Raw genomic sequence first — 72,089 nt, 5'->3', positions numbered from 1 at the left:
AGGATATGACTACTGACTGCAGATGAAATGGATGGTCGAGCTTGTCCCAGGACAATGTGCAGTATAAAATCATACACTTGTAAGAAATTAATATGCATTGCACCATGGTCCATGTGTTATGGTAAGTACAGATGCATCACGGGCAGATGTAACATTATTATTGTATCTGATTCATGTAAATATAAAGGAAATAACCTAAATGAAGGATAAGATACTTGTACAAGAGTTTTTTATGATTCGGCCTTTTTTGGGATTCATGCATAGCTAAATTTTTTGTACAACACTGAGCTGCCCTTTATAAATTCAATACTTTCGAGCATAAATTTAAATATTGAAATCTATTAAAATTTTACTAAATAGTAAATATAAATTTACCATAGCTTAAATATAGTAAATTCAATACTTCCTCCGTTTCATAATAAATGAATTATTGGATTTTGACATACGGATTAAGGAAAAAGCATTAACGACATTAACTTAACACAACTTTTCATTTTTATTCCAAAAAAAAAAAAGTTGACCTTGTAATACCTTTTCAAAAGTTAATTGGTTGTCAAATCATAAGGGTAAATTTAAAAAAAAATTCAATGGTTCACTTATTTTGAAACACTAATAAATACTTCAACAATTCACTTATTCCGAAACGAATGAAGTATTAAAAAGCTCAAAGATCAAACTCGTAAATGTTAAATCAGTCGGGGTAAATAAAGGTAATGAAAGGTCATTTCACTGGGTGTAGGATAAGGAATGGCCAGAGCAGCTGAAAGTGGCTGATGGATAGCTGCTGTTGGTGATGGAGCATGCATGCATCTCATCAGAGAAAGAGAAGGAATCACCAACTTATATACTCCCTCGATCCCATGAAATGTTACCTACTCTAATTTTTTTTTTAACCGTCTTACGAAAAAAAAAAGAGGTCACATCTTTTTATTAATAACTTTTTAAAGATAAAATTACTCTTTTACTGTTATTTATTTCATTTAATTAAAAGTGAATGCGTACGATATATTAAAGGAAAATATGGTAAATATTATAAAGTCAAATCTTATTTTTTAAACTTCGTGTCAAATTAAATTAGGCTCCATAAAATGAAACGAATGAAGTATATATTATTAGTACTTTTTCTGTCTCAATTTACATAAAAAGAGTTTTCTTTTTAAATAAAAAACTTGTAATCTAAGACTATCATAAGAATTTATGTGACGATAAATAACACATTAAAATAAGCAAAGTGAAATTTGATCACATTATGGATGGATTGAATTATGGCTAATTATTTGACCGAACTCATTTAGACCCTAGCACACTTTAGGCTATTCATGATTCATTTCTTGATCGATTTGATCCGTCTAAGGTTGTCACAACTCGCCTATTTTCCATCTCGAATTATTGTGTCTTCTAAAAAAATAAATCACAGATAAGTATTAGCAGCAAATAAAATTAATTACCAAAAAAATAAAGCAATTATTTTAATTATTAAAAAAATAAAACAAAGTTCTTTATATGCTGAGGGAACATGAGTTAAATTTGCCGCCATATGTAATCTTACGGGAATTTGGGGCCGTATCCAAGTGTCCGACACATGGCATACATGAGGACTGCAGTAACAAAAGCCAAAGTTAGAAATGACAAGTCCATGTATATATTGTCTCCTCAATTATATGTACATTCAAAAGTACAAAACATATCCTTACTATATCTATCCATGCATCTTATGTTTCTCTCTTTCTATCTTCTGCTACTCAAAAACTGTAGGTCTGCAGTCTGCAAATTATGGATATTTGCCTAGTCATTTTCGTATTACAAATTTACTTTTATCTTTGGAAAGTGGAAAAATTAAGGAAAAAATTATCTCTGTCTGCCTACGAAATGGTTAAAACTCTCTTTTCTAGTCTTCCCTTGAATAACTAAAAATAGGGTCTTCTTTCATTAACTTTTGTGTTGTCCAAGGGTCAGCACTATTACTACTGGTTGCCGTATGCTACAAAATAACCATAAATCTTCACTGTTTTCGAAAATCAGTCAGTATATATGTTGCCGTATGGTACAAAATAACCATAAATCTTCACTTTTTTCAAAAATCACAATCTAAATTATCGAATCGCGAGAATACCTACTCTAATCCATCTAAATAGAAAAATTTCTTATCACTCGATCAACATAACATGCGAAAGTCTTTATTAAATATAAATAACCAACCTTTATGCAAGTGTTTTATTACAAATATTATGTATAGAAATATAAACTACCCACACTGCAGTTTACATTTCTTCAGGTTGTAAACTAACCACAAGTGTTCGATTTTTAAAAATTATTTTCTTTTTATTTTAATAAAAAAACTACCATAAGTGGTCGAATTTTTAAAATTATTTTTTGTATTTTAATTAAAAATGGTCGGTTTTTTAAAAATATTTTCTTTTTAAAAAAAATTATAAACCGACCACTAGTGGTCGATTTTTTAAAATATTTTTTAATTAATTTTTTTTAAAGAAAATCGACCACAAGTGGTCTGTTTTGTTATTATTTTTAATTTTTATTTGTAAAAGAAATAATAATTAATATAAAAATTATTGAAATGATTATTTTGATATTTTAAAATATAAAAGCAACCACATGTGGTCAGTTTGTTCCAACCACAATGTGTGATCGATTTTTTGTGGTCGGTTTTTCCAGTTTTTTAGTAGTGCCATAGGAACTAGTCTAAACAGGTACAAGAGCTTCCTAATCAAGAACGATAAGACTGAAAATAACTTTCACCATGAATGAGAGAAGTTGAAACTGTTGAAGAATTGCTATTTGCAATAATCAGTAAATCAACACTAATTCCTATGAAAGACTATACCCAAAAAAGGTATAGCAAGAGTAGTATCAGTACAAACACCACGTACTGATAAGTATCATTGATCGGCCAAGGTTAGATCATGTAAACACGATATAGAAATCATGACGCGAAAACGTGACAACTTATATAATGATTTAATTCATAACATCTTCATCCACTTAAATTAAGAGTATTTCCATTCTTATTCTCGCCAGCCAATTTTCACCTTCACATCAAATGTCATTCATCCTAACTCTTGTTTGATCCCAATAGTTATTAATCATGGTAAATGATAATAATTGTTGGTGTAATATACCACAATAATTAAATTACAATAGAAATTAAAATACGAAAAAGTGAAGAAAATAAAATAATCTTCTTCTTGGCTGATACGTGGATATCTTTTTCTCTCTTTAAGGAGATTCAAGCCCACTGCGGCATAATCTAAACCGATCCAACAGTATATCTCTTGACTTGTTCCCTCCAGGATACAACAACCCATCAATGATGTACAACTCAAGCAACTCCGGATTAGTTGAAGTGTCCAAAGCTCCACCATAAGAAGATCTCCCTTCAACATATATTTACTTTCTTTTGTATAGTGAATATGGTGATAGACTTAAAATATTTTCTTTGTCTCAACTCTTTCTTTCACTGATATAATAACTCTCTTTTGTATAGTGAATATAGTTGTAGACTTAGAATATTTTCTTTGTCTCAACTCTCTCTTTCATTATTACACGCTTTAACTTTTTCCACACTTATCATATTTTCTTGTACATACAAGACTAGCTCTATTAATAGGTGAGGTATTCATTCTTGTATTGAATGGGAAGAATATGGTGTAGTAAAGTGGTACATAAATGGTCTATAGTTTACAAATGTTACAAGAGTTACAAGAGTAATTAGGTAGACTAATGGTAGATGTTACAAGAACTAAATGTTACATTCTACCATAAAATAATGAGTGAAATAAAGTGTTAGTTGTTATAAGAGTTACACAAAGTAAATACACACTTTTACTCTTAATAATATTCCACTAATGTGCATTAGAGAAGTGCAACAATCAACAACACACTTTGTCATTTTATATAATACACTTTTAATATAATTAGAATATGAAAATACACTAGCAATAATCATCATCTTGTAACAAATACAACTATAAACACACATTATGATAAATATCCCAAGTTTATGACGCTTAGCCTTTTCAAGTAACTCTATAAATTCAGTGAAGTACAAGTCAAGTCAAACTATGGCCAAATCAACAATCCCGAGTCTAATCATATCTAAGTCAACAAACAATGACTCTAACCATATTCACAACAAAACATGACTCTAACAATATACAAGTCAATTAACCACGACTCTAATAATATTCAAGTCAACAAATGATGACTCCAACAAAAAGAATCCTAAAATATATGACAAGTCACCGTACTACACAAGAATCTCAAATATATCAAGCGGCAATATAATTTGGTTCATTCAAGAAATCCATAACAACAACCACAATATAACCTGTCCTACTCATGGAATCAACATAAACAACGACAATAACAATAATGTCACGATTTGAACTACGATCTAGCCGTGACGGATATCTCAAGTCCACCATGGATCGAAGACCATCCTCTTAGCCTAACCTCAAGAGCACAATAATAACAATAAAGATAAAGCGAAGCCAAACCAAACATAAATAAGAAGAATAGATAAATCAAGTGTAAACTCTAAGAAGCAGAACAACCATTCAACCCACACTTGCTCCTGAAAGCCTCTAAAATTAAAAATAACAAATGAGTTGGGACATGCCCCCACGATGGCCAAAAGAATCCAAAAGTACTATAACAATAACGAATAAATAATGAAATGACAAGGCCTTCCGAAGAATGAAGGCTCAACACTTCATGACAACTCAACATACATGCTCAACCACCTAACACTGCACAGGAGCAACGAAAAATCCTTTGTACCCTACATCATGAAATGATATAGCGTCCTAGGACAATCAGTGGGATAAGCACTAGCATGTAACTCAGGAAAAGGGTCATGAACATGAGGGTTTTAAAATCATTAACCTGGATTGTGTAGCTCAATCCGTCCTAAAGGAACTAATGGGCTATATAGGTTTAACTCCCCCAGCTGAAAGAGCTCCAGTGTGTGTTAGCCGCATGAATCGAGGAAAATTCAAGGGAAAACTAAAGCAACCATGGGCAATATCCGTACAATATATATATATATATCAAGTGTGTGACAAGCACACGAACATATAGACCTCCAACGCCAATACATATGGTTTTCAGTGTTCATTCTCCTAGGACTTACACTTTCACAGTGAGCTACACAACCCCCTTTAAGTCTAAATTAAAATCACTTCGCACATAATTTCAACTATTAATCCCAGGGTCATTCATTAAGGCATTTATCACTTGGTATTGTCATACCAATACACTTGCAAGATAAATTAAACATGTTAAACCAATCCACATAACTACATTGATTCCCAAATTTCATTTAAAAATCCAAACCATAGCCACTAAGGCCATCCAAATATACTTTTATATCTATTTATCCATTCTTGCAATGCATTCAGTTAAAAAGAAGTTAAATCGTGTAATTATCTATAATAAAAAATAAATTTACAAAGTGGATTGAGATTTATGCAATTCTATGCCAAAATTCATCCAATTTGGGGAAACTCATGTCCCCCATTTCAACCATTTAAATAATGTACCAATTCAGTCCCAAAAACATCAATTTAAAGCATGAATAATTAATTCAAAATATGGGACAAGTAATTCAATCAGTAACAACCAAAACCCCTCAATCCAATTTCAAAACCCATAATTAAATCTCATGAAAATTCATTACATTTATGCCACAATGTAAAATTAAAGTTTAAGGAAGAGAAACATGCCTAAAACACACAAGAATTTGAAGTCAATTTGAAGTTTAGAGCTTGGAGCAGTGATTTCTTGAAAAACCCTTGAGCTTTATTGGGTAGAGAGTTAAAGATGAATAAAGTAGAGTATGATCTTTAAAAACTGAAGAAAAAGGGTTATTTTTGTGTTTATAAGTCGTGGAAAGAGTGAAAAAAACAAAAACCCCTCACCCCTAAGTGAAAAAAAATTAAACAAAATTTAACCTTCAGCGTGGCATGACGTTATCGTGGAGGGTAGCCTCCGTTCCATGCCAATATCGCGGAGGCTAAACTCCATGACACGCCAAAGTCGCAGACCCTCACTACCTTGGGGTACCAAAATAACCCCAAATCCCTTCTGAAACTTTTTTCAAACACCCTTTGAACATCCCTAAACATAATTTAAGTTAAAAATTGATATTACGCACACGGGAAGGTCAAAAATAAAATGATCAAAAGTGTAAGGGGTCTTACATTATCCTCCATTTAGATCATTCATCCTCGGATGATGAGTTAGGACACTTTTAGCATGATAATATCAAGAACATACCAAAATCAATTGACAACTCGAAAAATGACAAGAGAAAAATAAAACTCATACCTTAAGGACCTTCATCCAACCCCGAGAACAAGAATGGGTATTTGACCTTCATATTTTCCTCAGCTTTCCATGTAGCCTCTTCTATCTTTTGATTTTTCCAAAGTAGTTTTATCAAAGCTACATCCTTGATCCTCCACCTACGAACTTGCCTATCCCATATTTCAATCGAGACTTCTTCATAAGACAAGGAATTTGTAACACCAACATCTTCAACATGCACTATCATGGAAGGATTACCACACACTTTTTCAGTATGGATACATGAAATATGGGATAAATAGAGCCCAAAATCGCAGGTAAATCCTACTCATACGCCATATTCCCAACTCTTCTTATAATTTTATATGGTCCAACATAATGGACTGAGCTTCCCCTTCTTCCCAAATCTCATAACTCTTTTCTTAGGAGACACCTTCAAGAATATCCAATCACTTACCTCAAACTCCAACTCTCTTTGCCTTATTTCCGCGTAAGACTTTTGGCGACTTTGAGCAGTCTTATGTCTTTCTCTAATCACTTTTACCTTATCCATGGATTGATGAACCAAGTTAGGACTAAACAACCTACTCTCACCAACTTCAGACCATTCAATAGGAGACCTACACCTCCTACCATAAAGAGCCTCAAAATGAGCCATCTAAATGCTCAAATGATAACTATTATTGTACGTAAACTCAATATGAGGTAAATGATCAACCCAACTTCCCTTAAAATCAATCACACAGGACCTTATTATATCCTCTGAGGTTTGAATAGTTCGCTTCACTTATCCGTCCATTTGAGGGTAGAAAGCGGTGCTAAGGTTCACCTGTGTACCCAAACCTTTCTGAAATGAATGCCAAAAGTGATATGAAAACTGCATACCTCGATCTGAAATAATGGACGCATACAACTTCACAATCTCCTGAATGAACAACTTAGCATAATTCTCTTCTGAGTAATTAGTCCCCACCGACAAGAAGCAAACGGACTTAGTCATTCTATCCACAATAACCCAAATCGAATCATACTAATTGCGAGACCACAGAAGAATCATAATAAAATTTATACTGATTATCTCCCACTTCCACATAGGCAACTCTATCTCTTGAGACATGTCACCAGGCCTCAAGCGCTCAACCTTGACTTGCTGACAACCTATAAACTTTGCCCGGATGAATTGTATACCTGGACTCATAGCCTTAGTCAAAATCCCTTTTCGTAGCCCATCATTCTACTTTTATACCTCATAATACCACATCCTCTAATCCCGAATGCCAAAACCTTTTGCTGACACACATCATCTTTAATCAACATAAGTATGGGATTCAAAGCCTACTTTTCCTTCAGCTCAACACCAATACTTAACCACTTTGTGAACAATGAATCCTCCATCCCTAGAGTCCAAATTACAAACTTCCAAGTTAGTAAATATGTAAATATCCTTCACTAATCCTCTTTTCTCCTCATTAACATGGGATAAGCTCCCAATAGAAAACCTGCTAAGAGCATCAATAACAATATTTTTCATACCTGGATGGTAGTGTAAACTCATGTCGTAATCCTTAAGAAATTCAAGCCACCTTCTCTTCCTGAGGTTCAAATCCTTCTGTGTAAACATATACTGCAACATCGTATGATCCGAATAGATTTCCACATGTAGCCCATACAGATAATGGTGTTAAATCTTCAAAGAAGAAATTACAACCGCCAACTCTAGATTGTGGGTTGTATAATTCCTCTGATGAACCTTAAGCTGCCTGAAAGCATAGGCCACAACCTTACCATGCTGTATTAAAAAATAACCAGTCCAACATAGGACCCATCATAGAACATAACAAAACCATTAGTACCCTCTAGCAGGGTCAAAACCAGAGTAAAAGTCAACTTATACTTACACTTCCGAAAACTGCCTTCACAAGTATCGGACCATAAAAACTTTACCTTCTTCTGAGTCAACCTCATCAGCAAGGCAACAATAGAAGAGAAACTCTCCACAAACCTCCTATAATACCCAGCCAAGCCTAAGAAGCTCCTAATGTCGGTTGGAGTCGTGGGTCTACGCCATGTCTTAAATGCCTCAACTTTTTGTGGATCCACCATGATTCCCTCACTAGATATAACATGCCCAAGAAAAGTCACAACATTCAGTCAAAACTCGCGTTTAGAAAATTTAGCATACAACTTCTAATCCTTAAGAGTTTGTAATATAATTCGGAGGTGATTGACATGATCCTTATCAATCTTAGAATACACCAAGATATCATCAATGAAGAATACCATAAATAGATTCAGAAACTACCTAAATAACCAATTCATAAGATCCATGAACGCAGTCAGAGCATTAGTAAACCCAAATGACAGAACCAAAAACTCATAGTGAACATATCAAGTTTGGAAAATAGTCTTGGGAATGTCAAGCTCCTGAATTTTCAATTGATGATAGGCCAAATGAAGATCAATCTTAGAGAAGCTTCTAGCATCCTGAAGCTGGTCAGAAAGGTCATAAATCCTAAGAAGAGGGTACTTATTCTTCATTATCACCTTATTCAGCTGACGATAGTCTACATTAATCTGAAGAGACCCATTCTTCTTTCCCACGAAAAGCAAAGGAGCACCCTACGGAGAAACATTAGGATGAATAAAGCCTTTATCAAGAAGATCTTTCAAATTCTACTTTAAATCTGTCGGTACCATTCTATAAGAAAGAATGGAAATAGGACAGGTATCCGATAGAAGATTAATCTCAAAATCTATTTCCCTATCAGGAGAAATTACAAAAAGATCATCGAGAAATACTTCAAGAAATTCATTAACCACAGGGGCAGATTGCAAAGAAGGACATTTAGAGTTACAATCCTTAAACCAAACTAAATGATATAGATACCCTTTTGAAATTAATTTCTGAGCACTAAGATAGAAAATAAACCCCCCTTGGGTACTAAGGAACTCCCATCCCATTCCAATACCAGTTCATAGGAAAAATGGAAACTGACCTTTTGGGTCCTACAATTTAGAGAAGCATAGCACGAGGGAAGCCAATCCATCCATAAGATAACATCGAAATCCACTATATTCAGCTCTATCAAATTCACCGATGTCTCCCTATGAAGGATAGACACCACACAATCCCTATAGATTTTATAGCAAATTTAGAATCACCCACCTGAGTAGAAACAAAAAAGGGATTGAAAATACTTTCAGGATCAAAACTAAAGTGTATAACCACATAAGGGGTCACATAATATAGGGTAGAACTCGAATCAAGCAAACATGAGAAAAGAGATATAACATACCAGTAACAACATCTGGAGATGCCTCATATTCCTGGCGGGTAGCAAGTACATAGAGGCAATTCCAGCCACTGTCAGTACCAGAAGAAGGGCCCTTTGGCACAGGAGCTGAAGTGTGGCAATCAAAACTTTATTAGACCTAGTGAAAACCTTGGATGAAGAACAGTCTCACTGCATATGACTAAACTAACCATAATTATAGCACCGATTCCCTCCCCCAACAATATCCACTATGAAGCTTCCCATAAAAATGAATAGAAGGATAAGGTGGGGCTGATTGAGATCCCCTAGTCTGTGAATGGGAACCCTGAGCCTTAGGACCACTGCTAGCCTGAGTACGATAATCACCCGAAGGCTTAGGATAAGAAGTACTAGCTGATGAATAGGAATTGCCTAATTTTTCTTCTTGGTCCACTGTCTACAATCTTTCCTACTATTCTGCTGACCCCCACCCTGCTCTGAATACCCAAATTTCTTATTCTATCTTTCCTCCATCTCTATATGTATCTTCTTTTGATTCTCTACTTACTACATATATATAATGCATAAGTGGGGAGATGTCTATATCATTGTTCAACATTGTAGCCTTATACTCAAATACCAAGTTATGGGATAACCCAGAAGCAAACTTCCTTATCTTGGATCTTTTATAAGATACTAACTTTGTAACATAACGAGACAACTACTAAAAGTTTAAAGCATACTCTTTCACACTCATCTTACCCTGCTTTACATTAACAAACTCCTCGGTCTTAGCTTTCCTCAACTCTTGAGGAAATAAATGATCTAGAAAGGCACCCAAAAACTTATCCCATATTGTTGGATCTGCATCATCACCTCTCAACTGCTCCCACTTCTAATACCACTGATAAGATACATATTTTTGCTAATATGCAGCAAACTCTACACCTTCAGAATCAGTAGCATGCATCACTCTAGAAATCTTCTCTATCTCATCTACAAACCCTGAGGATTCTCATCAACCTTAGAGCCTATAAAGGTTGGGAGATTCAACCTAATAAACTGGCCAACCTGAGTGACCTTAGACTTAGAAGCAATAGAACCAACACGATCCGACTGAGAAGTCACCATCTAAGTAAGCAAATAAATAGATCGGTGGAATTCAACATTATAGATGCCCCCTGAGGAGGAGGATCATAAGCATCACCGCCCTGAGAAGACCAAGAAGAACTAGTGGGGACTGGTGAAACCTCGCGTAGGACAGTGCAATCCAAAGTAGTGACCCTAGAACGATTCTGAACTTCATAAGAAGATAGGTCCCTTCTACGTTGTCCTTAGGTAAGACAGAGTTCCCAGCTAAGTTTTTACGAATTTTAGATCTTCAGAGAGGAATGATCTATAAAATAAGAAATCCAGGAGTTAGAGAAGTTTCATAAGAGTTTTAAAACTTTTAACTTAGACTGTGTTGCCCAATTTGACCTAATGACACCCATGGGTTATTGGGTTCAGCTCCTCCTTCTGAAAAGGCCCCAATATGTGTTAGCTAGAAGAATCGAGAAAAATCTAAGGGAAAACTAAATCTACCATGGGAAATAACCGTCCCAAATATATATATCAAACGTGTATCAAACACAAGGTCATAGAGACCCGTAACACTGGCAAACGTGGTTTCCAGTGTTTATCCCCCCAAGACTTACACCTTTATGGTGAGCTACACAACTCCCCTTAAGCTCTGATTAAAATCACTTTGCACATAATTCCAACCATTAACCCGGGAGTCATTCATTAAGACATTTACCACTTGATATCGTCATACCAATACGTTTGCAAGCTAAATTAGACATGCCACCAAGGCCATCTAAATCTATTTTATATCCATATATCTATAAATGCAATGCATTGTGTTTAAAAATAAGTAAAATCATGCAATTATCCATAATAAAAATCAAATTTACAAAGTCGATTGGGGTTTATGCAATTTCAAATCAAAATTCATCAAATTTGGGGAACTCATGCCCCCCATTTCAACCATTTGAATAATGTACCAATTCAATCCTAAAAATATCAATTTAAAGTATGAATAATTAATTCAAAATACAAGTAATTCAATCAGTAACAACTGAAACCCCTCAACCCAATTTCATAAACCATAATTAAACCACATAAAAATCCATTTAATTCATGCCATAATGTAAAATTAAAGTTTAGAAAAGAGAACATGCCTGAAACATAGAAGATTTTAAAGTCAATTTGAAGTTTGAAGCCAGAGTAATGATTTCTTGAAAAACCTTTGAGCTTTCTTAGGTGGAGAGTTAAAGATGAATAAAGTAGAGTTTGATCATTAGAAACTGAAGGAAGAGGGTCACTTTTGTGTTTATAAGTCGTGGAAAGGGTGAAAAGACCAAAAACCCCACACCTTAAGTAAAAAAAATAAAATTGGATAAAATTTAATCAGCATTACACAGCATTATCACGGAGGGTAGCCTCCGTGCCACGCCAATATCACGGAAGCTAACCTCCGTAACATGCTAATATCGCAGATCCTCAGTGCCTCAAGGTCCCAAAATGATAAAAAAAAATAGCCCACAATGACTCAAAAAGTCCACAAACAACTCAAGAACAAGAAGAACACAACAGGGCTACAAGAACACAAATACAAAAGAAAATGATTTCAATAGCTAAAATGAATAGATAGAATGACAAATGGATGTATAAATCCTAAGAACCCTAAGATATATCAAATATAAGGACCCTTAACACCTACACACACAATCACCACTCTCTTATGAAGACACAAGAGGTATTCCACCGCTCAAGCACCCACGTTTCTTGCAAAGTTTGCAACACTAGTGATTTGGCACTAGTATGACCCTCATTTCGATTTTGGTGGCTTTTCCAAGCCCTAAACTAAGATGTTTACATTCTCCATAAAGAGAAGAAAGGAGTTCCAAAATGTGTCTTACAATATCATTCAATAACTAAAGAAATAAAGACCTAATACTAGTTTATTTATAGACTTATTACAACATAGAGTGAAAGGTCCAAAAAGCCCTTAATAAAAGGAGCAAAAGAGGTAAACTTGGAGTGTATGTAGGGGAAGCTTTGTTGTGTCCAAATACCTCTTCACACTTCAACTTGTACACTCCCTTGGCTTGATTCCATGCATGCTCACATACGCCCATCTTCATGATCGTGCCCGTGTCACAAAATAACCTCAAACCACTTCCAAAATTTCTAAAACTTTTTCCAAAGACCTTTTTAACATCTCGAAATACAATTCAAGTTAAAAATCGAGATTACACACACGGAAAGGTAAAAAATAAAATGATTAAAATTCTAAGGAGTCTTACAAATAATCATATATCCTATCCTCTCAATGAACAATCACACTCATACACAAGTTGTACATACATGTTAAGGGTCTTATGATCATCCACTAGTTATGACATGTAGGGAACGAGTTCTTAATCATGTATTGTACCTGTGTGGCACCTAATCCAACCAAGAACTATATAAACTAATCCCATGAAGATGTCCAAATAGCGATAACATTCCACAATAATAACATATATTCTTGTACAGTTAACAAGCCTTTAATATAACCTCGTTACATGTGATTAACACTTAGGGTATCATTTAACAATTACATTTCTTAAGTATTCATTGCAACAATAAACAACCACCCAATAATATAAGTGGTCAACTCGAGTTAATCAATTTATGTAAACAACTATCATAATTTAACACACTAAATTGCAAGTAGATATGAATCATTAATTTCATAAATTATAGCATGTCCAAAGATCAATCCCCAAATTATTCAAGTAAGCATCTCAAGCCATATTTATTAAATTCAAGTAGTCTTTTTTGGAGCACACGTTCAACCAAATAGAGTCTAAAATCTAGTAACTCATTTAATTAATTCAATCTCTTTTTATTCATATCATAATCGAGAATTCTACATCTAGCAACTCTTACATTCAAGTCATTACTAGGTTCAAGACCCTACTCCATTATAAATTATTCTGCCCTATTCAACTTATACTCTAGCTTCAGTTATACACCTTTGTATTTTTTACTTTCTAACCCTTACCCTAACTTGGTCGTCGGCTCTTAAGTTAATTCAGCAACTCCTTATACCATAACTAATTCTCATCATTAGCCTTAAGCAAGAATATCCCATATCCCAATCACACATAATATCAAGTTCATCCTTTTATAATAATTGGGCTAAATCACCAGATTATGAGCTTAGAGAATCTCCTCATATGCTATATTCTCAATATTTTATATTACAATCCACCAAAGAGTTATACAAACATAAGAAATCCATCAAGGATTCATACATTAATATATCAACGTACAATTAGGTCCTTATTAATTAAATTCATATTTTATCCAAGCAAACTCCATGCCCGTAGGCCTAAGCGTGATTTCCCTTGTCAAATCCACATCATGGATACAAGTAATAGCCAAAGTCTATTGATCATAGATCATAATCTACCTGACCACCAAGCTTCTACAATAACTTGCTATAACACGAATGATCCTCATTTTTTCACGTTTTCAAAGGCTAATCATCTAACAAATAACACATATAAGAGTAATTAATAACTACACTTCAAAAATTGCTTTGAGAATTTAAATCCACTAATTTTACCATCATTTACGGTCTACAACATTATCCAAGGGTCAATTAGTTATTAAAATTGTTCCTTCAAGGTCAACCCAACTCCATTAATGGAGTTTTTAGGTTAAAGGTTCCACCTTTATTGAATTCAAGGCCCCAACTATTAATTTTCATGTTAGGGATTATTAATTAATAATTTAGAAGTGATTCTAGATGATATTAACTCAACTCATAGGTTTTATCTAAATATCATAAACTTAAGGGTCGTTTGGTTAGGAAAGCATTATCCCAGGATAACTAATCTCGGAATTAGTTATCTTAAGATTAGTTATCTCACCGTTTTTATGAAATAACTTATTTACATCACAATAATGTAAATGGTAGGATAAATAATTCCAATACTAACTAATACCCATACTAAGCATGGGATATAATAGTCCTTTTATTTTATTTCAAGACTATTTATCCCTTATACCTCACACCAAGCGACCTCTTAGGGTTTAAATTCTCAAGAATTTCACCATTAAAGATTATTCTAATGATTTTAGAATGTAATGGATTGAAAAATGAAGAAGATGATGGAAGAAACTTACCTCAACGAAGAAATTCCACTCAAATCAAGAAAAAATCACTCCTCTAGGACTTAGGAATGGAATTTTGGGGTTTGGAGGCTAAAGCCCATCAAAAATAGGTTGTAAGTTGTTGTAGCGTTGGTATAGCGACCTGATCCGCTATAGTGTCCTTAGCTTTTTCATCACAGACAGTCTTTAGTAAAATAATGCGGATTGACGAATAGTTGGTTGTGATGGAAAGACTTAGAGATCTTTAATTTGATGGGTATCAGGACCCCTAACTCCATATATTCCAGGAGGAGTAATTTAAATTAGCCCAAAACTAAATCAGTAAGGACACTTTTAACTTAACTTTATGTAGGGGTATCGTATAACCTTAGTACATATTAAATACACTCTCATACTAAATAATTGATCCTAGCACATATGGCGAATGAGATTCATATACCTTTATCGCAGATATTTTCAGTAATGATGAAATCGATCGTTATAATATATGTAGTGTATAGTTAATATGTATGCTAGCGTTGATGCAAGATTGAAGGTTTGAAAGCAGAGCTTGGAGTCAAAAATTTTAAAGTTGAGTAGGATCAAAATAAAATATTTAGAGTGCAAGTTTACTGGCGTGTGCCATGAATTAATGAACAAAGATGGGACACTTGATGCTTAAATCATTCCCAAGAGGAAGTTTCAAGTACCTAGGGTCATCAACTCAAGGTAATTGAGAGATTATGAAGGGTCACACATGCACGTATCGCATTAGGGTCACGAAGTGGATGAAATAGAGGGTCGTATCTAATGTTCTTTGGTATAAGAATATGCTGCCAATACCTAAATATAAGTTCTATAGAATAGTGTCTAGACTGACTATCTTATATACGATAGAGTATTGACCAGTCAAGAACTCTCATGTCCTTAAATGAGAGTAGAAGAGATAGGGATATATAGATAGACAGATGAGCATATCATGAGATATAATATTAGCAATAAATATACTTGGGCCAAAATGACATAGCTCTTGTGGAGGATAAGATGTAAAAAGTGAGGTTGAGATGGTTCGGGCATGTTAAAAGGAGATGTGTGAATACTCATAAAAAGGTGTGTGAGGTTGTCATACGTAAAGCGCTTGAGGAGGACAGAGGTACATCTAAGAAGTATTTGGTGAGGTGATTAGACAACAAATGATGTAACTTTAACTCATCAAAGATATTATCTTGATAGGAAGGAAGAGCTATTGATTAGATGGATTGAGCAGATAATTATGCTTAGCAATTTGGTACATCGGTTATGATTTTAAAAGTACTAATCTGCTAGCCTATTATTAAGATATATCGGTTGATTCGATAACATAGCAATTATTGAGAGGTTATCAGACGGTGTATCGATTAACCTCCATAGAACCAAAAGAAAAATGAAGTGCCGTGGAGGCCAATAGGTCAATAAGTCATCAGAAAGAAAGATAAATAGATAGCATAAAAAGAAATTAAAAGATTTAAAACAAGCAAGGTAGAATACAAAGAAGCAGATATGAAGAGTTGAAGACCTTAGAGTACCCACCAACAAAACAAGCAAAAAAACATTATAACCATCAAAATAAAGAGCAAGGGAAAGTGATAGAGAACTAAATATATAGAAAAAATATCTTATTTCTTTATCTTTTCAAAATAAGAATAAAATATATATGCGTACACACTATTCTTCCCATATTTCACTTATAAAATTAGAGTGAATATATATATATACATATATATACCGTGCGAGCCATCGGTGCCTGCGAAACTACTTTAATGGTGCTTCATTATGTGCTCGTATTGGATATCGATGCCGTCATCCATGGTGGGGCTATTGGCGTTTGATTTTGGATGAGGTGGTGCTTTTGTGCATGCAGTGAGTTTTAAATTTTGCTCTAGGGGCAAGCTCTGGGTGTTGCACGCATAGGTCTAAGCTGAATTCACATTGAGCAATGACGGCGGATTTGGGCAGCACCCGTGCACAAGCCTCGGCACACCTTCATCACCTCTGCTCACTCTAATGGTGGTCTATCGTGTCAATCAAGACTTACAATGTCCGCATGGGTAGCAGTATACGACATCTATTACTGGGCGTTAGTGCTGGTGTTGGGCATACATCAATGGAGTATTTAGATGCGCAACGCATGAGTTATGTTCCGCATATGCTGATAGGTTGGATCCCTGCTCGAGCAGGAACGTCCTAGCCCGCCTGCCATCTCAATCATGGGGCAAGCATAATTTAGGCTTGCTTGAAGTTGATTTCCTATGATGAATACCAAATGACCAGGCATTATCAAATTTAATCCATTATCTTTCACCCCTCGCATTTCGTGCGTAGGGTGAATTGAAAAGCCTCCCTTATGTCCTACGCCTTCTTTACTTTGTCGTACAATGTCGTGGCGCATGAGTAGCAGCCATAATTCTCAAATATAGTAGACACAGTGGGCATTCGGTCTTCATTGGTTCCTATTTGCCCTATATGATGCACCTTGTGAATAACGTCCTTTCTCGCCTTGGATCCTTTCGGGCAGGCCGAGCTCATACGATGTCGACGTTAATGAGAAATGTTACCTGGTTGATCCTACCAGTATTCATATGTTTGTCTTAAATATTAAGCCATGCATGTGTAAGTACGAACAAATTCAGACTGTGGAACTGCAAATGACACATTAAATTAGTTATTGTTTGTTTGATTGTATCTACTACTCAGATAGTCATAGTAATTCTATGTAATGCCCCGAATCTGGCACCCAAAGTGCTACACAGTGCTCATGACCCTGAAGGACCATAAAATAACTCATGACTGATATCTGTACCTGAACACTGCATAATATATTGTATAAATACAGATATAAAGGCTGAAAGGCCATAAGGTTCAAAATTGATAAAAAATAACATCTGAAATTACGTATATCAATACCAAAACAAACTAAAACAAAACTATCTGAACATACTGTAGTATGAAAAGCCTCTAAAACTAAATTGCCTGAATAAAGAGTTGATGAGACATGTCTTCAACTAACTCCAACTACTAAAATAAACTTAGTAATAAAGAAATATAGTAATGATCTTGTCCTCGAAGGATGAGGACTCACTGCTAACTCTGACTGTTGAAATTGGAATGCTACTGATGCTTTGGAGCTCGTACTTCTGAACCTATGGTATAGAATAAAACACCATAGCACTAATACGTCAGTATGATTGAATGTACTGGTATGCATGTGAGGTAGGCTGAATGCAAGGGTTTAAATGCATAAACAGTGCTAACTGACTGTATAACATGAACGTGAGAATACATATATAAATAAATGACTGTAACTTAATTTGGGATGGTACTGAATACTGATTCTGATTACAGATAACATGAGTTACGATAACTGATACTGAGTGACTGTATCTGACAGTTTAGATTTTGATGGAACTAGCTGAGTTCCGTACTATACTGAGTTGACTGTATCTGACAGTCTAGGTTCTGATGGAACTAGCTGCGTTTCGTACTGTGCTGAATTGACCGTATCTGAAAGTCCTAAAATTTGAAGGACTATCTGAGTTCTTTTACTGAGATTGAGACTGTGGGAAGTAGTCACCTAACTAATATGCCCTAAATAACGTATTATAGCTGAGTTGGGGTCCAATCTGTAACCCTAATTAGAAGGGTGTCAATACCGCACACTGGTAAAGACAAGTTGTGGGTGACCCTCATCTGGCGATGTCCCCAAAAAAGGATGGTGGGACCCTCATCTAACAGTGTTTATCCACCTTATCAACCCTCATCTGTTAGTGTTGATGTCTCAACCTATGTTGGCTACATAGTTTTAGAATGCAAGGATTGCTTCTAAGGATCACACCCTCAACTATCAGTGTGTGTCCTTATCCTTGGGTTCATTCGATGCTGAATCCTACTCTTATCTGAATATACATTGAACATGATTAACTGAACTGGACTGAGTTTATTGAGTTTCGTTGACTGACGGAATACTACTGAAATTACTGAATTTTTGAGCTTTCTGAGATTACTTGGATTACTAAGTTTACTGAGTTTTTTTGAGTCATATGACTGACTGAATTCTACTGAACATGGCTTGACTGAGGATATCGAGTACCCCGAGGACTCGATAGAAGAAAACTGACAAGGCATGACATTCTTGTATACATGACGAACATCAACAATTCATAGTATAATAAGTTGGGGATTTCATGAAGTACATGGTTATCATAATTTTGTGCATGGTAGAAATGCATATACTCAATGTCATAATTTCATACTCTAACATCATGAGCATTCCAATAAACATCGACATTGCACATTAATAGCATGGGAGTCATTTGAACATAAGGGTAAAACATGCACTTATCATATGGATCACAATTGAGCTATAATACACAATTTCTATCCTCTTAGGCATTTTATCAAGCACCTTACATGCACAACTTAGGGCATAGGTGTAATCATCAAATCACACATCATAAACAACTAAATTCATAGATTTTAACTGGCATTCTAAGGTAGTTTCATAAAAAACACATAAAGACCCCAACTTGGGAATCATACAACAAGATAAACATGGTTAAAAACAACCCATAACATAAACATCATGATTTATAATTTGAAATAGGGTTCTTGAGCTTTATGAATGAAATGAATCCATAAATTAACACTATGCATACCTTAGTACGTGATTCTACGAAGATTTATAATGGAATTTTCTTGAATTTGAATCCCCAATTAAGAACCCTAACTTGTTCTTGAGAGAATTTTGAGAGAAGTGACTATATTTTAGTTGAATTGGGGCTAAATCTCATGTTATAGGCTTATATAGGGGTGGGAAATACCCATTCTGCCCTTAAAATAACTTTAAAATGCACGTCACTTGGGCCATAAGATATGCGGTGCACAACTTATCCCGTAAGCTAGGTTGTGCGTCGCACAACTTATGGCATAAGTTAGGTTGTGCGTCACACAACTTATGGCATAATTAAGGTTGTGCGTCGCACAACTTATGGCATAACCATTCCAGTAGCCTTAGGTGATTTGTTAGGTGACGCACTCCACTTTGCAAAGCCATAACCTCTTGCTCGAGTGTCAGATTTTGGTAAAATTGGTATCGTTCGAAAGCTAATTTGATCCTCTAAAATTTGGTAGGTATAAATCTTTCAAGTACCACATATACATCAAGTTATGCTCATTCAAATATGAATCTTGCAAAATCAAACACTAAAACTTGATGGATTCAAAAGCTTTTAACTTGCCTTACTCTAAGTGACTCTTATGAACACGCTTAACACATCATAAGCTCTCTTCTCACTAGAATACTCATTGTAAGTCATGTACTCAAATATGAATCATAGGATAGGAGGTTTTATACGTAGGAACAATGGTTCATTTTCTAGCTTAGAAATATACGAGGTATTACATTCTAGAGTTAATACGTGCAACAAACCCCGAATTCTTGAAGGGATGAATTTATTAGATAAAAGTACAACGTGGGCTCTATCCGTTGCTGCGATAATTCATGATAACTCGACGGATCGCATGACTATTGTGCCGGTGATGCATCATTTAAATTTTTGCCCTATCAACTTTCGAAGGTAGAATAGTGGCCTACCATGGTGATAATGGGTGACAAAAATTTAGGGTTCGATTTTGGAAAGAGAGCCTAAGAAACGGCTACCACATCCAGGGAAGGCAGCATACGTGTAAATTATCCAATCCTGACATGAGGAGGTAGTGATAATAAATAACAATACTGGGCTCAATGAATCTGGTAATTGAAATGAGTACAATATAAATCCCTTAAGGAGGATCCATTGGAGGGAAAGTATGGTGCTAGAAACCGCGGTAATTCCAGCTTCAATAGCATATATTTAAGTTGTTGCAATTAAAAAACTCATCGTTGGACTCTGGAATAGGCCGGTCGGTCCGCCTATATATATATATATATAAATATTTATATATATATATATATGTGTGTGTGTATATATATATATATATATATACATATATAATAACAATGATTATAAATCCTTACAACTATATGGTTGAATATTATATGTAAAATTTACATAAATCTCAACAAGTTTATCCTAATTACTCTTTATTCCTATTTTTTGCTAAATTACAAATAATATCTATTTTGCAATTTTAGGATACATAATTAATCATTGAATACATAATTTTAGAGTTGAGATACATACTTTTTAATTGCGGAGATGCATTCATTTCTGAACTATTAGATCAAGATACATAACACCTTCACTAAATCAAAGGGAGATAAAATTATGTATTCAAAAAGTTATAAATTTGTTGATATATCTTGTTGATTTAAGAAAAGAAGAGATTTAAGTAATTAATAAAAAAATTAATTTTTTTATGTAATTTAGTAAAGATGAATAATAGTATTATGTAATTTTTCTATATTATACTTACTCCGTTTCATTTTATGTGTCACCTTTTGATGAGATATGACATTTAATAAATGAGTGATAACTTTGTAAAGTTTACAAAAAATTTCTTTTTAAAGTTTACTTTTTAGTTGTCTTTTTTTATTAAGTGGGACCTAGTAAAGATAAAATGGGAATGTTATCATTAAGTAATTATCAAATAAAAAAATTTATTTTTTAAAACGAACTAAAAAGAAAATATGGAGGTAGTATTAGCAGCCCGACTACAAATATTAAGCTCTCTTATTTATTGGGATTTTTAAATACCCATTTGACCAGATAGAGCAGTGTTTAGGGGTAGGATCAATGGAAGTTCTCAGTCACAAAGGAATGACACGATAAGCCAATGGTCAGCACCTATATATAAACTAGATAGGTATGCCCATGAGTTGCATGGGCCCAACACGTATAATAAAAAAACTAATAATGAGAAAATAAATTTAGACGTAAAGAAATTACCAAAAGGCTATTACTTGGTGAATAAATGATTAAAAAAAATCAGCATGTGTTTATTCAAATTCTAAGCAAACATCAATTTGAGGTAAAGCAAACCATCTACTTTTAAACATTAATAAATAACCCGCTAAAATTGGTTAGTAATCTATTACCACACGTTAAACTACATTGATAGAGATAAAAAGTAAGTTACACTCTGTCAACATAAATAACTTAATTTCATCATGAACAAAACCAGGGGAAGAGCTAAGTATGGACAAGGGTTCATCCTAATCCCTTTTGGCAAAACATTCCTCTATGTATATATGGTTAAAATTATTGTTTATGTTTATATCATAGATGTTCAATCCTCTTTGGCTTTGTGAAAATCCTAGCTCCGCCACAGGAACATAACAACATAAGAATCTACAATTTTCCTATTATAGGAATGTTTTAGAAGGAAAGAAGATTACCTTGAATGTCAGAGAGCTCCTCTTTAGACCTGCACTGGAAAAACATACCAAGCAACATCAGCAACACTACTCCCAGAAATAGTTGTTCAATAACAACAACACAATCAGTGACGGTAGAGTATACGTAGACTTTACCCTACCTTGGAAGGTAGAGAGGTTGTCTGCGATATGCCCTCAGCTCAAGAAAAAGATTATTCATAACAACATATTAACAATGTAACCTCATGAATAGGGTCTTGGGAAAGTAGTGTATATACAGACTTTCAAAGATAAAGAGACTGTTTAAATATACCCTCAATTCAAGAAAAAAAGTTTAATAATAAAATCACACCCACCAATAGATAGTGGAATCAGTACACTCAGGAAGAACACCAATGAAATATTCCCACTTAGAATCATCTTTCCATTTCTCTCTAATCAAGAAAAGAGCAATAGATATCCAAGGTTCTAATCCAGTACAAACATTCTTAATTTCATATTCTGCAACTGTATCAATATTAATCATTGCCTTCTAGGTACTCCTAGAACTGTCTCACTTTTAGCTATATCCCTCTTAGCAACTAATCCTAAAACTTTAGGTATAATTGGTGGTTGTACAGGTGTCCTTATTGATACAACCCCTTCATCTCATAGCCAGTTCCAGAATGTTTGAACTTGTTTTGGGATTTATGGGCCAAGTTCTTTAAACTCAAGTGAACTTATGAAGAATGGTTTTGGGGAACTGTGTAAATTTTGAAACTTAAAAAGCATCTCAAATGAAAAAAGTAGTTGCAAATGATAGACATCTATACCAGTGATAGGAGGTACGAAATAGTCTAACTCTTTCAGTAGTTGACAAGAATTATTAGCCAAAAGAAAATTTAAGCTATTCCGAAGTTGAAATTAAAGAATTTTTCACCTTTAAATTTATGGAACAAATTCAAGAATGCATACATGAACATGATGCTTCATTTAACTGGAAATGTGAATGATGGGAATTTGTTTGGTATAACAGACGTGGCCAATCCTAATTTTAGGTGTGAGGGATAGTTATTATGGTCTATCTCAGGAAGGGGGCGACTAAATCAACCCTACCAAGAATGGTTGGCGAGGGAATTTATGGTGTTGACCCTGTTTTAGCTGCATCATCATCTGGAAGAAGGGAATTTTTTGGTCTCTATATTCAAAAAGGTTTGGATCTGAGTGGGAATAATAGGAAAAAGAAGGATAAGAAAGGCTTTAAGAGAGTTATGATGATAGCGGATAAAGTTGGATTAGGAAAAAAGAAAGTATCTAAACATGACCTAAATATGATTACTGATAACAGACCCCATCAGGGACTAGTCCTCGATGCTTCTCCATTGGAAATGGTTGCTATCAAGGAATTAGAACCTGTTTCAATTGAGGAATAAAAGATTACTTCTCTTTGGTTGCTTTGGATGAGGTTACTGATCCTTAGAATTTAGGTGCAATTATATGGTCTGCTCACTTATTCAGAGCTTCTGGGATCATCTTATGTGTGAATAACTCTGTACCATTGAGTGGGGTAGTAAGCAAAGCAAGTGCCGGCTCACTTGAATTAATGAAGCTGAGGTTTTCAAGAATATGATGCAATTCCTTGCGTCTTAGGCAAAAAATAGATGACGGGTACTAGGGGGTTCTGTTTCTTCAAAAGTTTGTCCAATACATTAGATAGTCCCTGCTGCTCCTACAATCCTTGTTTTGGGAAATGAGGAAACTGAGTTGAGGCCATTGGTAGAGAGTTCAGATACTGAATTAGTTAGAATTTTGGAAAATATCTCCGTTGATATAATTGCTGGACAAGATGAGTATGCTGAGTGTGATAATAGTATTTCAGGCCAGAATTATAGATCCTTTATGGCCGTGGAAAGCCTGAATATAAGTGTTGCAGCAGGTGTGCTTTTTCATCACTTGATTGGTAGCAAAACAACTAACAAGGAGAGTAAGCTAATGTAATTTTCCGAGACTTAATTTTGATTGTTTCAATAATATCCATGTGTGTTGTTGCAAGGAGTACTTTAAATCACTTTTCAGCTGGAAGTATGCAATAGTAAAAAAATTGTCATAAAATAAATAGAAAGTCTTTAACCTCATAAAAGTAGGCCACACCAACACGATTAGTTGGGAGAGTTATTGATGACCCCCAGTGCAATGTTTATTCATAAATTTCCATTTGATAAGATCTATCAATAGCCAACAGACACGAACTTAAGTAGATGGAGTAAAATTATTGCACAAGTTCCAAACTAAATTGCATACCTTCGTTATATCTCCTATATTACAAACAAATGTGCCAAGAACTTTTGGTGCTGATATCCACTCTACCTGATTTTGTTCTCACCTTAAAACAACTCAAAATGATTAGTCGTGAAACTAAAAATCAGCAACATATTTCATAAAAGATTCAGCATGCTTTGAAGACTACATTTATACCTGAAGGGCAGTTGTGTCGTTATACTGGTTGAGTAATGTCAGTAGTCCTGGAATACAAGAAAATAAGTTTGCATGATTTTCAATCAATGCAGGAGAATGTGAAATCCTTATAACGATGACAGGTTTTACCATAGTCTGTATGCGCTCCGCTGAGAATTATTTGAATCCAAGAAAATAGTACAAATCACAGAAAGAAAAAAATTGATACTACTTGTTAGAAAAGAGATATAGCAATAACAGGACCATCCAATAACTTACAATCCAATAACATTATCAGCCTTATCATGTTCATCTGGATACAACAGGCTAACCAATTGTTCGCAAGACTCAAAATGGATCACCAGCTATTTTCGAGTCCGGAGCCTAAAGGGCAAGTTTTTTTATTAAAATTTTAAAGCGGCATATCAAAATTAAAAAATACCAAAACGGACAAGGTTAACACAGGTTATTACCTTGTCCATTAAAAGTTAACGCCCATTTGGTTACGTGCTAAAATGCAAGGTAAAATTATGGATTTTACAATAGACCCGCTTACCTTATTCTTTGAATGAAAAAATCAGTTTTCTACTAGACATCTTAACACTATTAAGAATGACATCAAACTATACCAAAAAAATCAAAAGACTATGATGAAGATGTTGAAAAAGAAGAAGTATGCCTAATCCAATTTTCACAAGAAAAAATCAAACATGCCTGAATTGGTTTAGGACCATACTTAAACATTACAGCAAGGAATTGCTTTTTTGCGGTAATAGGTCCACCAGCAAAACACAGTCAGCATCATCGGAAGCGGCAGTCAATTTTTCTTTTTATTAAAAACCAACCATGCTTACAGAATCCAAAATGTGTAAGCATTAATAATTCTTTTCATAAAATAACTTAATCTAAGGGATGGTAGTTAAGCAATTAGTTCACTGACTTGATATGAGGAATGGTAGATAAGCAAAAGTTCACTTATACTGTAAGAACAGCAGATCACTTTGCTGCAAAACTGTAACATAGTGAAATACCATTTTTTTAGAACAACCAACTTATAGTAATATGTCATGGTACATTTTTTTTATGGGTATGTGGTAGTTCCCAGGTAATTGATCAATTACGACTACTTGGATAGAAAATATTTTTCATGTTGTGAATCAATGCACCAACACGAAAGCTACACGAATTTCATGTTCATACAAAAAGGCACATTCATGGAGTCTAATAGAATTTGAAAAATGTCTACCTTTTCATCAGTTGCAATGATACTTGGACATGAATATGCATCAGTTTTAGTGGCTGAACTAAACTATATATCACCAGAAGTGATTTTTGAATTGGATGCAATTAAAGACTTGTTTACGTATTAAAAGAATCAACTTATGACCCGTGAATACGAATACTCTAACGACTAAAAATATATGAGAAACATTAGAATACATCAAAAAATAAAGAAATTTGAAAAGACAGTTCTCCACGAAAGAGACATTTGTTCGAGTAAGAAAACCTGTCTACTGTTTTCGACAGTTTTATTACCTTTCTAAGAGTTTTTTTTCTTTTACCAGGAAAAATCATCAAAGATTCTTCTTTAGCCAGCTTAAAACCGAATTCCAAGTCATCTTCGATGTCTTCGAGAAGGTTCAAATGAAGCTTGAACTACAAGGGGAAAAGACTTCCACTAGACTATTGATTACATGTTCTAATCTCAAGCTAATGGCTAATTAAGCTTCCATTACCAGATTCTGTCATAGCAGATATCTGTATCTTCTCTTGACATAATATTTACTATTTTAGAGAAGAAATCATCATTTGTTTTATGAAGTATCTGAGGAATTGCCCCTCTGTTGAAGTAAGAACAAAAAGAAACAGAATAACTCGGTAAGAGATGTAGACAATTACACCTATACTACTAAATTTGTAAATCACTATTCTGTTAGCTTACAAATAAGAACCAGAAATAGGTTTACAATATGCAAAGAGCTGTTAGACCAAAACAAAATTCAATTATTTGGCAACTCCATTTCATATTTCAGGGGGATATCCTATAAAATATGTGGCTAAAAGGAATAACATGTATTAGATTTCCTAAAGAACGCAAGAAGAAGAGAGCACTATCAAGAGCAAAACTGAATAAAGATTGCAGGATCACAGGTCATATTGAGATACCCGAGGATGAAATCTATGACCTGAAAATAAGAAAACACAAGAATACAACATACAGGAATTCTTGTTAGAAATTTTTTTTCCTCCTCCTAAAAAGCTCCAGTCAGTCTCAATTAAAAATTTTGCATGACAGATTATCAAAGCTCTATATGAAATTCTATTTTAAAGCTATATTTCTTTAATTTGCCCCTAATTTGGTTTTACTACATCAAGAACCTTCCATAGATTACACCACTTTCTCTTCTTTTTTTGAAATCAAAAGCTCTATGGATTTTGATGCTATAAGGAAACTCATCAGAATCTTCTCAATTTTCCCATGTTTCTTTCCAATTAATCCTCTAAGTAACTGCATTTCTGTTTCCGTAACTCCCAACCCATGATAAATATTTTTCACTCAATCATAGTCCATTAAAAAAACATACCCAATGTAATCATACGAGTAAGGAGGGTAGTGTGTATGCAACCTTAACCCTACCTTACGAAGGATCTGAAGGTAATGAGGCTATTTCTGATAGACCCTCAGCTCAAGTGAAATGCAATGGAATAAAATATAGGCCTTGGAACATTCACCAGTGAAGTAACTTGCATCAAGTTCTATGATTGATTTGTATATCTCATTCTTATGCAAATTCTATGTCATTCTGTTCAAACTTTAGCATTAGAGAATCAAGTGTCAGTCAAGTTTTATGGTTGATCTATGTGTTTCTTGTTTTTATGCAAATTCAGTGTCATTCGATTTAAGCTTTAGCATTAGAGAATCAAGTGTAAGACCAATTGGATATTGTCTAATGTCAGTCTGATTGGTTTTATTTTGATACAAAAAACAATTGCAAAAGGCACATCACTTGTAAAAATTTTCAAAGAGAATGCTTAACAGATAAACAGTAGTTCACGGGACTGAAGTGCTCTTTAACACCTAAATTTGGCTTTATAAGTGAAAGCTAAAATTAAATATTCCACAAAAATAAACATATGAGAGTAGTAGAATGACCATCTTAAATAGAAAAGTATCGTATGTTCTTTTAGTATCCGATTGGATCATTTGTAACAAGCCAACCAAGTCACCAATCAGGGAAAATCCATATCTTTGATATGGATTCAACTGTAACAATAAGGGCAACTAATCCAAAGATTATCATAGGCACAAAGGATTTACACCCAAAAGTGAGATGAGCATAAACTTCATCAGAAATAACTAAAATTCCAGCTTTCTTTCCATCTCTGCCACCTTATAGAAATTAAAGCACATATTTATATTCGTAATGACTCAGGGTATCAATATATTACAATAAAGAAGTCGAGTAGCACATACATTCTTCAAGTGTTGTTCTATGTAAACATTGCCACAGGGATTTTTTTTCCACAATGAATAGTGACATATAATTGTATTAGGGACATTCAAAATTCAAAGCCTGCTTTATTTATCATCTCTAAAATATTGGAGATCCAATACCTAGCTTAGTAACCAACCTTTGATATCCCAAATACCACATAATAGGAAGGGATTTTGACATACCTTCAAAAATCAAGTAAACCCCAATTATCAGTTAAAGTAGTTTGCGTAAAAGGGAATGGAGAAATGCATTGAACTAAAAGCTCATTACATTCTATTGAAAAAGAAAACAACTATTAGATACTCTTTCTTGATGTCTTCTATGTTTCTATTACTTAATACTCCAAAGATCAAAACATCCTAACCACAAGGCAAAGAAAATAAATGAGGGAAAAAGGGGTTATCGGTTCTAAGGGACAAAAAAGAAATGGAAAAGACTACATTTACTGGTAGGACAAACCATCTTCGCGTAATTTTTCAAAGATGAAACATCCTCGGACCACCCATCCTATTTCCAGACAAAAGAACATAAATTAAGTGAGAAGAGGAATAAAGAGAATAGAATAAACGAGATGATCAACAATTAAACTTTCTCTGAGCCTTTGACAAGTATGTCTCCAGGTTTTGAGAAGTAAGTGAAAGAGACAAACTCAAATGTTTCTAGATTTTCAGCTTAACAAGTTGAAGAGTTAGTTCTATATATACATGCGAAACAAAAAGCAAATAGCATTAACTTGCAATGTCATGGAAGCAAATTCTCTTAGAGATAGTGGTGAACATTCACCGAGTAACTTTTCTCTTATTTGTTGACAACGAGACATCATTTGGAAATCAAATATTTTTAATTTTCTCTCTTAAACTATCTCAATATACATACTACCAAAGAAATATTTTTTTATAGAAGCTATGAAAAATAAATTTTGCTAGATCCGAAAGTGGAATCCCTGTGAAGCAGACTTCGGTATGATTTCTGAGACTCAGTTTATGCTAAAAGCACAGAAATATTTTACTTAACAAAAGACAGAGCGAGATTCTTTTCAATGAGAACTGTAGCACTGGGATGATGAAATTCCCCCAAAATATTCGTGCGCAATATAACAATTTCCAATATTATCTTATTATAAAGTTTATCTCTTTAACAAATAGATATTTAATACTGTGTATGAAGAAATCAACAAAAACATACAGTGATGTTTATCATAAGAGCTCGTGTCATTAACATGAATCATATTCATAGTATGTCTTTAATATAGATCCAACAATCATGGTATCCCATACCTGAATAAAGTTAAGTCAATAAGTTACACTGGCTGTTTCTAAATAGATGTCTGATTTGTGTATGACTCACATTAAATAATTTTAAATTTTAAATACACCTCTTCGCTTGTAAGCATACAGTTTAAGATGCACATACTATCTTCTCTAGAATTATGTGATGGTTAAAAGTTAAGAAGAGCTAAACATACTCAAAACTTTTCTTTTGTTTTCAATTAGAGAAAAGTGAATATGCAATGTAAGAGTTACAAATAAGGTACCCATCTAAATATATTTCAAACAAATAGGAACATAAATAATAGACACTTTGTATACTTTATGGCAACATGAAGTGAATGAATCTGCTCGAAAATGCTATATTTCAACAATTTTATTTAGTGATCCAAAAAAAATCTCAACCTATTTACTCCCATATATTCTTTTTCATTTTATTTCGTACCTATTTTGTTATCTTTTAAATGCAATATTTCAATCTTTTCACACCTCTATGAAGAAGAAGAAGAAGAAGAAGAAGAAGAAGAAGAAGAAGAAGAAGAAGATGATGATGATGATGATGATGTATGATTGTGAAAGGAAAGTGGGAGAAAGGAACAAAGAGATAAGGAATCGAGTATCCTGGAAACGTTGAGAAAAATTATGATAAAATTGAGAGTAGAAAAAATTTGCTAGAAAACATACCTGGTATTGAAAGACCCAAATGAGATGATAAAAATTCATATTGTGAAGAATGAATGAAATATGACAAAAATAAATAGATTAAGAATAACAGTAGGAATCATCTTCCTTTGAAATTGAAAACTTTGAAGAAAATTATGGAAAAATTGAGATTTCAACCATGGTATAATAAATGGAAAAATCAAAAGACAATGAAGGCAAATTAAAATACAAATCTGAAGATGGAGAATCGATTTGTGAATGAAAACAAAAATCTGAATATGAAGAGTCGATTGGAACTGTGTGGAGTATTCTGGAATCTTTTATCATTGAGCAAAAAGACCATTTTGCCCTTGCTCGTTCCTTTACCACCTCTTCTATATAGTAGATAACTCAGAAAATTTTATATACATCAACTCAATATATAAATAAATAAATATATATATATATCATGTGTTTTAGAGTTTATATTACTTAATTATAATTAATTAATATCTATTTTATTTTATTTAATTATTTAATCATGATAAAAAATATTAGTTTGATATATACACCGAGTGCGTGTAAGGTTTTTACCTATATACTCTCTTCGTTTCATTTTATATGACATAATGTAACGTGACACGCTGTTATTAAAAAAAGACTTTTAAAACTTATGGTCCAAAATAATTATTAAATATTTGTGTGGTTATAAATTATTTCATTAAGGATAAAAGAGGAATTTTAAAGGTAAATTTTTTCTAATTGTAGTAAGGTGACATTCTTGTTGATACGTATTAAAAAGAAAAGTATGTCACTTAAAATGAAATGAAGGAAGTATATTTCTTTCGAGAATCGTGGTGTCAGGCCAGAATGCGCATACCTCAATTAATTACGGGATACTTGTCATCTTTCATCAACAACAGGTGTTAGGTAATTCTGTCTACCAAAATGATAACGAATAAAAAATTTCTAGTGTTTATCTCTATTAAAAATTGAACCTGAAACCTGTAATGTTCAAGCAATTTCGTTGAATCAGTAGATCATACCTTAGGACGCAACACTTATATATTACTACTCGGTACTCGCTGCCCAAAAATAGCGGTACATCGAAAGGATTGGTTAGATTAAAAGATTTAAGTTAATGTACAGCAATATTGTAAGTATTTCCTTATTATATTACTTATTAGTATACTTAAAATGTTATGGCATGTTAGTTGTTATTTAATTGAAATAATTACTACCAGTTAATAGATCAATATTCATCATCTATAATAGGGCGTAGTTAAACCTCCTACAGGGGCGGCTCAACATAATTGGTGATCTAAAGCGAAATTTTAAAATGAGGCTTTAAATTATTATTTTTTTCAAATCTATATTTATAGCTTTTTGAGGTGTAAAATTATAAATTAAACTGTTTTGCAATTGATTTATCCGAAAAAATCCATTTTCAATTAATAATATGCTTAATTCATTTGATCTCTCTTGAAATATTTTTTTTAAGATTAAGTAATATTTTTAAAATTTTATTTTTAAAAAACTTCTTTCAGCTAAGACAATTATATAGGATCAAGAAAAATATGCATTCGTAAAATAATAAAATCCTTTTATCTGATTGAAATACATCTTAACTTTCAACTTCTTTGATTCCACTGTAATTGTTGCTTTAATTCTTTTCTCCCCATTAATCAAAATAATAAATAGAAGGTATGGTTTTCTGAGTTACCTCTATTTATTAGATGTTTTTTTAGATTTGAGAGTATTAAAATAAATTTTTTTAATGTTGATTGTCAACTTTAATTTTGAATTTCTAAAGTGATATTTCTATTTGAGCTTAAGAGAAATTAAAATATGGTGAAGAAAACATTAAGAAATATTTGATATTTTCTAAAAAAAAAAAAAAAATCTAAAAAAACTACAAATCTATAATGCTTTAAAAAAAATGAGGCCTCCAAAAATCGGAGGCGTACAGTGCTTGCTTCATGGCTTCACCTTGAAGCCAGCCCTGCTCCTAAATTCTTAGTAAGTGATCAATAATATCACCTATTTTAATAAATTCACTCAATTGTAATAATAATATATTCAGTGTATTTTCACATAAAGGAATCTGAAAAGGATAACGTATACGCAATTCATATTACTACCTTAGAAGAAGTAGAGAGATTGTTTCGATAAACCCCAGGCTTAAAACTAAAAAAAATAATATAAAAAGATGTAATTAAACATAAAACAAGTTAGAATAACATTCCAATAAAGAAAAATAGCAATAAAACACCCACCGAATAGTATTATAAACTATCTAATCAAAAGTGAAGGGTTGGGAGAATAGCTCCTTAGCTTAGGGACCTGTTCCCAAATACACTCACATGACAAGAACTAGGAGATATATAAGGGAAGAAGTGCAGGAATAAATTAAATAGAAGGCACAATAATTTTTACGTGAAAACTCCTTGCTCTAGCGAGAAAAACCATGACTTGCCTCTAGGTTTCTTAAGCTCCATTGTATTCAAGCAACTTCTTCAATGCAGACTCCAAGGATTAACCTCCTAATCCTTGTCTCCGAGCAATAACTCTATTAAAAGGAAACACAGGCAGTAACTCTACTGCTTCACCCTCCAGCTAACTCTAACTATACACCACAAGCTAACTATATTGAACAATCACCTAACTCTAGATGATTACAAAGAAAGATTTGCACATCAACACCTACAAGAATCATAAGCTAATGTAGGAAAACATTTAAGAACAAAATATAAAGACTTAACTACAACGAGAAAGTAAAAATATAACTCAATGAACAATCAGTTTCTTATTGCAGTGTATAGTATTTGCTTTCAGATTTAAAGGATATTTAGTTGTAAGAATATGGAAGCATAGTTTTCTTGATGAGGAAGATGGGCAATATAAAGCTTGACCTAAGAAAACCTAGGAGAGATATCATTGGTTGAGGCAAAAAAGTGGCAACAACTTTTTCCACCAACTTTTATACTTTGTGTCAGCCAGCTGTGACTGTTGACCGCAATAGTGACAGGTGAGACCAACATGTTCCCTAAATTGTAGAGCTTTGTCATCATAAAATGTCAGGAAACAGGTTCCAAACTATAAGTTTGTCAATCATAAAAACTAAGGACTTAGCAATTTCTCCCTTTTTGATGATGGCAAACCCATACAAGCAATCAACATTTTCAACATCCACACACAACACAACTACACCTCAGTAACACACCATAAGCCACAAGACTATGACAAAACATTTTTTGCCCAACTAATTTCCCCTATCACTAATACCTGTAAGTATATAAGCGTTCTACACCTTATTCCCCCTATCAATGAGCATCAAGTTCACCTTAAGTGAAAGAAATCCCTATCTCCATTCTTGATCAACACAACCACACATCATGAATCACTAGAGCCAAGTTACACTACACACCCCATCCTAACTCCTACACAAATCAAATGCAAACAGCAACCTCAAACTTCCCTCCTTTTGACATCATCAAAAAGGTTAAGTAGTAAACCAAGCATAGATAAGTATACAAGTTAATTCATGGTCATTAAGGAAGCACTTACATGAGTAAGAAAGATCAGATAAAAATCATAAAAGTGACAGCACAAGCAAAGATAAGAAAAGTTATCCAAATCATTTTGGAATTAACTTGTAGAACATCCAACAATCAATACCAAATGTCAGTAAAAAACAATAACCATAAGAAAATATTATAAAAATTATGTCAGTTACTCATCAGAGATAAAAAAAAAAGACATAAAAAATAGTGATAGTTTATGGGGTTTAAGGATAGGCCTAGGAAGGTAAAAGAGTGGGGACCAAAATGGAAAGGATTTAGAAAGAAGTTCTTGTAGATCAATCTAGTTTCTTGGAGATTATATTCATTCTTTCATGTTCAGCAGCATGAGCCTGAAGAATTTATTGCATCAAATCTTCATTTTTTACAATCAACGCTTCAACCTGAGCTTCTAGCTTCTTCACCCTCTCATGCAGGGTAGCATTTTATTCTTTCAAATTTCCACTTGAGCTGGTTCTCTTTCCTTCAATTTTGTCTGATACAACCTTTAATGCAACAAGCTCATTATTCTTTTGAGCTACCATAGCTGTCAGAGTATCTACTTCATCCTGCAGATTTTTTTGCACATCAATTAACTCACATACAAAGATCTTAGACTTCCTATTTCTTTTCCTAGGAATGCATTCATTTTTTTCCAAAGTGGTAATATTAAATATTTGTTTAACGAACCCGGTCTTACCCTTGCCACATTCGATGTTGAAATAGGCAAATATTTTGTTCAGCCAAAAACTGTAGGCTAGGCCATGTTTACCATCTTTTGAAGTCATAATTGTGTTAAAATGCTCAATGACTATCACTAAGAGGTTCACCTTCTAGTAGATAGATAACATTCTATGAGGTACAAATCAGGGCCTATCACAGTGCCCCCACTCTCAGACCTAGGAAGGAGGGCCCTATATACTAATTCAAATAACAAATGATATTCTCTCTTTAGAACCTTTTTGTTGATAGTACTACTGTTCAGGTCATCAAGTTCACTACACATAGCCAAAATATTGTAGACCCCTCCCCTGATCTAATAGATTTAATTCCAATAGTAGGAGCCCCAAAATTGTCAGAGAAAGTGTATTCATCTAATCTCATATCTACCCCATTAACCGGTGAAGTTAAATACAAACCATCATCAGAAATTTCCAAATTGTGACAGAACATCCTTACCTCTTTCTCATACAACTGGGCACTTGCAACTCAAAAAGGTGTTCCTAACTTTGAAACTTTACCAAGTCAAGTAATTCCTTTATTCTAGGCTTGTCATCTACAGTCAGATAAAAAATCTTCCTCTCAGCACTTCTTGAGCGTTGAAAGACTTCTGTCTATCTTCTCGAGACAAACCCTTCTCTTTTGATAGCGTAGCTTTCTTAGATGAACTAATTCCCCTCCCAGCGGTCTTAGAAGAATTTGAGATTCTAGTAGATTTGGAACTGAGACTTGATCCCTTATTATCAACATCAGTTGACCTTCTTTTCTTATCTGTGACTTTGGGCACTGGATTTCGAACTAACAAACCTTTTTTTCCTTGGTGAGAAGATTCTAATTTTCTGCACTTTCTCCTGAATAGGAGCAGTATACTTTTCAACATAAGCGTCAAGGGAATCTTCCTTGGAGTCACTTAATCCTTCAAACATTCGTTCAACCTCACTGTCAGTATCTTTAATATTTTGTTCAACTATATGTATTCCATATTTCTTTAGCATTCTTCTCCCTCTAATACTGCCCTTGTTTTTTTCAGTGCTTTCTTCTATATATTTCTAGTACTTGATCTTATTCTCGTAGTTGAGGAGGTAGATCTTATATTTGATGTCTTCCATCAGAACCATCCATGCTACTCTTTGATACTCTTATTGTCACTAGATGGATCAAGAGTAGATGGGAGCACCATTAGAAACTCAAGGGAGGTCATTTTGCCGTCTAATGAATAGAACAGGTGGAACAGTTTGGTGATGGACTTTGTCTGTAGAGGGATTGGCATCATCATTTCCTTATGAGGAATAAGCACTAGTCCGATTTATTTTTGTCTGTGAATTATAAGTTTTTGCAATTCTTGGTAGGGAGAGAGGAGTATATTCAATAATGAAAAAAATTTTCTCTGAGTCTGAAGGTATTAAGGGTGTGTATATCACCTTCGAGGGAAGGGGCTCGTTTTTTTTAGAGGATAAAAAAAAGTAAGACATTTCACAAAGTTTGGAGAGACTATAATATATGGGAGTATCAAACATTCTATTTTTCTTATGAATGGTTTGGGAACTAATAAGATTGAATGGGAGAGGATTTTAAAAAATAAAGAGACAAAGATCTGATTTTAGGATTTATATAGGGTATGAGAGAATGGTTGAGATTAAAATATACGATGCGTCTAAGGGAAATGTTCGATCAGATAAACGCATGTGTTGAGTTTAACGTACGAATGACAGCTTTTTGGAAGAGGAAAAAAAATTATGTGGCAGAGTTATTAAATATTTTAAACAGTCATTATTTAGGAATAGAAAGTGGTACTAACCTGATTAGGAACCTGGCCCTTAAGCAATGTTGAAATCCAATAACTTTATGCTGTCTCACCAGTCTTTTCATATCTTTTCTTTCTTGCCATAGGTGTATATCTACAAAAGTATGAGTCAGAATTAGACACATATGACATTATCTAACCCATATACTTGTTTATCAATTCATATCCATAAGAAGAGAATCATGAGTATCTTCTGTATCCATCTTGATACCATCAGTCATACCTCTTCTAGTGTCCCTCAAACGATTTCCTACTGACATTTTTCAAAGGTCTATAGAGGATAAGCCTTTCAGTACTTGAACATGACATTTTGATTTTCGATCTATGACACCACCAACTACACTCATATTCCAAATCTCGATTTCATCGCTTAGTAGACATGTCTCTCTTAAAGGCCTTTTAGTAAGAAGTGATCTTCAGGTTTTTCAATCAAGTGCTTTGGGAAGCTATTGTTATCATCCTTGTGCAGGTTTCTCCCTATTTCCTTTCCCTGCATCATTAATCACTTGTTATCCTTGGTAACCCATTTAAGTCTAGGTTTCCAATAAGGTGACAAAGGAAAAATTAATTTTTTCCTTATCCTATTTAGCAATCTTTGTTTCCTCCTCTTTCTTGAAGATGTAGTTTTAAAGAGAAATATATCCTTGGAGTGACCATCTTTCCCATAATGGATACATGAATCATCATTTTTGCTCCTTGCATGTCTGATTGAAGAGCTAGGTCCATCTTCTTGACTATTGTATCCCAAGCCTCTATTGCTACTAGATTCTTGGCTGAAGAAGGTAGGCAGTATTTGTAAAGATGTAGTCCACTTGAGAACTTTATCAAGTTCAGTCTTCACTCGAATTAATTCCTTCTCCATCACGGTATTTTAATCAAGTGAGGCAATGAGGTCAGCCTTGGCATTTGTTGGCTCTTCTTCCAGTAGAAACTACATTCTACTCCTTTCACCTTTACCTTTAGAATCATGCTTGATGGTTTCATCTACCCTCTTATTCAGAAGGTTGTTTTCATAAGAGAGAGTTTTTCAAGTTACTTGATGCTTGGATTCTTGCATACTCAGCTCCACTATTTCTTCTTCACACTTCTTCAGATTTTCCTTCAGTTTTACCTTCTCATGGGTGAGTTCAGCCACTTGGGCACTTAACTCGATCACTTCTTCCTCATATTTTTCAAGGGTTCTCTTCAAATTTTCTTTGTCCTTAACAAGTTCATCTAGAGAATCAATTAGCACAGAAGCAAGGGATCTCAGCTTACCGAGGAAGTAGTCCTTCATATTTTCCTTGATTTCAAGGAGAGTGATTACTGGCCTATTTTCCTTCTCATCGAAATCTACCATCAGAGCAAAGAGAGAGTCAAAATTTGATACATCATATTCTATTATCATCATGGAAACATCTTCTCCTTTTTTTGAATCATCTACAATATTGCAGGAGTCATCCCTACAAGTTGCCAACACTTGGTTGAAAACCTTGTCTACTTCAGCCTTCTTGTTAAACCTTATAAGAATCTGATCTTTTTTTTTCTTTACCAGCAACCTGCTTAGCACATTCCATGCATTCTATCCTACGTATAGGGCAATCTTTAATGTGGTGACCAAGCCTACCACATTTATGACATATGCCACTTTTTTCCCTTCATATAGAACCCTGATGTAATCTCCTCTCTTGGGTAAGCCCCCTAATTTCTCAAGGCTTTGAGAACCATTTTTGCAATATAGGTTTTTTCCTCTTCTTCAACACTGGTAGTTTCTTTTGCAACCTTAAGGACCAAATTATTTTCCTCCTTGGGCTAAATCTTTAACTTTTCAAGTTTCTTTAACATCTCATACATTTTGAGATTCCCAATGAGCTCATCTATTGTTATTTTATTAAGATCCTAGGCCTCAGTGATAGTATCAACTTTGCTTTGCTATCTTTTCAGAAGAGTGATCTAGAACTCCCTAACTTGCTTGTAAGTAGGAATGACTTCACCCAGATAGTACAACTCATTTGTTATTACTGTGAATCTTATGTGCAACTCCTGAATGGATTTACCTTCCTATAAGGTGAAATTTTCATATTGATTTGTCAGCGTATGAACCTTGGATTGCTTCACCTGAGTGGATCTCTCATGGGTTGTTTGGAAATAATCCCAGATTTCTTTGGCAGTTTGACATCCTATTGTACTCATCAGGATCAATGCCACATATAAGAATCTTCTTGTCCTTGTAATTCTTCTCTATTTTCTTTCTATCAGCATCATTAAATTCCTTCTTAGTTTTAGAAATGTGAGATCATATCTCCAATCTTTACTGACCTTGTAGGAACAAAAAAGCCATCCTCAATGACATGTCATCGCTCAGAATCTTCATCCATAATGAAGTCATCCATCCTTGTCTTCCACCACCCATAGTACTCACCATTGACTCTTGGGGATTTGATGGTTGACTGGCCTTCTTCTAGATTTGAAGGAGTTATCATTTCTCAAGATCCTTCCAAGGTGTTAGCCTTTTAATGGAAGACCTTTCTCTGATACCAAATGAAGGGTTAGGAGAATAGCTCCTCAGCTTAGGGATACGTTCCCATATATACTCACACGATAAAAACTAGGAGATATATAAGGCAAGAAAGGCAAGAATAAAGTAAATAGAAGACACAATAGTTTTTACGTGGAAACTCTTTGTTTAAGGGAGAAAAACCACGACTTGCCTCCAGAATTTCTAAGTTCCACAATATTCAAGCAACTTTTTCAATACAGACTCCAAGGATTAACCAACTAATCTTTGTCTCATAGGAATAACTCTATTATAAGGAAACACAAGCAGCAACTCTACTACTTCACCCTCCAACTAACTTTAACTAGACATCACAAGATACTCTAGCTTGAACAAACACTTAACTCTATATGATTACAAACAAAGGTTTACACCTCAAAACCTAGTACAATCATGAGCTAATGTAGGCAAACATTTAAGAATAAAATACAAAGACTCAATTACGAGGAAGTAAAAATACAACTCAATGAACAATCAGTTTCCTGCTGTAGTGCATAGTCTTTGCTTTTAGCTTCAAAGGATATTTAGTTGTAATAATATGGAAGCATAGTTTTCCTGTTGAGAAAGATGAGCAGTATAAAACTTGACCCAAGAAAACCTAGGAGAGATCCCATTGCTTGAGGTAAAAAGATGGAAGCAGCTCTTGTTGAGCAAGATGAGCAATATAAAGCTTGACCCATACAACCCTAGGAGAGATCCCATTGGTTAAGGCAAAAAGGTGGCAACAACTTTTTCCACCAACTTTTGTACTTTGTATCAGCTGTGACTGTTGACAGTGATAGTCATAGCTAAGACCAACCTGTTTCCTAAATCGTAGAGCTGTGTCATCACAAAAACATTAGGAAATAGATTCCAAACTATAAGTTTGTCAATCATCAAAACAAAGGACGTAACAGAAAGCACACAAATCATTCAAATCTCATAAACAAGAAATTCCAAAATATGTTTAAAGCATTATGACTACTAGCATGGTCACAACAAAGCACCCCTATCTTAGCTAAGATAGTCGGGCTTTCTTTTATTCTAATTGACTTTGGTTTGTGTTGTGTTGTGAATCTGCCACAACAAAGAACCCTTTGAAATGATGTCAAATTATTTTTGGAATCCTAGTTAAAGTAAAAACATGCTCAATGAAGACGTTTATATATATATACTAAACGGCTTACGCCGTGCTACGAACTGTCATACCTATTTTTACTTAAGGTAAAAAACGAGCGCTACATTATGTACTCTAAAAGGAATTAATTTATGCAGCGTAACCACCTAACTTTTAAGGAAAACAAGGAAACCTATTTATTTATTAACATGTATGACTTGTGTTTTAATCTACGAACCAAATTAGATTCTAGGTAAGGGTTCAAATTATTCCAAAGGGAAGGGAGCATCCTTCAGAATCCAAAATGTGGTTCCTGACCAGACTTAGGTTTATTAAAAGATAAAGGAAAAATCAATGTTTGTAATTACAAATATATGCATTAAATAATATAATACGTATGTTGTTGTAATATATAAACAAAAGTATATTAGTGTATGTATGTAAAGATTAGACTAAATCGAATAAAGAAAATTTGTTTTAAAGAAAAGACTGCATAATATTTTTAGTGTAAAAAGTGTAAATTATTTGATTAGATATCTAAATCAATTTAATATAATTATTGACGGCCTAAATTTGCCTAAATGTGCGATGGATACTGTGTAAGTAAAAATATCCCCGCTCAATGTCCCAAATAAATAAAATTTTCACTATAATCGCTATTTGTACAAGTGTAAGAAAATAAAATACAAACATAAAAATTAAAATCCTCTTTGCATGTCATTCCCGATAAATATTCCCAAAAACCTGTATAAACACTTGTAATAAAATGTTGGTAACAAATAAACAACTGTCAAAATAAATTAAGAACGTATGTGTGCATATATGTATAAAAAATATAATTTTTCGTTAAAAAGTGGGCTCAGATTAAATTTTAAATACGTCATGACTATGAAGTAGTTGTTGATTTATTAGCCGTCCTAAATCGTCTTGCCAAGATACGAATCATAAATTTTTTTACGTTGTTATAAAAATTTCTTCATCGCCCAAATTTATTTACTTTATTTCGTATTTATATACGTAATATCAGTCTTTTATTTGTGCAGATTTTGAAAATCAACGAAAAATTTCTTCATCATCCAATACTCGTCCAAGTGAATTTAATAATACAATAAAGAAATAAAATGGTATAATAACATTTCAAAGTGATGAACATGATTATACTACAAAAGAAAATACTGAGAAAATCAAAATAAACACAACATTAAAATTAATAAAAATAGACAATTCAAAATAATTATAATAAAATAATATCAATAGTAGTAATAATGTCATAACATATGTGACATATTTGTGATTCGAGAACTAACCAACAAACAAGGATCAATACAAAATAACAATCTAAACATAAAACAATTAGTGGCCGAAAAGTACAAAATCAACCAAGCAGAATAACATCAACAACCAGTAGCAAACAAGAGAGAATATAGTTGAGTTCTAATAGAAAAAATAATGATAACACCAAATTAAAATCAAGCAGCCCCAAAATGGGCCTAAAAAATAGAATGCACTACTATAGAGAATAAAACTCTAAAACAAACATGACCATTGGGTTTCGATTGAACAATACAAAAGAAACACACATATATATTCAGATCTATGAAACATACATGATTATATAAGGAGAAACAAAGGATGAATTCGTGGTTGCGATGGTTCACTGAAAAATCAGACAGGATCATCAAGAAAAAATCCAACATAGCTAAATCAGTCCAACAAATCAAGCAAATTATTCACAAACATATATGAAAAGTTATATATATATATATATATATAAAAGGAGCAAAAGGGGTCACCGATTTTAGTGAGACCTCACCGGAAAGTTCAACTCCGGACATATTTATGCAAGTAAAAATCAAAAATTATATTCACCACATACGACCAAAAAAAAGGTGATGGGGAGTTGCATTGCTTCAACGAATTTCACCGGAGCAACGCCGAAAATGAGAACATGGTTAGATCTGCCCTTTCTTCTTCAAACAGTTGAGGAAAAAAATGGTGTGGTGGCTGGGTTGGCTGGCGATGGGGAAAGAGAGGAAAGGGAGACGACGGGTCGAAGGTTCAACTAAAGATCGCCGATGATCGACTCCAGTGAGACAGCGACGGATGGGGTAATGAGGGAAAAGAAGGGAGAGAAGAGAGAAGGAGGGCGACGTATGGTCATTTCTTGGTGGTGTTGGGCTGTCAAAGAGGGAAAGAGAGAAAGTGAGGGAGGAACGGTTGGTTTTGGTGTGTGTATATGTATTTTTCATTTTTGTGTTAGTGTATTGTGTAAAAGAATAAGAAAAAATAATCTCTTTTTCCTTCTTTTTATAATAACAAAAGACTCTTTTATTTACCTAGAAAATAAACAACCTCCCCCTCTTGTCTCTTTAATGTATGTTATAATCCTTGAGTCATTAACTCATGCGTCTTTCACCCTTTTAACCATTGAATAATAATCAAAGAATAAAGGATCTGACTCGTCATCTCAATTGTCACTTTTTAAAAAGTTGACATGATTCTGATTTGATTGATTTGTTGCTTTGTGAATTAAAACAATTAGGTCGTCACTATCGTTTGCAGACTTTATTAAATAACGTATAAAAATATGAATGTTGATAAATAATTACAGACAAATACAAATAACAAATATAATGAAATTATCTAAAAAATATATTATACAATAAATAATTAAAATTATAATGTGCAATAAAAAATTACAGTGCTATGCTATGTACGGATGCAAATAACTGTGCAAAAATTTAAAATAATAATAAACTGATAAGAATTTTAAAATTTACAAAATTAAGGACAATTATTAATAAATTATGCACAATTAAAATATGACAACAAATTGATAAAATATCCTAAATTAATAATGATTATCAATAATTTATTAATAATTATAAAAATATTTAAAAAATCGCATTTTATGCATTTTAGCGATCAAGAAGCCTGAATGCACTAATTTTAAGTATGGAGAGCCAAAATTGGGTGTCAACAGTTTGCTCCTTTTCGTTTGAAGATAATATAGAAGTCTTCAAACGAAAATATTGACGTGTAATCAATTTTGCTCGACAAAAAGAATTATTTTGATTAAAATAATCGAGCGAACTCCAATTTAGAATTGCCTACATTTTTTGAGTTGCATGAGAATCAAGTCGGCTATAGCTCAAAAACTATCCCAACATGTCCTATTTTGGGTTGGAAAAACCCAATGCGCCCTCGAATTTTATGTCTGTAAGATTTATAAGATTGAAAAGCAGAAGACAGACGACTAACTAAGCTTATTTTTTTGTTTTTTCAAGAAAATTAAAAAATGACATGTAATGTTTTAACTAATGTAAAGATAAATAAAGGCATTGCACAATTTTAATCGTAGACAAGCAAGATATTCAACTGAAAACAAACACACATAAAGGTTTTATTAGAGGGCAGACTAACCCAAAATGTCCTATTTTAGGATGGACGTACCAATTTATCCACAAATTATATGCTTGCAAATGCATCAAACTAAAAAGTACTGCTCAATAAAACACGAACGAAAAATTAAGTTTGATTTTTTTCTTTCTCTTTTTTTTTGAGAAATTAAAGATAGCATCCAGTGCTTAACTAATTAAGAAAAAATGATACAAGAAAGGATAACATCCAGTACTTAAATTGTAAAATAAGTGTATTGTGATATGTGCAGGTACAGACAAAGCATACAATGCCTAAATAACAAATAAATGCATTGCGATGTGCAAATAAATGTAAAGATGACATGAGGTCCTTAAATTATAAACAAATGCATTGTGATATGTGCAAGAAAAAACCAAAATGAAATTCAGTGCTTAAATGATAAAACAAATGCATTGAGATATTTGTGAGGCGTGCAGTGCCTAAATGATAAATAAATACATTACGGTATATGAGTACAGTGCTTAAATAATAAAATAAATGCATTGTGATATGTACTAGTAAAGGTAAAGATGACATGCAGTGCTTAAACAATAACATAAATGCATTGCGATATATGTGAGGCATGCAGTGCTTAAACGATAAAATAAATGCATTGCGATATTTGCGAGGCATGCAGTGCTTAAAAGATAAAATGAATGCATTGAGATATATGCGTGCAGTGCTTAAATGCGTAGCAATATGCGGTGACAAAGGTAAAAAATGACAGGCGATGCTTAAATGATAAAATAAATGCATTGCGATATGTGCCAGAAAAGGCCAAAATGACATGCAATGCTTACATGATAAAACAAATGCGATGCAATATTTGCTACGCGTGCAGTACCTAAATGATAAAATGAATGCATTACGATATATGTGTGCAGTACTTAAATGCATAGCAATATGTACCGATAGAGACAAAGATGACATGGGGAGCTTAAATGATAAAATAAATGCATTGTGATGCGTGCAGATAAAGTCAAAGATAACATGCGGTGCTTAAATGCATTGCGATGTGTGCAGATAAAGATAAAGATAGCATGTGGTGCTTAAATGATAAAATAAATAAATGCATTGCGGTGCGTGCAAGTAAATGCAGAAATAAATTACAGTGATTAAATGATAAAATAAATACTTTGTGATACGTGCAAGTAAAGACAAAAATAGAATGTGGTGCTTAAACGATGAAATAAATGCAATGCGATGCATGCAAATAAAGGCAAAAATAAAATACCGTGCTTAAATGATAAAATAAATGCATTGCGATATGTGCCAACAAGGCAAAAATAACATCCAGTGTTAAATAATAAAATAAATGCATTGCGAGATGTGTAAATAAAGACAAGAAAAACATACAGTGCTTAAATAACAAATGATAAAACAAATACATTGTGATACATGCAAGTAAAGGAAAAGATAGCATACAGTGCAAAAAGAAATAAATGAAGTGCGATATGTGCAAGTAAAGTCAAACAAGTATAAATATTAAATTGAAGAAAAACATGTACAACTATCTTTTGGAGGGCGGACTGACCCAATTATCCTATTTTAAGGTGGACAAACTTATGCAAAAATGATTATTGAGCAAAGAATTATTTGGGAATAAAAGTGTTCATATATTCCTTATGATGCTTTTAAAATTACCCCAGTATCGAGCTGTGAGGTGCTGGGGGATACAAAATTGTGTACTTGCTGGGGAGATAGAATGATTATAGGATTGCGATGACCAAACTCTGCGTAGAGCTTCCTACATATCTCGAGTGTTACGAGAATCGGGTCAATGTAATTCGAAATGAGAAAATAGAGTAAATTTAGAGGCGGCACTCAAAATTTGCCCCAATATATTATTTATGCTGACATTATCTTGTTCTAAGGAAACTAAAAAATAATAATTTTGCTATTGCGGATTGAAAAGATACATGACGTCTCCGATTGCTTATGGGGACTGATGCTGATTGCCGTTTCGATTGTCAATGAAGACTGAGGCCCTCAACTAGTAAGGTGACTGAAATCTAATAGCCTCTCGATTGCTGGGCTATTGAAATGTAAAAGGCTCTAGATTGGCAGAATAAATGTAATAGTCTCTCGATTGGCAGGGCAATATAAAAAAAATATAAAAAATACTCAAAAATGGGCGCTTAATTAAAAAATAAAATGTCTATATTTAAAGGTATATGCTTGAAAGAAAACGTCAAATGTCCATATTTCAAAACTGGACATCTTTAATAAAAGTAAAAATGCATGTATACAAAAGCGGACAACTTTAATCAAAATACATACATATATATATATATATATATATATATATATATAAAGAATGCCCGTATTTAAAAGTGGGCGCCTCAAAAAAAAGAAAGAAAGAATTTTGCATTTTCTTGGTAAAAAGTGTTGAATGATGAAGAAGACACAATCGTATCTTGACTTCAGTTGGCACCAATAATTAGTAGTATACATAAGAAGACCCTCATATCTTTCCCAGCTAACCGAGATCGACTTCAGGGTAAATCCAATAGTTTTAGGTGGTACCTCAGACATATCTAAGTATCGACAAGATTTGTTCGTCTTGCTTCAAACAAAGATTTTGAGCTATGCTTATTCTCATGTTTCAAGTGCCTTCTCCAGAAAGAAAGTCTTATTTCGCACATATTTGAGTAAAATAAAGTCCAATTTTGCATATATTTGAGTAATTTTTCTTTTTGAATTTGGGAACATCTAGAGAAGTACGCTCACACTCAGAAAGAAATTAATGCATGCAATTATGATACCATAGGCTTGACCTTCATGTAAGCATCCACTAATGTGAGAACACTTGAAATAGAATCTTGTAGGACTTGTTATCGACTTGTAATGTAGGTTTGGAGACGGGTAGGATGATATTTGGGATGAAAGTGACTAATCTCTCAATGAGCATTACACTGTATTTGTACTTTCAACGTTTGTTGCGCTTTTACGCGTGATCTTTTTTCTATTGTGCTTTGTTGCCCCTTGTTGTGTATTTTCTTCGACTTCTTTTGAATCTTGTGTTGGAGTCCCCCCTCTCTTTTTTCAAAAAACTATAACCTTTTTTCTTTTCTCATTTTTTTTTGTAGGGGGTTTTGCTCCTTTTGAAGTCGTTTTTAATTTTTTCTTCTGGGATAATATATCATTTGCATTTTGCGTCTTTGATCTTGAATCTTTATCCACGATTTGCACATATTTAATGCGCTCAAAGAGGTAGGGCCAAGAGAGGAATAGTGCATGTAAGCACTCAAAAAGGTAGAGGCTTAAATGCGGTTGTCCAAAGAAAAGCTTTTACACTTGAAAGAGGAAATGTTAGGGATTAATGTCATTTGGTGGGCTATGAAAGGCTCAATCGGATCAAAGAAGGCCTACAATCATTTCCTAAACCAAGTACAACTTAGAATTTTGCCTCAACAGACATTAAGGCCAAGTTCTAGATCAACAGTGCAATGTAGTGAGTTAAACTAAAGCGACCACACAATGAACTTGAAACACTGAGGTTGGCTTCATTCTTGTCTTAGATGTATGCAAGAGAACTTTTTCAAGTGTTACTCAGGTGTGATAAAAGGTACCAAAATAATTTATGGTTTACCATAAAGTCGGTCCTTTTCATCATACCAATTTATTCTTTTTCATGCACACTCCTAACTGTATTGGTATCAACCAAGTCAATATTTTATTTTATTTTTTATTTTTTGATAGAATGGGACCGAACTCAAATAGGGATTGTCTACGTATCTTGTGAAAATAAGAATCAGGTCTGTAATTTATAAATTAGTATATGACATGTATCATGGTAAAAAGAAATGAGGATAATCCTTGAAAATAATATGAAAGACGATCAGGAGAAAACTATTTTAACATCAAAATTGTTTTGATCAAATGGTCGAAAGAATGGATGTAAAGCATGGGGAGAGCCTTGACACAACTTCAGTATGCTGACAAGATTGAAAAATTTAGACATTAAAGGAATTATGACATTATTTCGCCGCAGTTGGTAGGATTATTATAACTGAAAAAATATTGAACCCTTGCTTTTGAAAGTGAGGATTGACATACCATAAATTTAATGGTTTACAACGTTTGAAAAAAGAAGCTAGGTATTCTCGAATCAAAATCAAGTAAGGATCTACAAGTAGGTTGGCTAGGTACTAATGCCAATGAGATTTGAATTTTGAGGAGCTATTGATTTGCGCTCCTGAAAGCCATTACAGAGCGTTTTTCAACTATTTCAGAAAATTTACCCAAGTTTTTCATACCGAAGAAATCATTTTGAAATAGTGAAGAGACCGAACCCTAATGCAGGGTTGCCTACGTATCTTGTCAGGACAAAAATCAGGTCAAAACGTAGTTCAAACCTATATGAAGCTAGTGACGATGCTGCTAAGGTGCATTTTTAACTGATCCGCTATGCAAAACAAAGGTTAGACTACACCTTCTCACTAAAGTATAATCAATTTAGAGCAAACAAATATGTACAGACACAATAATCCTTCAAATATGTACAAAGACTATGATAATACATCACTTGGGTCGTGAATCCTTCGGATATAAAGTTACTAATGATGCATGCACCAAAAATAGTGTTATTTAGCTATATCCCATGTTGACTAAGAGTGGGTAGACACGGACTTGGATTTTCTATATGAGAAGGCACGTAGTCCCCCGGCAGTAAAACTTTCGCTCACCCTACGCATCTGCCGACTCTTTAAAGTAAGGTGATTTGAAAAAATTTTGAGAAAGTACAATGTACAATCCGCGTGTAAAATGTGTGTGAGTGTCAATTTTTCCAAATGAAGAAAATATGAACGGAATACCAATTTAATAAAGCGATAAACAAATAAACAAGCAATACAAAATAATAACAAATAAACAAGTTATGCCACATAACAAAAATGAATCAAGACAAATTGTATGAAACAAATAAATATAAAAACATAAATATTTAACTAAGACTGTAGTTGTTAGAGCCTTCTTGTATTCCCCGGCAGAGCCACCATACTGTCATACCCTATTTTTACTTAAGGTAAAAAACAAGCACGACATTATGGACTCTAAAAAGAATTAATTTATGCAGAGTCATCACCTAATTTTTAAGAAAAATAAGGAAACATATTTATTTATTAACATGTATGACTTGTGTTTTAATCTACGAATCAAATTAGATTCTAGGTAAGGGTTCAAATTGTTTCGAAGGGAAGAGATTAAGAATCCTTCAAAATCCACAATGTGGTTCCTAGCCAGACTTAGGTTTATTAAAAGATAAAGGAAAAATCAATGTTTGTAATTGCAAATATATGCATTAAATAATATAATATATATGTTATCATAATATATAAATAAAAGTATATTAGTGTATGTATGTAAAGATTATACTAAATCAAATAAAGAAAATTTGTTTTAAAGAAAAGACTACATAATATTTTTAGTGTAAAAAGTGTAAATTATTTGATTAAATATCTAAATCAATTAATATAAATATTGACGACCTAAATTTGCCTAAACGCGTGATGGATACTGTATAAGTAAAAATATACCTGTACAATGCCCCCGAAAAAAAAATTCACTATAATCGCTATTTTACAAGTGTAAGAATATAAAATACAAATATAATAATTAAAATCTTCTTTGCATGCCATTCCCGATAAATATTTCCAATAACCTGTATAAACACTTGAAGTAAAATGTTAGTAACAAATAAACAACTATCAAAATAAATTGAGAACGTATGTGTACATATATGTATACAAAAAATATAATTTTAGTTAAATACGTCATGACTACGAAGTAGTTGCTGATTTATTAGTCATCCTAAATCGTCTTGCCAAGATACGAATCACAAATCTTTTTACATTGTTTTAAAAATTTCTTCATCACCAAAATTTATTTACTTTATTTTGTATTTATATACGTAATATCCGTCTTTTATTTGTGCAGGCTTCAAAAATCGATAAAAATTTTCTTCATCGGCCAATACTCGTCCAAGTAAATTTAATAACACAGTAAAGAAATAAAATGATACAATAATGTTTTAAAGTAATGAACATGATTATACTATAAAAGAAAATACTAAGAAAATCAAAATAAACACAACATCAAAATTAATAAAAATAGACAATTCAAAATAATTATAATAAAATAATATCAATAGTAGTAACAATGTCATAACATATGTGACATATTTGTGATCTGAGAACTACCCAACATGCAAGGATCAGTACAAAATAACAATCCAAACATAAAACAATTAGTGGCAGAACAGTACATAATCAACCAAGCAAAATAACATTAACAACCAGTAGCAAACAAGAGAAAATATAGTTGAGTTCTAATAGAAAAAATAATGGTAACACAAAGTAAAAATCAAGTAGCCCCAAAATGGGCCTAAAAAATAGAATGCACTACTATAGAGAATAAAACTGTAAAACAAACATGACCATTGAGATTCGATCAAACAATACAAAAGAAACACACATATATATTCAGATCTATGAAACATACATAATTATATAAGGAGAAACAAAGGATGGATTCGTGGTTACTATGGTTCACTGAAAAATCGGATAGGATCATCAAGAAACAATTTAACATAGCTAAATCAGTCAAACCAATCAAGCAAATCATTCACAAACATATATGAAAAATTATATATATAAAAGAAAGGAGCAAAAAGGGTCACCGATTTTAATGAGACTTCACTGGAAAGTTCAACTTCGGGCATATTTATGCAAGCAAAAATCAGAAATTACATTCACCGTATACAACTAGAAAAAAAAGGTGGCGGGGAGTGGCGTTGCTTCAACGGATTTCATCGGAGCAACGCCGAAAATGGGAGCATGGTCAGATCTACCCTTTCTTCTTCAAACAATAGAGGAAAAAATGATGTGGTGGCTGGGTTGGTTGGCGACGGGGAAAGAGAAGAAAGGAAGACGGCGGGTCAAAGGTTCGACTAAAGCTCGCCGACGATCAACTCTAGCGAGGAAGCGACGGATGGGGTAGTAATGGAAAAGAAGAGAGAGAAGAGGAGAGAAGGGGGGCGGCGTGTGGTAATTTCTTGGTGGTCGCCGGAGTGGTAGTGTTGGGCTGCAAAAGAGGAAAAGAGAGAAAGTGAGGGAGGAACGACTGGTTTTGGTGTGTGTATATGTGTTTTTATTTTTGTGTTAGTGTATTGTGTTAGAAAATAAGAAAAAAATAATCCCTCCTCCCTTTTCCCCCTCTTGTCTTGTTAATGTATGTTATGATCCCTAAGTCATTAACTCATGTGTCTTTCACCCTTTTAACTATCAAACAATATTCAAAGAATAAAGGATCCAACTCGTTATCTCAATTGTCACGTTTTAAAAAGTTAACATGATCCTGATTTGTTGCTTTGTGTATTAAAATAATTAGGTCGTTACTATCATTTTCAGACTATATTAAATAACATATAAAAATATGAATGCCGATAAATAATTACAGAAAAATGCAACTAACAAATATAATAAAATTGTCTAAAAATATATTATACTATAAACAATTAAAATTATAATGTACGATAAAAAATTGAAGTGCTATGGTATGTACGGATGCAAATAACTGTGCAAAAATTTAAAATGATAATAAAATGATAAAAATTCTAAAATTTATAAAATTAAGAACAATTATTAATAAATTAACCACAATTAAAAAATGACAATAAATTAACAAAATATTGTAAAATAATAATGATTATCAGTAATTTATTAAAAATTGTAAAAAAGTTTGAAAAATCGGATTTTATGCACTTTAGCTATAAAGAAGCCTGAATGTGCTAATTTTAAGCATGGAGAGCCAAAATTGGGTGTCAACATGCCCGACCCAATGTTGATCCTTAAAAATTTTACGTTATGTATAATTCTATCATTTAGTTAAAACCTGTATTTGTTTGGTTAATAAATTCTAAGTTAGACATTTATTATTATTTTTAGATTGATAAAACTTGTATAACAATATTTTAAATTATTAAAACTTTTGTGGCATTGATAGTCAATTATATTTTTTAATAACTGTGATTTATACTATTTTTTCTTCTATTCTACTAATTAAAAGTGACATAGTAAAATTATTATAACAAATACTTGTGAATTTATTTAAATGGTCTCATATAAGATGTCAAGTTAATTTAAAACATCAAAAAATAATTTATATTTTTTAAGTGGTCATGTACAAGACGTCAAGTTAATTTAAACCATCTAAAAATAATTTATCATTCTACATCTATTTTATCCTTTTTATAAAATATTATTAATTTTTTAATACTTAAATAACTTATAAAAATATTAAAAAATAATTTATTATTTTATGTCTATTTTATCTTTCTTATTAAATATTATTAATTTTTTAATACTTAAATGAGTTATAATTATCAATTATAAGTGATGTAGTAAAATCACGGTTGAAGCAGCTAAAAAAGTCATATCTATTTATTTTAAATTTTTTATTAAATATTTTAATTTTTTTAATACGTAAATTACTTATAATAATTAATTAGGGGTAATACAGTAAAATCACAGTTGAAGCAGCTGAAACAGGCATGTCGACCTCCAACCTACTTCAGTTGCTAAACTGCTGGTTGATAAAATCTAAGTTAGGCATATACTATTATATTTAGATTTATGAAATTTGTATATCAATATTTTAAATTATTAAAACTTTTGAGGGATTGATAGACAATTATATTTTTTAAATAATTTTTTGAGATAATACCCACAAAAATATCTGAACTTTAATCAAATTTTCAGTGGAGCATATTGAACTTTGCAGGGATCCTATTACCCCCCTATACTTTTTTAAGTGGAATTAATTCCCCCCTCCCCGAACCTTTTTTAAAGTGGAATTAATCCAGTTTTTTTCGGTGGGAAGTGTGGTATACATGCTATTTTTTTTTTCGTTTTATCAGTTTTCAACATTTTTTCATCATTACAACCATATTAAAGATTCCACAACTCAAATTCCTCCTACAAATCAATTTCCAAATGATTTCATGAGTCAATTTTAAATTTCAAGTCCATTCTTATCACTCCAAAAGTTTTCAAATTCAATTATGAAGAAAGCTTTTTCATACTTGAATTTCAAATTTCAAGTTTCAATTACGCCAACTCAATGGAATCTTTCATTGGGTTTCAAATTCCAAGTTTCAATTACGTCAACTCAATGAAATGGAATTTCAATTTCAATTTCAAGTTCCAAGTTCGAAGTTGCAATTACGCCATATTTTGAATTTCAATTGAATGGAATCTTCCATTAATCTTCAAGAATAGAAGCTGAAATGGAATCTTCAAAAATTTAATTTTAATTAACAATGGAGCAACCATTGTTGAAGAGAGAAGAGAGAAGAGAAAGAATGAAAAAATAAATAAATAAATAAATATGAAACTTTAAATAATTAGAAAATTTAGGGGCTGTTTGAAGAAAAAAGTTTTTAACGTTTTTTGACGCCGCGTGTGAATAACACATGCTCAATGCGCGTGAATAACACGCAATGGGTCAAGTGGAAGATATATACCATTAAATACGAAAAAAAAGTCTGGGGAGTAATAGGACCCCCGCAAAGTTCAATATGCTCAACTGGTAATTCGATCAAACTTCAGGTATTTTTCTGAGTATTCTCCCTAATTCTTTTTAATTACTGTGATTTATAATATTTTTTCTTATGTTCTACTAATTAGAAGAGACATAGGAAAATTATTATAACAAATACTTGTGAAATTTTTTTAAATGGTCTCATATAAGACATTAAGTTAATTTAAAACATCAAAAAATAATTTATTTTTAAGTGGTCATTTATAAGACGTCAAGTTAATCTAAAACATCAAAAAATAAATTATCATTTTATGTCCATTTTATATTTTTTATTAAATATTATTAATTTTTAATACTTAAATGACTTATAAAATCATCAAAAAATAATTTATTATTTTATGTTTATTTTATCTTCTTATTAAATATTATTAATTTTTTAATACTTAAATGACTTATTATAATTAATTATAAATGATATAGTAAAATCACAATTGAAGCAGCTGAAACAGTCATGTCATAAATGTCTATTTAAATTTTTTATTAAATATTTTTAATTTTTTAATAGGTAAATAACTTATAGTAATTAATTAGGGCTGATATAGTAAAATTACGATTGAAGCAGTTGAAGCAGACATCACAAGTAGGCGCGTCGACCTGCTCCCTGCTTATTCCCTCTTATTATTAGTATTAAAAGTAAATGTGAATGTGAATGTGAATATATAGAAGTGTAGATATTCTTGGAAGGTTATGCTAAAGCTTGTGAAATTTTATTTTTATTGCTTGCATGTATTATACATATAACTTAGGTTTTTCTAATAACTAGTTTAACTGTATGAGTCTCATATGTATAATGTTTAATTATTTTAAATTAAATAATTTTGCTTATTGTAGAGATTTTTAATGAAATGTAAAAAGTTCGAATCACTTTTGTTAAGATACTTCACACTTTAGTATTATAATATAAACATAAACATATATTTTAGTGTAAGCACATATATATTTTACCATCAAAAGTTCTAAATGGTTGGTGGATCATCCGTTTTCCATAAGAGTGTGTATCGGTCTGTTTGGTTCGATTTTATATATTATCAATTTGGTTGATCGGTTTTCAATTTTTAAATATGCTAAACTAATAACCAAATCAATAAGTTATTTTTTATCGATTTTTGGGTTATTGGTTTTTAGTCCTTAACGATTCGATTTTCGATTTAACCGATAAGAAAATACTCATAAAATAGAAATAGTAGTAACTAACATGAAAAAAAATTGAATCTTAGTTGCAACCAAAAAATCCTACATGATGTATTTTAATTTACAAGAATCTTCAAGTTTAAACTAAATGTTATTAAGAGAAATTAAGAGTTTGTATAATTGATCTCTCTCTCTCTCTCTCTCTCTCTCTCTCTCTCTCTCTCTCTCTCTCAATATATATATATATATATTCTTATTGGGTTATCGGTTTACCCAATGATTCAACTAAAAATTACACAAATACACAACTTATGTTTTCAATATTACAAAAAATCCCAACTCCCTAAACATATTACAAAAATCTCACATATACACAGAATGCTATGTATATGTCGGCTATGTTATGTATATTAATAGGGAGAGAGTAAAATAATTTTAAAAGTGGGAGAGAGTATAATTACTTTTAAAAGGTTGGTATTTATGTTATTTATCCATAATTCAATAAAAAAAATCAAAACCAAACCAATAACCCAATAATTTTTTTTTATAAAACCATTAAAAAACCGTTAACCCAATAACAATAAATCAATAACATTTTTATCGGTTTGATTTTCGCACACCCCTAGTTTGCCATGCAGTACCTCTTTTCCTTGCTGTCAGAGGCTAAGTGAGACGCATCAATTTGAATCATATTTGTGGTACGATTACTTTTCTTCTTTTTTTCTGTATTTTAAATTTTTTCATGTTTTTAAAGTCAAACATTTACAATATCATTGATTATATTCTTATTACATACTTAAAATTAAAAAAAAATATTGATACTTGTTAGATTTTTATTCAACTCTTTTATATTTATTTTTAGATTTTTCGAATCTTCTTAAAATCAAATTTAGCTGATTTATAATTCTTAAACTAATGGAAAAAGTATTAGTTGTCACTAATTCTGATGACTTCTAATAAGGAAAGATTATACCATAAATACATTTAATTAATTTTCAACTCTTAAATATTAGGAAAAAATAGTGTAAAGAAGATTTTGTCTAAATCAAAGACTTTTAATTAAGGGCAAAAAGTTTAAACAACATTTCTAAAGCCCTTCATGCTTTTAACATATTATACACACACACACACACACACATATATATATATTTTATATAAATATAAATTATATATATAAATATAGATTATAGATATAAATTATCAATGGTAAGGCTAATGAACGATGATTATTGAACCCTATTTTGGTTTTAAACAAGGGAAAGGGACAAAAATAATACCTAAAACTAAAATAATTTCACAAAACTCGCACCTAAATTTAAAAATCCAGTAAATAGCCATTAAGCATTATAATTCGGCCCTTTCCGTTTTGTGTACTGGGCCTAGCGATGTCAAAATACATTTCTGCAGCTCATTCTTTCTAAAATAGTATGAGCTAACTAACCATTTCAACCAAATCTACTTGATAACGCTAGCAGCTCCATTTCAACATAGTTTCATCTTTAATGGGTCCATATTTTTTTCTGCTTTTTTTTTTAATAATGCAAAGTTTAATCCATTTCACTTTCAAAAGTCAAAGTAGACGTTGGACAATTCAACTGAACTTTTAGGTAGATTTATAAGTTTTATTCTAAACCATTTACATGACAATTTTTTTAAGTGATATAACATTATTAAAATAACATACTATTTGTTTTGTTTAGTTTTACTTATTTATACAATAAAATACAATATCATATACTTTGAATATAATACAATTGGTAAAGATATATATTTATATATAATAATGATACAGTTTCTATACATATACATATTCTATATAATAATTATAGCATTTTTATACACATTCTATGCAATTTTTAACTACAATTATTATTTAGATACATATTTTACACGACTATATGTAGTTTCTACATACATTCTAAAAATGTATTAATCTAGTAAAAGAGAGTATCAATTGAGTACATGGACACTACAAGTGTATCAATGTAGTGTAAAAGTGTATTAATGTGGTATAAAAGAGTATCAATTGGGTATAGGGATTGCATGTGCTTGCATAGAATTTTCTTTCTCTTTTTTAAAAAGTATATCAATATAGTATAAAAGTGTATCAATGTGATACAAAAGTGTATCAATTGAGTATAGAAACTGCATGTGTCCAATTGGGCCAAATGGTTAAAAAGGGGGATTACTTTAGCCGACTGGCTACAGCATGTCCACCTTTTCAATTATGGATCATTTTTTTTAAAATGGTCATACCATGTCCTTTTCCCTTTAAACAATTAGATTACACAAATGCAATTTAGGCGCCCAGTTTTCCAGGAAAGTGCATGTCATAGACTCAAATAAGGGTGGCTTTAGATATTTGATCCCAATAAGAAATGTCTTTAAAGAATAACCTTCCTTATTTTTTAAATATAGTACAAGTATCATTTTGCCCCTCTACATCTCAAATATATTTTTTTTAACTTTTCATACTTATTTGTCTCTCAAATTTTATTTTCTATTTTTTCCCTTAATTTTATTATTCTATTTTTTATTATTTTCACTTTTTATTTTTCCTTTAATTTTATTATTCTATTTTTTTTATTATTTTCACTTTTTATTTTATTTTTTTAATTTTATTTTCATGTTTTAATTCATTTGTCTCAACCTTTATTTTTTTTCTCTTTTTTTTCCTCAAGCATTATCTTTTTTTTTTTAATTCATTTGGCTTTAACCTTTATTTTTCTTTTATTTTTAGTTTTTTATCAGTTCTTTTTTTTCTCCCTTATTTTTCTCAAACTTTATTTTTATTTTTTTCTCTCATTTTTTATTTTCTCAATTTTTTAAATTCTTAATTTTTTTCTTAATCTTTATTTTTTTCTTGCCTTTTTTCTCTCTTTTTTTTATTTCTTTATTTTGTTTGATCATTTGTTTTCTTTTTTCAGTTCTCTTTTTTTTCCTCATTTTTTTTTTCAAAATTTATATTTATTTTTTCTCTCATTTTTATTTTTCTCAATATTTTTAGTTCTTCACTTTTTTCTTGATCTTTATTTTTCTTCTTTACTTTTTTCTCAATTTTTTTTATTTCTCTATTTTGTTTGACCGCTTTTTTCATTTTTCTCAACTTTATTATATTTTGATAATAAATAAAAAATTAGATAATCCGCAAAGGTATTTTTTTGACATCAAAGCTAATTTAAGAGCGTGAATTGTTGTTACGAAGTTCTATGAAAATTTTGAGATAAGTCGTGTCTCAAAGGCGAGAGTTGTAGAATATCTCATAAATAAAGGCATAATGTGGTAGTGTCAACTCTTGCCCGTGGGGCAATTTATTATTTGAAAGTCCTTGAGCTAAGTCTTGTCTCTAAGGCAAGAACATCCCATAAATAAAGACATAACGTGGTAGTGTCGATCTTGCCCGTGGGGCATAATTTGTAATTTGAAAGTCTTTGCTCTAAGACAATAGTTGTAAAACATCTCATAAATAAAAACATAACGTGGTAGAGCCAACTCTTGCTCGTAGGGCATAATTTGTAGTTTGAAAGTCCTTAAGCTAGGGTTTGCCTCTAAGGTAATAGTTGTAGAACATCTCATAAATGAAAACATAACGTGGTAGAGTCAACTCTTACCCGTGGGGCATAATTTGTAGTTTGAAAGTCTTTGAGCTAAGTCTTGCCTCTAAGACAATAGTTGTAGAATATCTCATTAATCAAAATACAATATGGTAGTGTCGACTCTTGCCCATAAAACATAACTTGTTTTTTGAAAGTTCTTGAGCTAAGTCTTGCCTCTAAGGCAATGGTTGTAGAACATCTCATAAATGAAAACATAATGTAGTAGAGTTAACTCTTACCAGTGGGGCATAATTTATTGTTTGAAAGACCTTGAGTCAAGAGCCTCTAAGACAAGAGTTGTAGAACATTTTATAAATGAAAACATAATGTGGTAGAGTCAACTCTCTCCCGTGGGGCATAATTTGTTGTTTGAAAGTCCTTGAGCTAAGTCTTGCCTCTAAGGCAATACTTGTAGAGCATCTCATAAATGAAAATATCATGTGGTAGAGTCAACTCTTGTCTGTGGGGTATAATTTATTGTTTGAAAGTCCCTGAGCTAAGTCTTTCCTTTAAGGTAAGATTTATAAAACATCGCATAAATCAAAATACAAAGTGGTAGTGTCGATTCTTGCCCATGAAACATAACTTATTGTTTGAAAGTCATAAGTTTTGCCTCTACAATATAGTAGTTTCAACTCTTGCCCATGAAACGTAGCTTATTGTTCGAAAGTCGTCAGTCTTGCATTCATAATGTGATAGTGTCAACTCTTCCTCATGAGACGTAACTTGAATGGAAGAAATTGAAGAAAAGAACAAAAATAATTAAAATTGCGATAAAAAAAAATGAAGAAAAATATTAAAAAAAAAAAATCAAAGAAAATGTAGAAGTTGAGAGAGAATAGGGAAAAAAATAAAGGTTGATAAAAAAAAAAGAAAGATTAAATAAAAATAAAGGTCGAGAAAATTAAAAAAGAAAAAAATCAAAGAAAAATAAAAAAAAAGTTTTTCTTTTTATAAAAGTAGACGTTGAAAGGTGTAAAGGAAAAAAATTAAGGATTGAGAAAAACTAAAAAAAAAAAAAGAGAAAAGAGAAAAGAAAAAATTAAAAATTAAAAATTAAAAAAATATAAAAGAAAAAAGAAGAAGTTGAGAGGAAAAAAAGAAAAAGTAAGGGTAGAGAAAAAAAATCAAAGTAAAATTAAAAAGATAAAAAAAATAAAAGTTGAAAGATATAAATATAGAGTTGTTATTCAATATGAGGATCATTCATGTAATTTACTCCATTGATTAGGGGTAATTTTGTACAAAAAAAATTAGTAAATAAGTAAAAACTATTTTAATGAAAACTTTTTATTTGGGGTTAAAATTTGAAAGTCATCTCAATTTGGATCTATTTTTTAGATTCACCCCGTTTTCTAGTATTATTTTTTTTTCCAACATTTGTTGTGTTTGTTGACTGGTTTGCTTAAATCGTAATAACAGTGCTAGTAGATAATTCGCTCCATTGTCGGCATAACCTTTTTATTTTGGAACTTTTTAAAAAATAAAACCAGAATAATCATATATTTAGTGATATTAATCGTACTAATTATTGGCACATTTGGATAATTCGTCATTATTTGATCCTGACATGCTCATCTTCCATCATAATTGATCCTTGACTAATAAGAGCACTACCTCCATCTAAAACTTTGGTGTACTTCCTCATTATATGATATTTTAAATTTGTATGTTTAGTTTATAAAAATGATTTTTTTATATAATTAAAAAGGCGCTAATTATTTTCTTAAGTTTATCTTTGTTTAGCTAAGTGAATAGTCATAATAAATAAATATGATTAATATAAACTAGTGAAAACATCCCTATTTTCTAGAGCCGTACAAATTTCTGTAAACATCTAAACTAAAAATATCATATATTCATAGGAGTGCTTATTTAGATAAAATACGCAATTTGATGCGCGTTGTGCCCGTTTGACATGTACAACATAATACACATGTCTAGTAATTTAAACTTAGGTGATGTTGGCTAAATATTTGAAAAATATACATATATATTTTCTTTTTTTACTCCAAATTTGTCTCTGTATCCGCACCAAATGTGTATCTTATCATACTTTATGATAATTTGTAACTGTTATAAATGTATTTACATAATAGTAAATGTCTATCAAATCTACTTTGATATCTATTAGAATTTGAAACATCTGTTTTTTACTCATACTAGGAGTAAATTTTTCCTTTAAATAGAGGGGTTTTGTTCATTGTATTCTCAATCTTATGATCTCTCATCCATCAAGAGAAATAAAGAAGTCTCCCTCTTCTCTCTATTTATTCTTCTTGTTCTTTCTTTATATTTCATAATACATTATCAACATGAGACTCTGCCAAACAAGATGAGATTATAAATATAAAGGTAATTTTAAGGTTAGTAATTTCTTATGTTATCTATCTTTTGCTATTAATAATATAATTATTGTTGGATTTGAGAAAACTAATTGGTTTGGAACCATTTATATTTTAAATTTATTCCTCAAGAACAATATTATCAAAAGGGATGATAATTTGTTGGGTTCAAGTCCCATTGATGTATGCCTAAGACGTCTTTATATGGATAAGACGTTGAGTTTGAATCTCAATGCACCATATTGATGATATTATGATAGTTAAGGCTAAATAATGTGTTTTTCATGAAAAGTCATGAAACTTGTCCATTGAATATGCTCTATTCCAAGAAGTGAATGTGGTAGCAATATATGATAAGTCTGAAAATTTGTTCCATTCTTGAAGTGAATGTGGTAGCAATATAAAGAAATTCTCTCTATCATAATTATGCCTCGATTTGCTCCTGAATTAACAATATCATGAAAAAGGTTATAATCTATCATAATTTGATAAGCTTAAAGCACAATTATATTCCATTCCTGGGGAATGAGAATCTTATTAATGCAAACATGCACTTGATTGTGATGATATCATAACTCACCTCCGAATGAGGCAGAATAACTGAGAAAAGTTATTTTGAAATCTACTTCTAAAGTAGTAAATTTGAAATTTATCCATGAAATAGTAAATCTAAAATTTACTAAAGAAAAAAGTACATGTCATGGTAAACTTGGAGTTTGCTAGAATAAAAGTTCATAAATTGATGTGAACGATTGTGACATCTCGAAGATGTGCATATTGAGTATTAGACATGTATTGAAGGACTAGAAGATTCTTCGAGAATTGTTTATGTCACTTGTTCTCATGATAAGTTGGTTGGACCAACTAATGTTGGGATTGAATTTCTTAAATCTGAAAAGTATAAAAGGTGAATATGGGCTCGTTCACCTGTTATGTGATCTATTAAGATGCATCGATATAAGATGATCACATGTACATTTATTGTCGATTTGCCGTTTGACATTCATAAATGTTGATTGCTCAATAAAATTGAGTTAAGAGCATAACTTCCAGATTATGTAATCAAGACAATTCATCTTGATAATGATGGTCTAGCATTGAATGTCTTCGATAAATAGCTAAACCATTATTAATGAGAACAAAGCTTTATGTGTTGGTCTGAAATATGATATGTTGCATACAATAGCACTTGTATGCATTAGACCAATAAATTATGATTATTTCTTCCCTCTTAATTAGTTCAAGGTCCGGAATCAACTATTCCATCTAATAATTTTGATGTACGGTATACGATTAATGAATATATCAAGATGCACAAAGATGAAATCCTCAAAGACAATGGAGGATGTATGTTAGTTTTTCTTACATAAGGGGGAGATTATATGCAGCTATAAAATATGTTAGTAATTATCATCAAATCCTCATTCAAAAGATAAGTCAAGTCAAATGTTGAAAGCATCTCATATTAAAGCTGCAAATACTCTTATTTTGTGTTCTTAAAGGATAAAGTCTATACATGCGTGAAGCGTGGTAGACTAATCGGTTCCAAATGAAATAATTCTTGAAAATGATAAGGAGTAAATAATCATAATAAGAAGGCAATGTGCTTTTGAAGAGTCTACGACATAACACTTCATAAAACCTTATGAAAGGTTCAGGTACCTGAAAATAGTGAAGTGATGAGATCTCAAAATGTTATGTCACATTATGAACCGATAGAAAATGATATATCATTAACGATATCTTTGATACGATATTGGCGCAATATTGTAAAAGATTACGAGGAACTGAATTCTACGTTTATTTAAGCATGCTGACGTAGAAATATTTATCAAGTGACATGAAAGGATGCATCTTGGTAAGTGTAAAACTTATTTGATTTGCAGTCCAGACACTTGAAGATGTCACATATGACATATTGAATATTGTTACTTGACAAAATTCATATGAAGGATTCAAAATGTTTAAAGCATATAAAAGTTTCTGGGAAACTTACTTAGAATCCTTATATTGTATAAGCTTATAGCTTGAAAATCATTAAAACTCTTGGAGAGTTTTCAAAAGCAATAAGATTATTTGTTGAAATGCGAAACATACCGAATTGAATTGGTCCTGAAGTACCATATCTTAGTCCAATTGGTGTACTAATGTATCTCGCAAATACTACAAGGCTTGATATAGCGTTTTCTGTTAATTTGTTAGCAAGATATAGCTCTGCTCCTATTAGGAGACATCAAAATGAGATCAAACACATGATTTTATTCTAAAGCCTGCAGTCTTAATCTGGTTGGTTATGTAGATACTGGGTACTTATCTGACCCATATAAAGCTCGATCTCAAACAAGCTACGTGTTCACTTGTGGAAATATTGTCATATCTTGGAGATATACAAAGCAGTCTATCGTAGCCACTTCATCAAACCATGCTGAGATAATAGCTATTCATGAATCAAGCCGAGAATGTGTATGGTTGAGATCCATGATATATCTCATTCGAGAAAAATGTGGTTTAAAATGTGACAATTTACCCACAGTTTTATACGAAGATAATGCAGCATGCATAGCACATCTTAATAGAGGATTCATAAAATGAGATAGAACAAAGCATACTTCATCAAAGTTTTTCTACATACATGAGCTACAAAAGAATGGTGATATTAACGTGCAACAGATTCGTTCAAATGACAATATGGCTGATTTATTCTCCAAGTCTCCTCCAATTGCAACTTTCAAGAAGATGGTGCACAATATTGGGATGCAAAGGTTCAAGGATGATCTCATTAGGGGAAGTTAATACGCGTTGTACTCTTTTTCCCTTATGAGGTTTTGTCCTACTGGTTTTTCTTATAAGGTTTTTAATGAGGCAGCCTATATGCGTATTGTTAGAGATGTGTACTCTTTTTTCTTCACTAGATTTTTTTTCCACTGGGTTTTTTCTAGTAGGGTTTTAACGAGGTACATTATCTACTAATTAGACATTTAAGGGGGAGTGTTATAAATGTATTTACATTATAGTGAATGTTTATCAAGATCTATCAAGATCTACTTTGATATCTCCTAAGATTTGAAGCATTTGTCTTTTACTCAAACTAGGAGTAAATTTCTCCTTTAAATAGAGCAGTTTTGTTCATTGTATTCTCAATCTTATGATCTCTCATCCATAAAGAGAAATAAAGAAGTCTTCCTCTTCTCTCTCTATTTATTCTTCTTGTTCTTTCTTTATATTTCATAACAGTAACTATATTATTATCATGCTTATGCACCAAATGTATGTATAGGTGGGGAAAAATTATTTAATTTAATTGCGGAAGAAATATCTTCGTGTGTCTACCGTGACACTGAATCTCTAATAGAATTTCACAGTGATCTTTATCCCAGACAAAGAATAACAAAGATCACTAATTTGCTAGAGTATTTTTTCATCTTCTAATTGACGTGAAAATGACAAAAATAATCTTTTTGTTATGAAATATAAAGCAAAAATAAGAATAAATAGAGATAAGAGAGGAGACTTCTCTATTATATTTTATTTTTGGTAACTAATCTGTATTATTAATAACCAAGAGAATATCCTTTGAAAATCCATAGTCAAGCTTGGACACAACTTGCTATCTCAAATAAAAACAAACTAAATAGACTAGCCTACCTAATTGAAACACTACCTAATACATCTATTTATCACCAAAGACTAAAAAGATAAAACTATGCAACAACTTTGTACATCGAGGAGGAGCTCACACATTACACACACAGGCTATCTCCCTAGCTATTCTTTCCACCTCTCTATATTGTTGCTGGAACACTCTCAAATTTCTATCACTTCATATGCCATAAATGACTTCTGCAAACACCAATCTAAAAAGGGATGCTTGTTGTGATTTGCCTTTACCAGCTGATATGGCCCATGTCATGTAGCTATCCTATGCTGAAAAAAGAAAATTATTTCTCTGTAACCACCTAAGTATTCTGCCACAAAGTAGTTGTGTGAATGAGCATTTCATGAAAAGATATTCAATTAATTCATCCAATTGTTGACAAAGTGTGCATTTAGGGTCTAGTGACATTCCCTACTTTAATAATCTATCTACGGTAGGAGTCTCTTATGCAAATATGACCACATGATGAAGCAAACTTTTGGCATTGCATGATTCTAAAAGATGAGGCATTTCTAAGAAACTGTTGTAGCTCTTCCCAGAAGGCGATAGTACAATTGTCTTATCAAACTCCGCCCCTTCATAAATCCATCTTGTGTGAGAGACAAGGTTGGATACCTTTTATATAGTAGGCATAAACCCATTTGATTCAAAGTATTTCCTTTTTAGTAGCCAGATCCCAACATGTTTTAGCAATAGTAGCTTTGTTCCACACTTTCATGTTAGAGAGGTTTAGTCCTCCCGAACCTTTTGGTGGACACACTCTATCCTAGGCAACTAAAGATTTTTTTGTGATTTCATTTGCACCCGACCAAATATAGCTTCTACAATAGCCGTCTATAAGTTTGAGCACCTTAACATGGATAATGAAGAGTTATACCCAAAAAGCTTAAATACCATAAATAACTATTTGTACCAATTGTACCCTGCCTGCATAAGATAGTTTCTTTCTTGTCCAAGATGATATCCTAATAATGATTTTATCAATAAGAGGCTTCCATTGGATGATTGTCATCATTTTCGTTGATAAAGGGATGCCCAAATACTTAAAAGAAAGTTGCCCGGGGACAAACCCCAAATGACTTAGAATATCCAGTTGCGTGACTTGTGGTAACCCTGCAAAATACACAAAGCTTTTAGAAAAATTAGCCATCAGTCCAGAAGCCATCAAGAAATCCAGGAAACAAGAATATTGAGCTTTAACAGAAGCTAAGTCACCCTTAGAGCACAATAATAAGTCATCCGCAACACTAATATGAGTGATTCCTAATTTTGAACACCGAGGGTAATAATGGAACTCTGGATTCTCTTTCAGATCATCCAAACATCTACTAATATATTCCATAGAAATAACAAACAAAAAAGGAGAGATGGGAGTCTCCCTGTCTCAAACCTTTAGCAGTATCAAAGGGGGCAGTGGTCTCGCCATTAAATAGAATAGTGTAGTTAATAGTTTTCATACACTCACGCAGCCATAAAATACATTTACTCGAAAAGACAATTTTCTCCAAGACTTATTGCAAAAAAATCCACTACACAGAGTCATAGATTTTTTGAAGGTCAATTTTTATCATACATCTAGAAGAAATATATTTTCTAGAATAAGATTTGATACAAAACAGCCCACAATGACTCAAAATAGTCCACAAACAACACAAGAACAAGAAGAACACAACACGGCTACAAGAACATAAACACAAAAGCAAAAGATTTCAATAGATAAAATGGATAGATAGAATGACAAATGGATGTATAAACCCTAAGAATCCTAAGATATATCAAATGTAAGGACCTTAACACTTACACAAACAATCACCACTCTCTTACAAAAATATAAGAGGGATTCCACCGCTCAAGCACCTGCGTTTCTAGCAAAGTTGCAACACTAGTGATTCGACATTAGTATCACCCTCATTTTAATTTTGGTGGCTTTTCCAAGCCCTAAACTAAGATGTTACATTCTCCATAGAGAGAAAAAAGGTGTTTCAAAATGCGTCTTACAATATCATTCAACAGCTAAAGAAATAAAGACCTAATACTAGTCTATTTATAAACTTATTACAACATAGAGTGAAAGGTCCAAAAAGCTCTTAATGAAAGGAACAAAAGAGGCGCCCTTGGAGTGTATATAGGGGCAGCTTTGTTGTATCCAAAATTTTCTTCACACTTCAACTTGTACACTCCCTCGACTTGATTCCATGCATGCTCACGTATGCCCATCTTCATGATCGTACCCATATCACAAAATGACCTCGAACCTCTTCCAAAAAATTTGAAACTTTTTTCAAACACCTTTTTAACACCTCAAAAGACAATTCAAGTTAAAAATTGAGATTACACACGCGAAAAGGTCAAAAATAAAATGATTAAAATTTTAAGGAGTTTTACAAATAATCATATATCCTGTCCTCTCAACGAACCATCACACTCATACATAACTTGTACATACATGTTAAGGGTCTTAGCATATTAATGTGACATACCATTGGATTTGGGATGTGTTGGATTCTAAGTTACTTGAACTTGAGAAGCTTTATACGGATAATAATGGTTCCAACATGATGACTAAAGCTTTTCCAAGAGAGAAGTTTGAAGATTGTAGCATGATCGCCAAAATGGCGGTCTCCTCCACATAGTCAGGAGGGGGAGAATTGTTAGGTCATGGGTTTTTTTCTCTTTCTATATGGATAAATAAAGCCCAATTTAGACCAACCCACTTTTGTCCATAGGTCCATTACAATGGGTAATATATATAGATCTTTTTAGTTTTTATTTCATCATCACAAAAGAGAGTTTTTAGCAGTCAAAGAGAGAAAAGAAAGCTGATTTTGCCCAAATTTTTCAGCCACAGCTATCAACTTTAAATTGCGATTTCTACTTCGTTTCTTGTTCGATTGAGCTAATTTTTGAGTAAAATGTTTCTCTCATCTTAATATTTGATTAGGAACTGACGGAGATAGATTTGGTGTCTTGTAGGTCCTGTTCTTCATTCCCGAATAGTAGCTGCATTTTGATGCTTTCGCTCCTATATTTCTCTAATGTTTGGTGTTGTGGTTTATGTATTGTTGCTTGTTGTTTGGTACTTGTTTGGTGGCCATTTTGGAGAATAATATTGTAACTCTTGGTAATTATAGTGGAGGTTTTATTCACGTGATTTTTTACTCTTCACACCGAAGGATTTTCCACATAAATTTGGTGTCTCTTATTTTTGATTTTATTCTTGTCTTATCATATTTGTGTGATTGATTTATTTGCTGCCATATTACTTTATTTTGATTGGGTTTACTTTTCTCCTCTTAATTCAAATTGAAAAGGAAAGTTTAGATTTGGGTATTCTTTCGTTGCTACCCTGTCGAGCATTTTGATTGTGCCCTTCCCTCGTTTTCAATAAAGTGGTATCAGAATGTTCGTTGTTATTGATTATTGATTTGAACGATGGAGGAAAATTTGAGTAAGATGGTATGTTTGAATGGTAGTAACTATCATACTTAGAAAGGTAAGATGAAAAATCTTCTCTTTGTTAAGAAGGTGCATTTACCTGTATTTGAGTCTACTAAACCTCAGTCTATAACAAATGAGGATTAAGAATTTGAGCACTTCCAAGTTTATGGCTATATCAGATAATGGATTGAAGATAATGTTAGAACTTATATTGTGAATGAGACACATGCTAGAAGTTTGTGGGACAAGCTCGAGACATTTTATCATTCAAAGACTGGCAATAAAAAGTTGTTCCTACTTAAGCAATTGATGAATATCAGGTATAAAGAGGGCAGTCCTATTTTTGATTATATAAATAATTTTTAGGGTGTCCTTGACCAGCTGTCCAAAATAGGTGTAATGTTCGATGAAGAAATTTAGAGACTTTGGCTTCTTAATACTTTGCCTGACTCTTGAGAAACTCTTCGAGTTTCTTTGACTAATTACGCTCCCCATGATGTTGTAACTATGAAATATTTTAAGAGTGGTGTCTTGAATAAAGAGATGAGAAGAAGATCCCAAGCCTCATCTTCTTCATCTTTACACTCTGATATTTTAGTTACTGAAGAGGGGGAGAAACAAGTCTAGAGGTTTGAATAATAAAAATAAACCTAAAAGTAAGTCGAGGTCCAAATTCAAGAATGTTACATGTGACTATTGCAATAAAAAAAGGGCATATCATGAAATATTGCTACAAGCATAAGAGAGATATGAGACGACAAAAGAAAGAAGGCGATAATAAAAATTGTATTGCAGTTGTTGCTAATGATGATCTTTTTGTTGCTTGTGGTGAGAATGTAATTAATTGTAACACTCCGTACTTTTACCTAGCTTAAATTTGTCCTAAAAATATCAAAGACTTGATTTAAATATAAATACACTTTTATACATGTGGAATATTCAATATTTTGACTTCTCATTGAGTGGAAAATTGAATAAGCTTTCCATCGATATCAAATTCGTCCAAATCCGACACCCGGCTGAAGAGTTAGAGCCATTTTAGTAAGACAGTGTACCACCTGGTACTCCAGTGCATCGCGGAGGTAGTCTAAATAGCATTTGTCATTTTCCAGTAAGACAACGCGATACCACCGTGTTGCGCCACTAGCCTTTTTCCAAATTGTCACTTTTCAGTATGACTTCACGATCATGTTGCGTCGCACCAAAGGGAAAATTCACAACTAGTGAGGCACCGCGATGGCGCCGCATCGCGTCATCAACCTTGTTCCCAATCGTCAGTTTCCAGTGACACGGTGCGATAGCACCGCGTCGTGCCAGCATACAAAATCGAGATTTTCTGTCATTTTCGAGTTTTACTTTTGAGGGCACTAAGGTCTTTTTTCCTCCCCCTCCCCCCCCCCAGTCATCCTAAACATGCAATCAAATCCTAAAAGAGCACAAATTGCTCGTTAATTCACTATTTTCTCAAGAAGCAAACCATTCTCTCTCAAAGGACAAAACCCTAGTTCAAGAAATCAAGGTCAAGGTCAAGAAATCCTTCAAGAACTTCAAGAATCTCACAAATTAAGGTATGCTAGATGTTGATTCATGGGTCCCTTTCATACATGAAGTCCAAGAATCCTTTTTCAAAGTACAAAGATGATGTATTTATGATTTCCATGTTTGAATTAGATTGAATTCATGTTTATAATATTAGTTAGGTTCCAATCCATGATTTAAATACATGTTTTGTGAAATTAAATAGCATGTATAACAAATACGTGATTATCTTGATAGACCCTTAAATTTATAAAGTGATTAATGCATCTTTGATGTTGATTTGGTTTTCAATCCATGATTATAATAAGATTCATGAAAAAATAGAATAGTATTTAGGGGGGATTATATGAATTACATGCTAAACCCTTGAATTTGCAATTAGTATTGTATTAATGATATTTATGTGATGACCATTATCATGTGAAATACTCATGCTCCCCAAGTGTTAGCTAAAATGCCTATGTGAAGTAGATAGAGGAATCATGAGATGTTATTATGATATCTTAATCATATACAAGCTTATGCCCTACAAGTGTTTGATAAAATGCTTATGTGAATTGACTAGTGAAGGCATGGCATGTTATTATGCGATCTCATTCATATACAAGTTAATGCATTACAAGTGTTTGATGAAATCTATCTATGAATGAATTATGACCAAGTGAACATTGTTATATTATTCAGGATTATGTTTTGCTTTACTTCTCATGCTATCGAGTCCTAGGGGTATTTAATACCCGATAATTTAGTTGTTTACCTAGAGCTAGTGTCAGTTACAGAATAGTATTAGTCATGTTATGATCAGTACTCTCAGTCCGTTATAGAACTTAATCAATTACAGAACTTAGGAAAACTCAGTTTCAGTCCAGTCCAGTCTAGTATACTCAGTTTAGTGTATTTCAGTTGGGAGTAGGATTTAGCACCGAGCGAGAGCAGGGATGATGGCTTTCCCATCAGATAGGCAGAGTCATTAGTAGCAATTTCTGTACTCCAGAACTGCGTATCCAGCACAGGATGAGGAGCCACCTATTAGACTAGGCTTGACTACCTCCAGGGGTCACCCATCAGATTAGGCTTGGCTCCGTCCAGGTGTCACCCGTCAGTTAGGATTAGCATCCTAGTTTTCTAGTGTCAGTACCCGTGGCACGGTATTAGCACCCTTCCAGCTGGGGTTACATGTTGGACCCCAATCAGTTCAGAGAGGGGCATGTCGGTTAGATGATTATCTCCCACAATTTCAATCTCAGTTTCAGTCTTCAGTTCAGAACTCAGCTCAGTTTTACAGAATCAGGACTATTAGATACAGTCAATCAATATGAGTTAATCAGTTATTAGAATTCAATACTTACTGTAAGAAAATTTTAGTTGCAGTTTATATATATATGTGTGTGTGTGTGTGTGTATGCACAGATTGCATTCTCAATATTTATAGTATTCTCAGATTCTCCATATACTCTCATATTCAGTTATTTTCATTCAGTTAGTTATATCCTCATGCATATGAACCCTTACATTCAGCCTTACCTCATCTAGCATACCAGTATATTCCCACGTACTAACACATACTTTTCTGCGCTATGATGTTTCATATCATAGGTTCGGACGCAGGTTCTCGACCACGCATAGTAGATTCAGATTCAGCCAACAGCAGTAGATTTAGCAGTGAGTCCTCATCATTCAAGGATATTTTATTATTTCATATTTTCAGTAGATGTAGTAGTTTAGTAGATGGAGTTAGTTGGGGGATTGTCCTACCAACTCCACTTTCAAATAGATTTAGTTAGAGGCTTTTCAGATTAGATTTTTAAACAATATTCAGTTTTACAGATGTTATATTTTATTAGTATTACAGATATTTTGAATCTTATGACATTTCAGCCCATTTTCTGCATTAATTACAGTATTATTATTCAGTGCTCACAGAAGATATCATTCATGGGTTAGCTTGTGGTCCTTCGGGGTCGTAAGTATCGTGTGACGACTAGGGAGTAGTCTCAGGTCATTACATTAATCTTGTTCGTTATGAGTCTAGCAGGTTTGTGAATTCTGGTGCTACTTCTCATGTTATGCCAAAGAAGGAATTATTTTCTTCTTATACTCTAGGTAATTTTGGGATATTGAAAATGGGCAATAATAATAAAGTTAAAGTACTTGGCATTGGCACTGTTTGTTTGGAAAGTAATAATGGTTCCAAACTAGTTCTCAATAATGTCAAGCATGCTCCAGATGTTTGCCTGAATTTGATTTCTGTAGGAAACCTTGATGATGAGGGTTATGTTAATACCCTTGGTGCTGGCCAGTGAAAGCTTACTAGAGGTTTAATGATTGTGGCTCGAGGTGACAAGTTGTCTAACTTATACGTATTTCACAGCTTTACTTCTAGAGGCTTGATAAACTTGGTGGAGAATAATATTTTAACAGAGTTATGGCATAGAAGGTTGAGGCATATGAGTAAGAAGGGGATTGATAGTTTGGCTAAGAAAAATTTTCTTTCTGGAGTGAAACAAGCAAAGTTGAAGAAGTGTGTTCATTACTTAACTGGTAAACAGAAAAGAGTTTCTTTTCAGAGTTATCCGCCTTCAAGAAAGCTTGATATGCTAGAGTTGGTGCATTCTGATTTGTGTGGTCCTTTTAAAGTAAGGTCTCATGGTGGTGCACTTTACTTTGAGAATTTTATTGATGAGCATTCTCACGGACTCTAGGTATTTTCTTTGAAGTCCAAGGATCAAGTACTTGATGTGTTCAAGGATTTTCAGTCCTTGGTTGAAAGGCAAACAGGGAAGAAATTGAAATGCATCTGCTCAGATAATTGTGGTGAGTATATTGATCCTTTTGATAGATATTGCAGAGATCAGGGTATTCGACATCAAAAAACTCCTTCAAAGACTCCTCAGTTAATTGGTTTAGCAGGGAGGATAAATAGAACTCTAGTTGAAAGGGTTAGATGTACGCTTTCAGATACTAAGCTGCCAAATTTTTTTTGGGCAGAAGCACTTAATACTGTTGCTTATGTTATCAATTTATCTCCTACTTTTCTTTGAATGGTGATGTCCCTAACAGAGTTTGGCCTGGTAATAATATTTCTTATGATCATCTTAGAGTCTTTAGGTGTAAAGCTTTTGTGCATATTTCTATGGATGAAAGGTCAAAGTTGGATTAAAACTAGGTAGTGTATCTTTACTGGTTATAGTCAAGATGAATTTGACTATCATTTCCATGATCTAGTTGACAAGAAACTTATTAGAAGTCGTGATGTTGTGTTCTTTGAAGACCAAACAATTAAAGATTTTGACAAAGCTGAAAAGGTTGATTCTCAGAGTAGTGAGAGTCTAGTTGATGTTGATCCAGTTTCTTTGACTACTGCTCCTGAAGAAATTTCTCACGATGATGAAAATGAAGTTGATATAGATGATGATAATGTTCAGAATGTCCAACATGATGTTGATGCTCCAGTGCAATTTGATATGGTTGATCAACAACCAGTTGTTGATGAGAGGGAATCCCTTTATCTCGTTATTCTTCCAGTGAGTATGTACTCTTGACTGATGGGGGAGAACCTGAGAGTCTTGATGAGGCCATGGAAAGTGAAGAAAAAAAAAAGTAGTTTGATGCTATGGAAGATGAGATTAAATCTTTGCATGACAATCATACCTTTGATTTGGTTAAGCTGCCTAAAGACAGAAAACCTTT

General features: G+C 32.6%; 1 long non-coding RNA gene and 1 pseudogene across 1 annotated transcript; one reads left to right on the top strand and one right to left on the bottom strand.

The window, feature by feature from the left end:
* Positions 1-23,174: 23,174 nt before the first annotated feature.
* On the top strand, positions 23,175-24,096 carry LOC107857843 (annotated as a pseudogene).
* A 3,869-nt stretch (positions 24,097-27,965) lies between these two features.
* LOC124895932 lies at positions 27,966-30,210 on the bottom strand. Its single transcript, XR_007052148.1, has 2 exons — positions 30,002-30,210; positions 27,966-28,556 (listed from the first exon to the last, which is right to left on the bottom strand). It is a non-coding gene; the product is annotated as an uncharacterized LOC124895932 (long non-coding RNA).
* Positions 30,211-72,089: the final 41,879 nt, after the last annotated feature.

This window comes from Capsicum annuum, chromosome 2, assembly GCF_002878395.1.
Source record: "Capsicum annuum cultivar UCD-10X-F1 chromosome 2, UCD10Xv1.1, whole genome shotgun sequence".
Taxonomy (NCBI): Eukaryota; Viridiplantae; Streptophyta; class Magnoliopsida; order Solanales; family Solanaceae; genus Capsicum; species Capsicum annuum.
The sequence above is the reverse complement of the archived record's forward strand: the minus strand, read 5'-3'. Positions and strand labels throughout refer to the sequence as shown.